Source organism: Telmatherina bonti (genome assembly GCF_933228915.1).
Source record: "Telmatherina bonti genome assembly, chromosome: 20".
Classification (NCBI taxonomy): Eukaryota; Metazoa; Chordata; class Actinopteri; order Atheriniformes; family Telmatherinidae; genus Telmatherina; species Telmatherina bonti.
In genome coordinates, this window is record NC_136618.1 from 20,474,477 (window position 1) to 20,546,234 (window position 71,758).

General features: G+C 39.7%; 5 protein-coding genes across 5 annotated transcripts; 4 read left to right on the top strand and 1 right to left on the bottom strand.

The window, feature by feature from the left end:
- Nucleotides 1-1,313: 1,313 nt before the first annotated feature.
- LOC306770516 (regulator of G-protein signaling 20-like) lies at nt 1,314-8,053 on the top strand (the record flags this gene model as incomplete). The annotated part of the gene is made up of 5 exons (XM_079259377.1): nt 1,314-1,408; nt 2,358-2,518; nt 4,851-4,934; nt 5,021-5,255; nt 7,865-8,053. Exons 2-5 carry the CDS (start codon nt 2,361-2,363, stop codon nt 8,051-8,053), a joined length of 666 nt encoding a protein of 221 aa, XP_079115503.1. The 5' UTR covers nt 1,314-1,408; nt 2,358-2,360.
- Nucleotides 8,054-9,339: 1,286 nt separating this feature from the next.
- On the bottom strand, nt 9,340-12,443 carry LOC306770660 (acyl-protein thioesterase 1-like). Its single transcript, XM_079259553.1, has 9 exons — nt 12,118-12,443; nt 11,941-11,972; nt 11,754-11,819; nt 11,538-11,585; nt 11,383-11,453; nt 11,216-11,289; nt 10,563-10,664; nt 10,050-10,226; nt 9,340-9,967 (listed from the first exon to the last, which is right to left on the bottom strand). The coding sequence occupies exons 1-9, from the start codon at nt 12,184-12,186 to the stop codon at nt 9,908-9,910; spliced, it is 699 nt and encodes a 232-aa protein (XP_079115679.1). The 5' UTR covers nt 12,187-12,443; the 3' UTR covers nt 9,340-9,907.
- A 655-nt stretch (nt 12,444-13,098) lies between these two features.
- On the top strand, nt 13,099-15,542 carry mrpl15 (mitochondrial ribosomal protein L15). The gene is made up of 5 exons (XM_079259565.1): nt 13,099-13,242; nt 13,408-13,565; nt 14,042-14,207; nt 14,892-15,015; nt 15,102-15,542. The coding sequence occupies exons 1-5, from the start codon at nt 13,138-13,140 to the stop codon at nt 15,437-15,439; spliced, it is 891 nt and encodes a 296-aa protein (XP_079115691.1). The 5' UTR covers nt 13,099-13,137; the 3' UTR covers nt 15,440-15,542.
- Nucleotides 15,543-22,493: 6,951 nt separating this feature from the next.
- Nucleotides 22,494-23,688, top strand: sox32 (SRY-box transcription factor 32; the record flags this gene model as incomplete). The annotated part of the gene is made up of 2 exons (XM_079259499.1): nt 22,494-22,794; nt 23,027-23,688. 2 exons carry the CDS (start codon nt 22,494-22,496, stop codon nt 23,686-23,688), a joined length of 963 nt encoding a protein of 320 aa, XP_079115625.1.
- Nucleotides 23,689-53,779: 30,091 nt separating this feature from the next.
- On the top strand, nt 53,780-55,807 carry sox17 (SRY-box transcription factor 17). Its single transcript, XM_079260216.1, has 3 exons — nt 53,780-53,827; nt 53,909-54,270; nt 54,615-55,807. Exons 2-3 carry the CDS (start codon nt 53,973-53,975, stop codon nt 55,514-55,516), a joined length of 1,200 nt encoding a protein of 399 aa, XP_079116342.1. The 5' UTR covers nt 53,780-53,827; nt 53,909-53,972; the 3' UTR covers nt 55,517-55,807.
- Nucleotides 55,808-71,758: the final 15,951 nt, after the last annotated feature.

Here is a 71,758-nt window from a genome sequence, read left to right on the forward strand (position 1 = left end):
GCCACCTGCTGTCTAAAAACAGCCTCCGGAACAAATTGAGCCTTTTATCTGAATCATTCAAGCAGCATCATAGTAATGGATCAGGCACTTGTTATTTACATAAAACAACAAATACTAAAGATATTATTAATTAAACAGATACTCTGCACTAAAACATCACACTGAAGTCAAAGCATAATAATAATGATGTGTGTATTTAAAGATTTTTAAAATAAACCTCAGCTCTACATAAGCACCATTTTAGTGCACACTCCTTTAATTGTCTCTCCTGACTCAACTTTTCTCTGTACAAATTCTGAATTATTAAAAGGAGACATATAATCATGCCACATCACCGTTTGATGTGGCATGATTAATATCACTAGTCAAGTTTAATAATGCCTTTTTTTCTGTCACTCTATTTAAAAACTCACAACGCTCAGTCGAAATTAGTGTAATTGATGCACACATGATGTCCTTATGAATTTGTGACACATGTTAAAAACCATTATGCACTAATTTGACTTAAGTGCTGTTATTGAATGTGTGTTGATTTTCAGCTCTTAATTGGATCACTGCGTATTCTTAATTAGAAGCTTCTGTTAACATTTCTCTCATGCACATGCTTTCCTTCTCAAAGCAAATGAATAATATTGAAAGTAGAATCAGTTCAGAGTTTGATTGTATAATTTAGTTTCTGTTTACAGAACAGTCACTTGTCAAAAGTTGCAGAGAGCCTAATGTGCCTCCACTGATACCTGACTGGTTAAATAAACACTATTTCGTGAATTACTACTGCCCTCTGGTGGATATGGGCCAGACTAGGTCTCACCAGGAGAAGCAATGATGCAGATGCGGAAATTGGGGTCTCCAGATGTTTGATTGAATTATTCAGTGCCTCCGCGTGCAGAATTAATTAGTATTAGGAGGGAATGTGTCACTGAGTGACGATTAGCACTAACAAAAATAAAGAATTAAGTAACGTTGCGCTTGGGATGAAGCTGTATAAAAAAATAAAGATAGGCTGCTTATATTGGCACCAGATGGGATTTAATTGGACTCGCAGTAATTAGGACTGAACTGTGTTCCTGCATTAGCCTGTTTGGTGCAATAAAAAGCATTCCGTTTAGAGAAAGTTTGATCCTATACGACCATCTGTTGTTTATCTTTAGCAGAATCAGAAAGAAGAATGTCAGTATTAAATGTGCCATGCAACAGTCTGCCAGCTTCCATCCGTCCAGAAGAAGTCATGGCTGAAACAGACAGCGCACATTGTGTTCCGGCCGTCAGTGCACGGGCGCAGAAAAATCTTTTCACACTTGTAGGAAACGCATGCGCACAGAGGAAACCGACTGGTTTGTGTCAAGTCGAGGCAGGCGGATGTGATCGAGCTGAAAATCACCTGTATTCTGGCATTCATGGTGACACAGTGAGTACACGTTTTTTTTAAAGATTGTTTTAATAATTAATAAAACCATCTTGATAATTAAAAGAAAAAGGGGGGGGGGGGGGGGGGAGTCAGATTTTTATTTGTGTTTGTGGAGAAACAATGCGAGTAAATCAGGATCCAGTAAAGCTGGAGCATCTTTATCTGGATATTCCCGCATCTGTAAATATTAAGATTAATTTTGGATCATTCGTTTGGATTTTAAGGCTTATTAGACTAAAAATCTACTGATGCCAATGCCGTTAACTTGTGAAGATTTATGCTGATCGGATTCTGTTTGCATTGAACAGAAACTGACAGAACATAAATTCACCAGCTTCCGTTCAAATATAATTTCATTATTTCTATAAATGGCTGCTTGCTTTGGGCTGAGTGCTTGTCCACCATGAAGCGTGCGCATCCTCCCGAGGATGCAACTGACGGATGTGATCGCTGCGGTCCAAGAATGACGCCTTGTCGCTGTCATTACTGCTCATCCCTCACAGACGGAGAGGAAAGGATGGGGCGGTGTTGCTCGTGATTTTCTGGTTTTGTTAAACCGGTGGGACATCTGCCGATGGCTTCCTTGGCCGCTTACATTCAACCAAGCTCTCACACATCCCGCTTTCTTTTTTTTCTTTCTGAATGATAAAGATCGATTTGTGAGGTTGCGTTGCAAGTTGACCTCTTACGTCACGATCGTGAAGTAGGCGTGCACATTCCGCAAGAGTCGTCTTTCCTCCCTCTGATACGGTAGTTTCAATAAAGTGTGACATCATATTTTAGACTTTAGCTACTTCATAAATCAGAATTTGTTTATTTCCTCAGGTTATGTCAGATCTTTAATCTCTTCTGTTACCTTCAGCTGTCGTGTTTGCTTGTGATGCACCCTCTTCATGCGGTAATATCTTCCAGTAAAAGCATCCCTCACTGTGGTCCTCTTTGCTTGCAGTCCATGGGCTCAGAGCGGGTGGAGATGCGTAAGAGACAGATGCAGGTTCACCAGGAAGCAGCTGCCAGTGTCCTCCAAGCGCGCCACAGAATGGGAAACACCCCCACCAACGCCTCAAACGCCTGCTGCTTCTGCTGGTGCTGCTGCTGTAGCTGCTCCTGGTAATCTGTTGGATATCCACACAGCAGGCCTGGTGATAAGAAAGTACAAAAAGGGGGAGAAGAGCCCATTCGTTTAAACTATCATTTACAGAAAGTGCATTTAGCTACAAATAAATTAAAAAAAAATTAATTAAAAAAAAGCATCTCCATTCCCAAATAGCAGTTTACAATTATTGGTGATTTTCCACCTCAAAAGGTTGTAGCAACCAACAGTTCACTGCATCTAAATCCCTCTGATGAGTGAACTCATATACTTTTATAGGCTATCTACTCTGGAAATTTGTCCAACTGAAGAGACTTCCAGTTATTTTTGGAAAGGACTCAAAAGAGGATTTTATTTATTTAGAAATTCAGAAACAAAAATAAAGAATATAAGAAATTAATGTTACACTGCTTATGAAAAAATATGTCTGCACACGCAATGTGTATTTGCGGCCTCAAAGCAATGGTTAATAGAGTTAAAGTCGTGAGGAAGGGCTCTAGATAACGTGCGAGTATGTGTCGAGTTGGGAAAAAATGTGTTGAGCTGTAAGAATAGTATCAAACTGCCTTTTGGCAAAGCCTAAAATGATCATATATGGAAAATGTCTGTTCTTGTCAAGCTATAAAACCAGAAAGCTTGCTATACCAGCCCCTGGTGGGCAATAGTGGTATTGCATTTTCAGGCACCTCCCCATTGGCTTTACATTTCAGACCTTGACAACAAGCTGTGGAGATTAATTTTATTTGAATCAAGTGTGATGCAGTAGGGAAACCTCCAATACCAGCAGGACACTGGCTCTCTAGGACCAGATTGAGAGACCCATGTTGTTAAGCTAGTAGAGTAGGATCCCAAACTCTTGTTCTCAAGGCCCATCGTCAGACAGACCTTCAACGTTTACCTGCTTCAAACAACTCGATTCAATGAATGGCTCCAAAGCAGAATTGAACAGAACTGGTTGGATGTCTATTTTCTGTGAATCACACCATGGTGGGCTTTAACGACCAGGGTTACTTGCAAGAACAATAGAATGGTTGTCAGATATTAAATTTGATACTTTTAAAAGCAGCAAACAAATATTTGTTTATTGTGATCATTATAGAGTTCGTGTCTTCTGGGGCATCAGACAGTCAGTCTGCAGCCACTCATTAGCTCACGTGATTCCTGTCATCCAGTAAAAAGAAGGCAAACAACATGTTTTCCTAAAGAGAATAAATCATATTCTAACCTACAGGAATCAACATATTTTGGCTTTCCAGAGATAAATTACGACAAGCTTTAGAGGTTTTCTCAGGTTATATGTTGGAACTATGAAAAGTAAAGTAAAGATAGGTATTGAGCACAAATAACTCAACTCAACTTTATTTATAAAGCCCTTTAAAACAACCAGAGTTGGAACACAGTGATGTACACAATCAGCCTAAATAACAAGACAATAAAACTGTTAAAAGAGAAATCAATAACATAATAAAACAACTGGCTAATTTGCAATTGAGAAAAAATAAAATTAATATATTTTTATAGTCATTGCAGTTAAGTTGCAGATCCACCCCCTTTTTTCCTTTTCTTTTTTGCATTCTCCCGACGATTAATAAACTTAGTCCACACCATCGCCCCTGACACTGACCCTCACTGGACAGAATCCTTAGGGACCTTCACCTGTTTTTAAAAGGATCTGCGGCTGACTTGTGCCTCCTCAGAGGCCAGCTAACCTACAGAGAGCAAAACGTAGTTGCTATAATTCACTCCTCTGGGGATGAATAATAAGTTTTGTCTCATTTACATAAATTTCATTTGATCATTACACGGCTGCAGTGGCCACACTCTCAGAAGGGTTGGCTCATGGTGGAATCTCACCTGAACCAATTAGTTTACAGCCAGCTGCTCCATCAGGTACTGGGAACATTTTATTTATGCACAGGTGAGACCCACAGGATGAAGACAGCAGTTGACACAATTTACAATGTACACAAGCGGTTCTCGAGGGATCAACCTGACTGTTGTAGGTGTTGTCCTTTAAATGTGGATCATGTTTACAATGCCTCTGCATTGTTCAAAATATTATTTACATGTTTGTATACAAGGATGATCTTCTCTTAAGTCAGGTATTATGAGAATAGAAACCAAACAACCTAAAAACAGAAAAGAGGAGGATTAAAATGTTGTATATTTTTATTATGAAAAAATTTTAATCATCTTAATATGATCACATTTATTGGGAATAAAAAAGTTGACATTGAAAGGCTGTTTGTCCCTAATTTCCAGGTCTAAGGCAAATATACAATGATGAAAATTCACTCCAGTTCAGCTAATGTGCAAGGTAAAGCATTTTTTTGTTTGTTTTTTTCCTAGTTTGACTGTTAGGAGTGAAGATGAAACCGTGCAGAGATCTACGTTTGAACACAGGCCAGACGGAACCACGAACTGTGAAGAAAGGTGAAGTGAACCCTCTGAAAAACTTCAGTGAGGCAGAATCTCTGCTATCATAGTGAAAATCAAACAAATATCATTTTGTTTTTCAGCCTAGAGCCCACTCTAGAAGATGCTCGCTCCTGGGGGGTGTCATTTGAAAAGGTGATGAAAAGTGCAGTCGGGCGAAGCTGCTTCAGGCAGTTCCTGAGGACGGAGTTCAGCGAGGAGAACATGATGTTCTGGCTCGCCTGCGAGGAGCTCAAAAAGGAGACAAATAAGACTGTCGTGGAGGAAAAAGTCCGTCAAATATATGAGGACTTCATCTCCATCCTTTCCCCTAAAGAGGTGAGACACCAAAGATGTGCATTTAGTCGAACATAATGGATTTATTATTAATATTATATTACTAGTGTTATTATTACGGATTTGGTCTCCAGTTCCAGACAGCCAGGCCCTGATTTCCTGTGTTTCATGTTAAAACGCATTAAGTTTTGATTTTTTTTTTTTTTTTAAAAATCGTTGCATCCCAGGTTTTAAAAAACTATAATTTTCCTTGAAATAGTCATATGTCCTTTCTTTCTTTCTTTGTTTTTTTTTTTTTTACAAGTTTCCATAATTTCCTACAATCTCAATGAAATGTCTGTGTCCTGCTGTTTCTGTGTCAAAATGCCACAGAAACATTGTACAACACTCCAGCTCACACCTCTGCTCACATCCACCAGTTTGGGGGTTTTAACTCTTTTGACACTAGTACCACAGCTCTGAACTAGTATTCATTATAAATTTGGGCACAAACTATTCCCAGTATGGCTATACACAGTAAATACTACACATGTACCTTATCTGCTCTCAGGCACTTGGTACTGATTCCTCAATTAGGCACAATCATTAAGTTTTTGGGTTTTTTTTATAGAGGAGGCCCACGTTGGGAAAACAGAAATAATGGCAGCTTATGTAATATGTCGAACAGCCGGCCACAACATAATTCAATATTTTTTTTATATATAGGCTCCATAAATCCCAAACATTCCTGTCCTGCCACTCCTTTGTTTTATTTGAGATCTTATAGGCTGACTTTACATATATGTAAAATGTCATTACACATGTGTGAAATATTTACCTGATAAGGTTTTGTAAACTCAGTCTTTGATGTTTTAGTATACGGCGAATCTGAACAGTGCTCCGTGTTGTTGCTGACCTGCATGTTGTCGGTTTTTGAGGTTTTTCATTTCCAATATAATAGGGCTGATTGAGTAAATTGTTTTCCTGATTAAGTATTTCATTGTCCCATTGGTGACTTCCATCAGAAATGAAAGAGATGCTTACCTTATTACAAACATAACTCATGTTAGTAGCACACGAAGGAGTACACACCATGAAATGCAAGTTCAATTTCTTTTGTTTAAAAGGGAACAAAATAATCGAATGAACAAAGATGCAAAAACTAATCTAAGCAGTGGTTACTATGTGAAACAAAGCTGGCTGCCTAGAGTGTGACACCTGCTATAGGCTTTTCTAAGCATTGTTACTCCACCTCGCAGCTGCAGCACATTTAATAATAATTCACACGAGCAAATTTGGCCATGATAGGAAAGCCAAAGGAGAACCAAGATGGCTGACCATCAAAACCTACAACAGCAACAATAATATATCATATACACAGCATTGACCTATCAGCATACCTTTAATAATATCATACATAGAGGTAGAAATTATTACTAATTTATAAGCGGTATCTTATCTTAGTCACATGATAAAAATGAAAGATGCACTTTGAGATGAAGGAGAAACCTGACTAATGCCACAGTCTAATTTCAATATGAACCCAAAGATCACGAAGGATATTTCATGATATGTGCAAAAGACAGTTTGGAGGGAATACCTCAATAAATCACTTAAAGAAACTGGTCAGACTGATTTGCTTAGTGCAAGCAAATTGTAATGTATGATGATGAGATGCCAGAGATTAGAAATAAGGGAGTTGGACATTTTCAGATGCAGTAAAGGCAGAAGCAGAGACATGATCAGACAGTGTGGATGTGGACAGTTGTGTTTTAAGAAGGCTTAATTTCAGTAGCCTACCACATCGCACACTTTTCTAAAACAGTCATAACTTAGCAATTATGACATCACAGCCAAAACATTAATGTATATAGAATCAACTCATTGTTTGATTTAGCTTTTCTAACTTAGGCCTTATCCCAGATCCCCTTTTTTCAAGGATCAAGGAAAAGAAATGTTCTAGCTCTTTGGCTTGGGCATTAAGGGGGTCTAAATGCAAGAAAGGAAAAGATGCTTCACATTACAAAATTAGGAAAACAATTGGGTCGGGTTAAGGGATCAAATTGTGACTGAACCAGTTTTCTTACACATAACGCTACAATATTATAACGGTCTCACACTTTGTGTTGACCATTTCATATTCCATACATGTATTGTGCATGTATGGAACACATCCTCCAATGCATCTCCATCCAGGAACTATACTATTGACAACTATCCACAGCTGTTTCATGGCATGTTTGCAAACAAGCAAATGAGGAATAAATGCATATGAAGGTTTGAGAACAGATTGGTTCTCACTCCCACATCAGTTCTCTTGGAACCACACATTTAATCCCCCAAATTCATAACTATGTACAGCATTTCAACCACAGAGAATTCCATGGTCTGATCTGGGTATTTTCAGATAGTTACATTTCACTCTAACCCATGCTGGCATTGTTATTACAATAAGACTGTACTTCTAGTTGGTTTAGAGGCTCTTAAAAAGCGAAACTGCTTTGTTTTTGGTTATCTTCAATTGATCACGAGCTTGTCTACCCAAACCTTCTAAGAATGCTCTGTAAACCTTTCTCTAAACTGTCATATTTTTTAAGATGGAAAATATTCATTTTGGCTGTATGTGACAAGTTTAATTGAACCTCATTCCCTCATCTCTACATTCCTTTTAGGTCAGTTTGGATTCACGTGTTCGAGAAGTGATAAACCGCAACATGTTGGAGCCGACTTCGCACACGTTTGATGATGCTCAGCAGCAGATCTACACGCTGATGCAGAGAGACTCGTACCCTCGCTTCATAAACTCGAGCGCATACACAGATCTGCTGAAAAGCCTGGAAGAGCCACCTCCTGAGCCATAAGACTGTCCACTGCCAACATTAGCTTTCTGGCGCATGCATTCCACTCAAAGGAGTTTTGTGTTCACGTTGGGAGTCTTGCTATTGAAAGACAGACAGGAAAATGAACACTTCTTAAAAACTGGTCTTTATCCAGGTGCAGTTGCTGTTTATTTACCATGATTAACTTACCAAATCTCACAGAACAAACATTACACTAGAATTTGCATCAGTTATTGTACTTAAAGAAAACATATCTATATTTTTATAAACATAATGATGGAAATATATATATATATATATATATATATATATATATATATATACATATGGGGACACTTTCCCAAACTTTTGACTGGTAGTGTATATACCCTAGCGTTTAACATTGCACTTTTCTACCTTGTTTAATGAGGGAAAGCACGTATCTGTGAGTACTGCATTTGTATTTAGGTATATTGTGGGCCTTAATGCATATCCAGTTCTTGTAGAAACCAGTGACTTTTATTCAGAGGTAATGTAAGAAGAAGGAAAGTGCCTTGGAATAACATCTTCTACAAAAGCACCTTTGGTCGATCATGAACAGAGCGACGACGACTTCATGTTGGTGCTTTTAGCTTTTCTCAAAGGATAAATGTTTTTACAACTTGATGAGCTGATACCCAGAAATCAACCTTGTCTGTATATTTCAATACTGTGATATTAGTGATATATTTAATTTAAACTGAAACAGGGAAGAATACATGACCACTGATATATTTGTGTATTTAAAAAGAAATTTGTGTGAAAATGCTATTTGAATTCTCACAATTTCAATAAAGCACAATCAGATGTTGTTTTTGTTGTCATTTGTCATTAACATCTAAAACCTTCTCAACAATTTCTCAATTAAGCTGCCTAAGTATTGTGCTTGCACTTGGTTTACACTGGGAGTCATTAATAAATACCTAATGCATAAGTGCCAAAAAAATTCATATTATAGTTTTCTTATTAATAATTCAAAAATCTGTCAGCACATACATTAAAGTCCTTTTGTTAACTCCACAAGGCTCCATCTGAGCAGTTTTTGGAAGTTTTTAAACATAAAATCTCGTACAATCTGTTAGATGTTTCATATTTCAATACAACTGTGCATGACGGTACTGATGGTCAATCATGTGTCTGCCAATCCATCAGAGGTTTTGAAATATGGTATCAATGACTTTCTGATAAAATAATCATATAAATTAACTGTTAATTAGTCCCTCATCTGGGACTTTAAAACACTCACAAAAAAAAAAAAAAAAGAAAAAAAAAAAAAAAAAAAGACTGTGTCATCATCTTTGAAAAGGCCCAGAGGTGGCCCCGATGGTCAAGAGGTTATGAACACATCTAAAATTGTATTATTACATTTTCAACAGGAAAAAAAAAAACAAATCTTTCATTTAAAATGCTGGAAGCTTAACAAATTTGGCAGTTTTGCTTAATAAGATCCCTAAATAAATGTCAGCACTTCATATAAGATGAAGTAATGGGGGGAAAAAAAATATTTAAGAGGCCATTTATTGACAAAGTATTAAATCATAAAATATAGCCCTAGTTGTTATAATACATAAGTTTCCTGCGAAGAATGGCTCGTCTCAATGGTGAGTAGCTTTACAATCAACTAATGTTACTCTTCTACTGTAACACTGAGGGTTGTGCGTGGCTCCAGGTCAGGATGCAGCATCGTCTCAGTCATGCCTCTCCAGGGCTGACCACCCCAGCCCTGTCTAAATCTATGGAGTAGCAGCGTGGATTTATTGTCAAGTAAGTCAGTAGTCCTCAGCTCCACCTAGTCTCACTGAAGTTAAGTCCAAAGGACTACGATAGCGCTGAGCAGGTGAGCGGACACTCTTTAGTTCATTCATCACTGATGGCAGGAAGCTGCTTCTCTATGAATCGCTTAACATCCACCATTTCCTACACAGGAGGAAAAAAAGAAACCATAACTCAGACAGCATGATAATTTAAGTTCCACAATGAAATGCGACACCACACTGACCTCCGGACAGGCACTGTGAGGTAGACCCCGATATGACTTGAAACTGATGTTGGCCGGATTGATGAGACTTTTCAGCTTTTCTGATGTCTGGCTGCCAAATATAAAGGGGACTAAGGGGTCAGCATCCCCATGGCACTGCAGGACATGCATGTCCTTGTTTGCACTGTTGGCAGCTGCCTGAGAATAGAAGAGATTAGGATTATTCTTATTATCTGATTATGGCTATGGGATATCCCTGTGGTATAATTCCACTTAAGGCAGAGTTTGCAAAAAAAACCCAAGATGTTTCAAGAATCAAATGTGCATTTTTAAAAGCTAAAAGACATTATTATTTATACTGGCAAAAAAAAAACAACAAAAAAAAAAACACCAAATTTAACTCTAAAGCAACAATTCATCTAAATTTAATGCAAAAACTTTGGAACACCCATGAAAGTGTGATTATGTAAATCTAAAACATGCAGGTAAGAATAGTCTGGTTTTTTGTTTGTTTATTTCTCTCTGTCTTTTAACCTGAGGGAAGGATTTGCGGAGGGGAAGCCAGCAGCTTAGAGCGACCACGCCGGCGAGCTTCTGCTGAGTCGTCAGAGCAGTGTAAAGAGACAATGCTCCCCCCTGGAAACACAAACCAACAAACGAGTCCTTCGAACATCAGATCCATACTTTTCATTTACACATGAGAACAGACATTAACTGATTATGCTTGCGGGCATGAGTTAAGTTAAACTTACAACCCTTCATAAATCCCCGGCTAGCATGGGAAATTCTAAGTCATGTGCTTTACTTTAAATATTTTAGGAGCACTCTCACTTGTACATATCTTTTCTTTAACCACCTACAACAGAATAATTCTTTTTGGTCTTTAACAATAGCTGAAAGCATGTGCCAAAATGTCGTTGATAGAAATCCCAGGAGTATGGACTTCATAAACTGTTCATATTCAATTTGCATTATCTATAATTATAATTCTTCCCTATAAACCATCAGTTCCATTAACCTGTCAACATGGTATTAGTGACCTCAGTGTCCTGTTTCTTGTGTAAAATGATATGTGCAATAAATGCGTTTGTAGAATCATTGCAACAATTATTTTTTCAGATGTCAAATATGTGTTATGAATCACAGAATTGTGAATAGCAGAAAATGCAGTGTCTCATCTGACTTACCTGTGAAAACCCACCCAGGACAATTCTGTGTGACGGTATCCCATTCTTCACTTCTTGATCTATCAAAGCTTTAACTGCAGAGTGGAATAAAAGCAAAGTATTCTCCTGTCAACTTAAAGTGAGATAAAATATGAGTCTAAAGCTTTAAAACAATTTTAAAAACTTGCTATTCTCTGATGCTCTCTTGATACCAGCCTCGTCTTCGTCTGCATCTGGGCTCAAACCATATATGTCAAACCTGGAAATGAATGAATGAAACAACAGATCAGAAAGTGGAAAGCCCTCACTGTACTGAAAAATGGACACAAACTGTAACTCTTACCAAGAAGGCATGGACATTCTCATGTTTATAGAAACAGGCATGGTGGGACTGAAAGGACAAGAGACAACAGATTCAGACACTTATCCAGCATGCAATCCAGTTTGATATGGAAATTAAAACATACATGGCTATGAAAGGAATTGGAATATGCTCTTGTATATTTTCTAAACCTTTCTCAGAATTTCCTTTCCAAAAGTAACAGATGTAAATACTTACGCATGTGGACAGATGTATTTCACATGCGGAAGCCTAATGCCTGCAAAAGCTTCTGCCCAGCCGTGCCTATTAAAATGGATACACACACACACACACACAAAGAATAAATACAATAAGGTAGTCTTAGACTGAGACAAATATTAACCATTTTGCACAGGGAAGAAACAAAGCTTTTTTTTCCACATACCCAGTGTCCCCAAGCCCATGCAGGAAAATGACCTATAAAGATCAATAACATCAATTTGCGGGTAGAGAATGGCAGCTGTCAAAATGTATTAGCTGTCATCGTTTATCTTTATTAAGTCAACAGTTTTGTTTGGACACAAATAAAACTGGACGTCGCAACACAAAATTGATCACTCACCGCCGCAGTGGCTTTCCGGGCAGCAGGCACAATGGCAGGTAAAGGCGCTGACATGTTATTGCCGCACATACAGCGCTGAGGCAGCTGATATGCAGGGGCGAAGTTAGCACCTCTCAGCTAATATCGATGTCACTCCTCTTGTCAATCTGTTTCCAGACTGGAGTTAAGGTTACCTAATGCAAAGCAACTAAAGGCCAATATATCCACTGGCGATGGACGGTAGAGTACCGTTGCCTCCTATTGCCGCTTGCGCTCGTAAATTGTTTTTATGAAAGTTGAATTATATGAAAATAACACGCGACACCGACTCACAGCTGCTACTAGCGCGCTACTCGCCAGCTGTAGTGACGGGCTGTGAAGCCCCGCCCCCTGATCAACATGATTGGGTTTTGTAAGCACCGCCCTCACAGATGCAAGTAACCCATTGGTTGTATGTTAAACCTCAATCTAGCCTGCTTTGATAATAGGGTAGATCTTCGACAGAAGCAGGAAAACAAAGTATTGTTTTCAAGAACATCAACTAGAACTTGTAATAATATGTATTTATATATTTAGCAGTTTACTGCACCTTCCTCTGTAACTCTGGGATGAGATACAATACATACGGATAAATCTGAAGTTCCTGTGTTGTGACCTTTGACTCAGATTTTAAAATCTGAATGAGATGAAACCGCTTTACCAACACAAGCAAGTCCAAGTACCCAAAGTTTATTTATGTACTACATGAGTTCTTAAAACCATGAAAAATTATATTAAAAATAAAAGTGCATGTTTAGTGTTCTTATTGTTGTATTTACTCTTTTATTTTTGTACATAATACTTTTAAGGTCGTTAAAAAGATAACACAAAATATATTTTTATTTGTTATGTTTGATAATGTTTCAATGTTTGTTGCTCGTTTTACTGTGATACTTTAAGACGGAAACGTCGTGAAGCGGAAGGGACGTACTTCCGCTACCTTCACATCACGTGACCACTGTGTCCTTGGTTTGCTAATATTGACATGTGAACAGCAGAAACATGTCTTTCTCTAAAAAATCCGGTGGTAAAGCACTGGAATTGCTACATGACTTGCCGCGAATAACATTAGCAAACTTGCGGCCTGAACCAGGAGCCAAGAAGCTGGTAAATTCTTCAACCTAATCCTGTAAAAGCACGTTTGAGAAGCATAGTGTAGCTAACACGGACAGGTAGCAAATACTAGCCAGTGAAGCTAAAGTAGCTAGTGAAGTCTACTCTACATGTTTTACCTTCTGGACAAAAAGAGATGTTAATGTGGCTTTGTTGCAGGGCAAACGGCGGGGTCGAGGACAGCATGGTGGAAACAGGAGCGGCCGAGGTCATAAAGGAGAGCGACAGAGAGGAAACCGACCTCGTCTGGGGTTTGAAGGGGGCCAGACTCCTTTCTATTTGGCTATCCCGAAATATGGCTTCAACGAAGGGCACAGGTACAGATTACAAATTAATGTTGATGCATGTGCAAATGCTGAGATTTAAATGTCTTTCACAGCTTTTTCTCAAACTTAAAGGTAAAGTAATGCGTTTAATAGTCGGGCGTTCCCATAAACCATATAAGCCATGAAATATCTGTAATTACTGCTGTTTCAGAGCTGACTATTTCGGGCCATTTCAAGGCTGCAGTGCTGCAGATTTTCAGGGTATTTTTGCTTCAACGCACTTTGTTCGAATTAAGATCCAACAGCCAATGAAGTTGTGAATAATGACTCATTAACTTGAGTCAAGTGTGTTGGAGCAGATAAACACTACAAACCTACAGGATTGTGACTATTGTCTGACACAGTTGAGTAGTCCTGGACTTGACTGTTTCTGCATACTTACCAACCATGTTTTTTTCAGAGTTGGCCATTGTGTTTAAATAACCAATGTAGATTATAACATAATAGTTTGTGCTGTGCTTCCTCAGTCGGCGTCCTCAATACCAGCCTCTGACTCTGAGAAGACTCCAGTACTTGATTGATCTGGGGCGAGTCGATCCAACCCAACCTGTAGACTTGACCCAGCTTGTAAACGCTAGAGGAGTAACGATCCAGCCCCTGAAGAGGGACTATGGAGTCCAGCTTGTTGATGAGGTAATTGCTACCTTATATTTTACTCATTATACAAGGTGGGGAGGAAATTCAAATCTCTAAATAACATTGTCTTCTATTTTCACAAAATAAGGTAAAACATTACTTTCTAAGATACTTGTTTTTTTGCATTAAATTGATTTTTTACTAGATATATTAACTAAAATATATGTGTACAGTTTGTCTATTTTAATGTGCAGTGATGGCATAGCTAAATGCAGATGAGCACATGAACATGCATGTAAGACATATAAACGTAACCAAATAAAGTAAAGTGAGCTTCTCAAAGAGACAAGAACTCTCGGTGGCAATGTTTATAGCTAAATTGATCCTATAATATTTTCATTTTACATTTTAGTTGTTAATAGTCACTTATTTCTATTCCATGTTTTATGGAATAAAAAACACAGAAAGCAGAGCTGCATGTTATCGGCTTTGCTATACATTAATACTCAGGGAAAAAAAATAGTAAAAACATATAAACGATCTAAAGTCTGAAAAGTCAAATTGTAACAGAGCCAAGATTGCACGTTTCAGTTGAAGGATAATTATTTGGGCTCCTGAAGCAATTTCCACCAGCAGATGGCACCAAATCACAGTGTTGTTGCTCATTGACACATACACATGGTGATGTTGACCCCTGTCCTCTCCCAGACCTGACAGAAGGCCATGTGTTTGTTCCTTCAGGGTGCTGATATTTTTGCTGCAAAAATCAACATTGAGGTTCAGAGAGCATCTGAAGGAGCCATAGCTGCTATTGAACGGAACGGAGGCATCATCACGACCAGTTTCTACGATCCCATAAGTCTCGGTAACTAAGTATTGATCGCTCTTGTCATATGTTAAGTTACTGGTTTCTGGAGAAAAAAACTTCTAAAAATGCTTTATTTTTGGCAGGGATTCTCATCAAACCGGTGCCGTTCTTCATGCGTGGGCAACCAATCCCAAAGCGAATGCTGCCCGGGGAAAATATGGTGCCATACTACACTTGTGCTGAAAACCGGGGTTACTTAGCAGATCCGGATGAGGTCCAGCAGGCCCGGCTGGCCCTGGCGCAGAAGTATGGTTATGTGTTGCCAGACATTTCAAAAGATGAACTGTATCACATGCTGGCCACCAGGAAGGATGTCCGACAGATCTTTTTTGGCCTTTCTCCAGGCTGGGTCGTCAACATGCCGGAGAAGAAGATTCTGAAACCAACCGATGAGAAACTTTTGAAATATTACAATTCGTAGATCAGAAAAACCCTGAGCTTTGCTTTGAGAAAGTGTTATTTTATAGGATGTCTGTATTACAATTAAACCCAGTCTTGAAAATGTTTAAATTCTGTTTTGTTACTCTTCAGCTTCATAAATTGTTTTTAAATTGTTTAATGCCATGTTCGGGATTTGAACAAGTGATGTCGGTCAGCATCATGCCTGAGCGTAACTGGCCCGTGCAGCATGATGGAAGAAACGTGAACTGTAACAGGTGAGGGGGAAATAAGGAAAATAAGATAACTCAAAGAATGAAAACAGGAAACAGATGCCTGGCGATGTGTGTTACTTGTGAAATGAGTTGCATAGGCCCTAGAAGGGGAGTTTGAAATTAGTCATAGGCAGCTGTATCCTGGTATGGATGTTCAGAAGACCCCCCACCACCACCAACAACCCCACTGCCACCACACATCCACACAGCATTGGGATACAAAAAGCTGAACTTATTCCTTTTTATCCTGAAAGCTAAATAAACTTGTATACATAAACTATTAAATAGTTGCAACATCTTAGCTTTAAAAGAAATACTGCTTTGTGAAATCCTATAAATTTTAAACCTAATTTATGCATTGGTGGGAAGAGCTCCATCACTTTGAGATTTTTTACCAACAATCCAGAATTAAGTATAAAACTTGTTCTGCTGAAGCAGCAGCTGGGTAAAGAAGTTAGGACTCATGCACAAACAAGACGTGGCCTGCAGCATATCGTCAACCTGAGAGCAAAGCAGGATGGTCTTTGCCAGAACAATTGGCTCCATTCTAAAATGAAGGACAGAAAAAATAACCCCCTAAGCCAGCAACAGGTGCATATCCCATTAGTTTTTATCCAATTCCTGAGGAAGAGGAAAAGTCGTCTGTTCAAACGGACCAGCAGTCCCCTATCGTTTTAGAAAAGAGCTTCCTGACCTCTGGTTTGATAAAAGTAGATGAAAAATGTGGGCTTGCCGGATCAATTTCTTTACATAAACAGAAATGAATGAAAGGTGATCACATATTGGATATTTGCAGGGAAACTTAAACCATCAAAGAGGATGGTAAAACCAGTTACCCCGGTAGCAAATAAGATTAATACACAAAGTCTCAATAATTTCCAATTTCTCTCAACAAAATTACAAAATGAACTTAAAACAAAAAATAAATAAATCCCATAAAACTAACATTGAAATTAAACAGAACAAATCAAAATTTAAATCTTAAAAAGCTAAATTGCAGCAAGTATCATTTCCACTGAAGCATCAATTTCATCAAATGCAGTCCACCTCGGGGCTAAGATTAAGAGTAAAACAGAAATGAAATTGCTTTATACCAGCAGCCCATTCTGCTGCCTTAATTTATATTTCCACCAAGTGAATCATTCCTTCCTGAAAAAAACAGGATGTGAAAATACTGGAACAAGAGGAATGTTCTCCTATTACTTCCATGTAGAATCACTGTTGATTAATCAGATTGTTTTGTTTATCAAAACAACTGATTACTTAGCACCACATAATACCACATCATACTATACTACCTACATAATACTTGCATACATATATAATATTTATTCTGCTTCTTTACGAGCTGGTATTCTATTGAAACCTGACCCTCTACAAAATCTGACCAACTGTATTTGTATTTTATTATAAAGACTTGTTTCAATATTGGAACCCATTAATAGATGTGATTAATAGTTGGTTACATATATATGTACAGATGGACTGACAATTGGAAGTTAGTTGAGTTTAGAAGTTGATTCTGCAGTATGAAAATGAAAACTTCATGTGTAGTTCTAATTCAGACACTGCATACAAAAGACAGCCTCAGCAAATACAATATGCTGTCTAAACAATGTGATCCTCACTCTACAGTTATAGTTTAACCGCCAAATCCTGAATAAATTTGAGTTATGAGTTGGGTAGTCACAGCTGAATTTTATAGCAAATTTATGGTTAACTCAGATAATTGCCTTGCTTCTAATTTAACAAGTAATGGCTAGATAATTCCTCGTTGTATGTGTGGTCTCCGTTACTTTCATGTTTATTTTTTGAAGTCAAAATGGCACATTCACTATAAATAACTTGGTATTTTACGCAGATATTGTCTGAAAAGACGCTGCCACAGAATCTGATAGTATGAAAACACTTTATCAAAGGAAGCACATGTTTGTGCGTGCCCAAGAGCACGAGCATTGTGTGTTTATAAATTCCCCTTTTCCCTGCTGCATCGGCAATTTTCAAGAATAAAAAGAAAAAGAAGTTCTGTTTGATCAAGTCAGATTTTTCATTCGTTGACAAAAAATGTCTATAGTTTTGCGTGAATTTCTTACAGTCTTTCTAAATGTCAAAATGAGTTCCCTTGTGTGCCAAAGGTTTCACTTTGATGACTTTGCTTGTGGTTCCCTGAGCATTTTTCCTGAATCTCAAGTATCCAATAAGCTTTACAAGTTGTGGATACATACACAGCCGGCCCTGCCAGGAAAACCAACCCAGATCCTTACAGCATAATACTTTAAATAAATCACGCCACAGGAAAGAAACAGCACAATCATTGTTTATGGCAGAACTACAGCGCTTATCTTCAAAGCAGCAGATCCTTTTGAATTTGTATCAGGTCTCAGACGAGCAGCATGGAGAAAAGGAGTGACCGAGGCGCAAACATCAACCCTTTGAATGTGTGGCTGCTAAGGGGTTTGCATGAAAAAAAAAAAAAAAAAAGAATCTATCAATTGGCTTTTTACTTGAAAAGATTTGTCAGCCTGTTTCAGGCCAGCATTTTGCAGTCTGTGCTCCAAATAATCTAATGTCTGAGTCTAACCAGTTCACACTTTTTAATTAAACATCCAGACTTTTCTACAGAAGCTGAGCAGGACTGCTGCCTTGAACGAGCCGTTTAAGACAGACATAGATACCAGTGTCTCACAAGTCTCAGTCAAGTTCCAGTTAATAATAATTAGAGCTAATTACTGCTAAATGCAAGCCTGTTTCTCTTCTGTCTGCAGAGGAGAGACATGTGGCAGAGGGTTGAGATCATGCTCTGGCTCTCTGAAACTAAGGACAGCACAGATCTTATACACAGCCTGTTGTGGCAGAGGGACATGCAAGCCTCAGCTGTGTGGGCAATAAAACACTTTTGAGGAACTCTTCAGTTCTGCAGATAAGAGTCTTATCAGTACAGAATACAATTCCTAATTTGCAAAGAATAGTGGTGCTTTTGCAGCATGAGAGGAGTTCTGCCTCATTAGCCAGTCTCAGTCTGAGGAGGCCTGCATAGTAGACAAATGAAATAAAGTTAAAAAGCAGTCTGATTAGAGTACAAGAAGAGAAGGAGCTAGACCGATGATTGATGACTGTATGTTTACGAGAATATTCAGAGCTGCCTTCCTGAAAAACCTGTGAAGTCGTGGCAGATAATAACTTACATTAGCATTTTTTCTATGTATAAATAAAGCTAATGAATATGTTTAACATTAATTCATGTGCTTAATACTTTAGATCGTTCTGTTCATTTTCGGTATGGAACATGAAAACATCTGTAAGTATGTATTCTATGTGTGGAGAAACTATTAAATTAACTTGTTTAGAAATTGAAAACTGCAAATGTGTGGCATGTCTTCACAATAAATGCCTGAAATGATTTTAAACAATCACAGCTATTGAGAGTGACTTTTTGTTTATAGGTCCTAAAGTGGTATAAATAAGAAAAAAAACAAAACTTGTGGAGTATTCCCTGTCTTCTATCGCTTGTGTACATCTTTCCTCAGCTGATTGGACATCATCCCACCTGGTCAGTTAGAGTCTGAGCTGTGTTTGAAGTCTGGATGAGCCCGGTCTGTTATCTCTGCTCAGAGGTGGGGGCAACATTGTGTTCTGTTAATGAGGCTACATTAAGCCTGTCTACACCAGGGGGCATGTAATCCTCTCAGCGGGCCTGACGTAGGGCCGGGTCGGGCAGGGTGCTATTTACATGGGGTGTGTGGAGGCTCGCACTTGGGGAACCTGCAGGTCTCAGTCTACTCCTCAAACATGTGATTAAGGAGTGGAGGTGGAAGGAGGCCACCGCATAGAATGATGTCTGAGACCTGACAGAGTGTATCTTGATGCTGGCCTGCTGTGCCCATACAATACAAGACAATGCAACACAGTCCCTCGCTGCGAAGATCACGGTCACCTGAGACAACAATATTATATCCTCTTCGCACCTTTATGAAACAATGCAAGCTGTTTATGAATGAGCCACTGTAAGGAAAGTCAGTGGGATGGCACTGAAGCTAAGCTGGAATACAGTGCTTCATTATCAAAGGTTGAGACAAGAGAAACTGCAAGGCAGGGAGCCTGCAGTTTCCCACATCTTTCCTATGTGCTAAAGAAAAGAAAATCTTTAAGGTTATAAAAGCCTTCAACTCCATTTGCTTGTCCTTAATGGAAGGAAAGGAGGGTCTAAAAAGTAATCTGCTGTTGTGGCCTCCTCATTTGAAAAAAAGAGAAAAACCTCAGTCCACAAACACAGCACACTTCAGCTGGTGAGCATAGCCAGTCCAAACATTATCCAAAGCTGCCAAGATCCATGTAAATCCTGCTGCACTGAACTCCTGAAAGTCCTTGGTGCACAGCTCTACCTGTGCCAGCTCTTCCCTCACTGATCCAAAGTGAGGGAGAGGAGCGTCCCCATATATGAGTTCTGTCCAATACAATGGCACATTGTGATCAAAAAACAGAGAACAATCCCTATTCTCAAACCACAGGGCCAATTGAGCTGCAGCACTCTGCTTGTTTAGCTTTGAGACAATGCACTGATACCCTGCTGTCATCTCATAGATTAAAGGTCATTACAGAGCTTGTCCAGACCATTTACAGAAATAATTCAGCACATCAAAGTTCTGATGAATTTAGGTGCCAAGTATTTAAATGTGCAAAAGAGCCATTCCTTTCTCATGCACACACACACACACAGTAACACACACTCGCATGTTGTCTGAAATTTAGAGTTCTCAAATCACTCAATTCAGTATGGGTCAGCCGAAACCAACGTTGTTGTATTCACGCTGAGTCGTTCAAATAACTGATTAAATCCATTAGCGCTTCTCACCGCGCACTGGCGCGTGCGTCACGTTTAACACCGTGGATGTGGATTCGGGCTATAAATCTGACAACTTGTGAAACAACGACATACAGAAACGCCAGCCCACCCCTAATACTAACAAAGTGTAGACAACTTGTTCATTTCGAAGAATAATTCATATGGTGCGAGACTTTTTTTTTTTTTTTTAAACTTTTTTTTTTTATTTTCTTCCCATCAGAGCCTTGGCGAGAAGGACACAGACAATTTCTATGCCAAAAAAAAAAAAAAAAAAAAGAATGGAGGAAGTTAAAAGAACACCTTTATTAACCTGAATTTTCATCAAGATAATTAACTCTATTAATCCTGACGAAAAAATCCTGGAATTTAAATAAAATCCTAAATTCTCCGTGTGGACAGGACTATACTCATATGAACCTGTTTTCTGCGACATGCATAAAACTTCTTTAATCTGGATTAGACTACTATCCTTCATTCTGTGTGTATTAGCCCTCTTCCCTCTTAAACTCACAGTATTTGCAATTTAAAGAGCCAAGCGACTCATCTGCAGGGACCAAGCGATGCAGGTGCAGCTCTCCGTCCGCCCATGCTGCTGGTTTAACGTTGACGCAGCCTTCATAATGGAATCTGTTGTTTGTTTAATGTTTGTCTTCAGCATTTAAGACAGATGTTCATTGACACTATACAGGTGCAGCTGCAGCTATAATGGGATCCTGTTGTGTTATGCGTCCGCATTTTCTGATGGAAGGATCCAAATAAGAATGTAAGAAATCACATAAATATTTCTACTTTATGCCAGATTTTCATTTTTTTTCAATCGCTTCTGTTACACGATTTTACTTTTTGTTCGTTTGAAGAGAGAAAGAGAGGGGGGGGGGAAAATCTAAATATCTTCTTGAAAAACCATAAAATTCAAGCATCTTGCTAAAATTTCATTCTGGAGCGACCATCTTTATTTGTTGTCTGTTGGATTTCAAAGCCTGCTGTGTCATTTATCCTAATCTTTCCCTTGGAATTGATAAACGTGACAAAGTTATTTTTCTGTTTTGATGACGTGAAGGCATGAGCTCATCATGCAGACCCCCCCCCCCCCCCCCCCCCCCCCCTTAAGTTTTTTTCCTCCCTATGGTACAAATATTTGCTTGCGGTAATCGTGTAATAAATATGCCTTGATCATGTTTGTTTCGGTCCTGTAAAATGTGCTTTGATAAAGACAGTGATGGCTGATAAGAGCTGAGAGCCACAATGTAATCAGTAACCAGCTACGTGCAGAAAACTTTGTTGTTCTCCCATCAGTTCCCTCCCAGCCTCTGACGTCCTATTGATTATCCACTGCAAAAGGTAAATGTGTAGGTTTTGTTTTCAAGGAAAAAAAAATATTAATGTTTTAATATCAACTTTTAAAGTGTAAATTTATTAGATGAGATTAAAAAAATGAAGTTAAATGTCTTTGAATTTAAAAGTTTTAATCAGCTTTAGGGCAAAGTCCTCACGAAAAAGTGAAGAATAAAACCATATGCATTTGTTTGAAACTTTAATCGTGGTTATTAGAAAAGTAAAACATCAAAAAATAAATAAAGTAAAGGAATATCTTGGAAAGTTTGTAGAGATTAAAGTCACAAAAAGAAGAATTTAGTCGCGAACTGATGCGCACTTCATTCTGCAGAAATGTGATGTGTTGCGGTTTGTGTTGCTTAATTCAAGATAAAAATGGCTTTTTATGTCTAAACAAAAGCCCAATTGTGAAGTTTATTACAGTTTCAAGACTCAGATCTGAAGTTTCGTGGGGTCGTAATTGATTGGAGGGTTCAAATGGGCCTATCACCGACCTGAGAAAAATACCTGGCGTTCACACCTTAAATCCACTCCTCCTGGCCTCCTATTGGTGGAGCGGCCTGATATATCCATTACTCTGCATCACTGGGAGAATGACAGCGGCCTGCAGCGGTGCAAAAACTCCAACAATACCGTCGGTAACCATGCGTTTCAGCCAAGACGCCGCTAACTTCCAGCTTTGCGCAAACATGTTGGAAAGCGAGGACCCCGCCTCCGCAGACGGGGAGCAGATGAGTGAACTTCGGTCCCCCAGTTTGGGGCCTTCCAGCCCGCTTTCTGTGAACTCGGACTCCAGCTGCACCAGTCCTGAAGCCAAGTCCGCTTCAACGCAGCAGAGGGTCAGGAGGCCCTTGAACGCCTTCATCATTTGGACCAAAGAGGAGCGCAGGCGCCTGGCGCAGCTCAACCCAGACCTGGAGAACACGGATCTAAGCAAAATACTAGGTAATCGATTGTTTTAGGAAGTTTTAATATCAGTTTAAAAAGACTACAGGAGATAATAGCAAGAATTCTCTCATCTAAGGAATTATTACTATCATAGCTGTGAGAGCTCAGCTTCACGTTTCACTTACAGCCTGCAGTAGCCACATTCTTGACCCAGTTGCAGTGGCTTTCAAAGGTCAGTATTACCAAATCAGTCAATGCACAGATCACTCACAACTTTGTGTTCCTGTAGGAAAAACCTGGAAGGCCATGTCTTTGGCTGAGAAGCGTCCATACATGCAGGAGGCTGAACGTCTCAGGATCCAGCACACCATTGACTTCCCTCATTACAAGTACAGACCCCGCCGGAGGAAGCAGCTGAAGAAGAGCGCCAAGCCTCAAACTCCAGAAGGTTCTCCTCTATGCAGCCCAGGCTTCAGCATGCCTTACAACTTCACCTACTTTCTCCAGAACCAGCAGCAGACTCTCCAAAATTCACCCCCTTTCCCTCATGTCTCACTGCATAGCAGCTACACAAACCTCAAAGTCTTCCCAGACCCAGCAGCAGCAAGCTCTTTTTCAAACAACTCTGGCTTATACTCAAAGCCCCCTGCATATCAAGCAGAACCTCAGGTGTATTTTGGCTCTCAGAGCAGCCATATGTCGTATGGTTTCTCATCTTCAGCTGGTACGCTTGTGGAACAGGGGGAGTCTAAGGTCTATGGGGTATCGCAGTGCACCACTGGGCCTTCACTGGAGTTTTACCTGGAGCAGGTTCAGTTGGACATGCTTTACGATCTTGACCGCAGTGAGTTTGAACAATACCTGGGTCCTACTGCTCACAGGCCTGAATCAGCAGATCCCAGCAGTTATCATCAGCAGAGCAGCCACAGAGGGGGACGCTCACTGTCATGAAGCTACCCAGAGAGGTGTATTTATTTAAATTATTCCAGTGTACTTCATTATGTTACTGCTGAAAGTTTTCTGTATGTGTGTTTTAGTTGTATGGATACATCTGCTCTAAAATAATGACTGTCTGGCAGTGTTATAATTGTGTAATAAAGGATCAATAAATAACTCTTACTTAACTTCTCGCGCTCATCTTATTATTAACCAACATTTTCAAATGAAAAATATGTAACTGTGATGCAGATTTTAGAATAAGTATATATCATGAATAGAAACGGCAAAGTGCAAAAGAAAAAAGATTAAAGAGCAAAAATTCAGAAACCCACTTTTCTAACAAATATTGGAATTCTCCTTAACTAGAGAAAACTACAGATGTACTGACTCATGCTTTGTTAACATATATGATATCCTTGACAACTGTGTTTTTAAAATCTCAGATGTGTTTTTTAACCTGTAATATAACTGACTAAATGACCATATGCAAATAAACTAGTCAAAAAAAAATCCACAATGAAGTCCAACTTTACAAACACAGAGGTCAATTTCTTATTGATCCCATCTAAAGTAATCAAACTTTGCCTTGCGTAAAAGGTTGCAACACCTTAAATTCTTCCTGTTGCTTCCTGCTGATACTTCCACAGTAATCAGATATCATTTAAGGAAGTTTTCGTACAAGTATAAGAATTTACAAAGGAGTTTAAAAAGAAAAACCCTAAACAGATGCCTGGGTGCCGAAACATAGCAGTTCAATGCTCTTTTGATGGGAGAGACTAATTTGTATTAAGAAAGTATATATTATTACTACAATTAACACAGAAATTATTTTATGGCTTCACAGAATCAAAGCTGCTGATAAAGGCTGCCCATTATCAGAAATCTAAATAGGAAGTGTCTATGTTGTGTAAAGAGTAACCAGGAGCGTTTAACACATATACAGGCAAACTTATACATTTTACATGTGTAGGAAATGGAGAAAGGTGATCATAACATCACATGACATCTCCTGCAGCCTAACCCTATGACAGGGCAGCTAAAAGGATGGATATGACCAAGCCAGTCCTTGTTCTAGGCTTTTAAACTGAAAGGCTTTAGACAAATATTAAAGGTAGAGAGGATCTCCACTTAACAAACCCAAACAGGGAGCTGGTTCTGATGGCTGAAGGTTCTGCCTCTCCTTCTTCTTTCAGACACTCTAGGAAAAACAAGCAACCCTGCAGGAGTGCTCTGTTGGGAAATCATAAAACTATTAGATGTTTAATAAATAACAGCTTAATATGCAAGGAAAGGAATTTAAATTCCATCCTGGGCTTAACAAAAAGCCGATGAAGACAAGCTAAAATTGGAGATATTAATGATGCTCCAGCTGATTTCCATAAGAACCCTTCCTGCAGCATTTTGGATGCTTTTCAGAGCAAGTTTTGGAACAACTAAATAATAAGGAATAAGGAACAATAAGGAATTGCAGGAGTCCAATCTTGAAGTGATGAATGCAAATCTGTCACTCTGAGATGAGCTGTTTCTAATTTTGGTAGTATTGCATAAGTGAAAGAAGGCGGTTCTACAAACTTATTTTATATGTGAGTCAAAGGACAAACCCGAGTCAAAAATAACTCCAAGGTTCATCACTGTTACTGGAAGCCAAGGTAATCTGGCTTAGAATGTCATCGAGAGTCATTAGACAGCTACAATGTCTTCCTGAGGCACTCAGGTCCAAAGAAAACAACTTCAGTCTTGCCTGACTTCAGAAGGAAGAAGGTGTACAGGATGTCTACTGTAATAGGTAAAGTGCAAGAAAACAATCTGACATATGCATGAACTAGAAAACAGCTTTTACAAAGGTGGCCACTGGAATGGCTACTGGGGGGAAAGGTAATGACATTTATGTTTACATTTAGAAACCAAAGTTACCCTTTGCTTAATGTGTTTCAGTTGGTGTTACTTGTTTTTTGTGCTGATATTTGACTTTTTAAAGATATTTTTTAAATAATTCTGCTTCAAGCAGAAGGCATTCACCTGAAATTTGAACATTAAAGCCACCAGTGAATAATATTTGTATTGTGCCCCTTTGAATTTCTTGGATTATTCCCCTTCAACTTGACTGTACAAGGAACTAATACAGTGAAGATGACAGTGAAGATACACAGAGTAAAAGCTACTCATCTTTTCTTACAGTATGAGTTCTACACTGAGGCATTTTTATTTTTAAGACAAATGATAATATTTCAAATGATTTGAAATATCTGTTACATTAAACAATGTCAGAGCTATACTACCCGGCCCCTTGGCGAACTGTTGACACCATTTTATCTACATCCATGTCTCTCTTGGCTGAGCGAGGGAAGCATTGCGGGCGCCAGGCACATAAACTTCCCAACTTCCTGTTTCATTTTAAAACATCTCACAAAGGCTCTAAAAATATGCCCCAAAATCCACATATCTCCAAACTCATTCGACTTTGGCTGCCAAATGTTTACCCATTTAGGAGAATGTTTACTTCCCCATCCCATATTTTGTATGTCAAAGCCACAAAGTTGAACTCTGGATGGATGTGAGTAGGCAAGAAAAATTCACAAGTAAGAAAAGAAACTGCATTATCTGCGTTTTTCTCACAGCATTCTTTTCATCTGACCACACAGGTTTGATCTATGTCACATGGTGGTTAAGATGTGCTGCACATATGATATAAAATAACTTTTGTATCTGCACATATATAGGAAGAAGAATAAATTTGAAATAACAATAATTAAACCAGGGACAAACTGATCCACCTCTTCGAATAAGACTGCATCTGGAATTATGGTTGTTCAAATATTAGTGATAGTATAAATGCTGATTTCTCATCTGTAACTACATGTTAATTATTTTGTTGCTATATTGACCATGTTATAACTGTATAGAATTGTGCCTTTCATATGGACCAGTAGGTATCTTATGAGCCTACTGGTTCATCAATGAATAGGTATGTTATTGGGCCACCTGGACACATAAACAAAATGATGAGAAGAAATATACGTACCATAGGCATATACATTTTTTTTGCTTCATGTAACATAATTAAGGAAACTCATTTTCATGACTAAAACCTAACCAAGAGATTGTGTTGCCTGACCTGAGCAGTGACGCTTTAACAGAGAGTAAAAGTTAAATAAAACAGTGGATCAATTATGAAAAAAAAAAAAAAAGAGAAGAACCAGTTGCTGCATTTGCAACATGTGCTGGACTGGATTTCAAAAGTTCTTCCTCCTGATGTGGATTTAGTTGTTTGGTTAAGTAAAGTCTTCATAATGATGGTTGCTTAGTTGATATGAATGAAAAAGGATCCTGCTTGTAGGTACAATAATCACCTGCTGGTCTATATCTATGTGGAGAATGTACAGTGATAACACCCATAGAACAGTCTGATTAGCCTTTGTGGCCAACGCTTTTTTCTTTTTTTTTTTTTTAACAATACCCTAACCCTCACACATTAATGCCACAATGATTATGCTCAGACTGCAGCTCAATACACAGCACACCTGAGGTTTTTCATTTTCTCACACACTTAAAGAGAGGTGGAGTTATCCTGTAAACTGAGTCACAAGATGAAATGTGTTTTACCAATCAGCAGGACAGACACCCAGCTTGGAAATGTATCGGCAGAGGGAAGCTTTGTGAGTCAGTGAAATGGAAATCAGATCTTCAAGAAGTTAGAAGGAAGGGGATGAGCACAGAGGCTGAAAGAGGGATGAGCGAGCAGAGGAGCTGATAGGAAAGTGAAAACCTGCTGCAGCTCAACGCCACCTGAATGAACGGAAGAAATCTGACGTCAGTTCGAATCCCATGACAGCACTACAGAAAACACAGTAATGTGAAATGCAGAAAAAAACCAACAACATGATGCAGAAGATTCGTGGCAACGCAACAATAAAATCAAACCTGTTTTTTTGTTCTTGTCTGTTCATATCTTGAGCTCAAAGCTGGCGGTTGTTTTTTCTCAAGTTTCAGCCCCGCTGCAGCATTTTATGACCAGATGCAGGAACTTCCTGAAGGAAAAACAACTGGATGATATCAGAAGTTCAGGTGAAAATGCCATCAACAATAAACAACAGTGGAAAGGGCAGCTGGAACAGTCAGAGATATTTTTGTTAAAGTTTTTAAGCATTCCATACAGCTACATGATTTTAGCGATCTTCTGCTTAAGCATAAAATGTAGCATTTGTGATTTTAATTAAACTCACTTTTAAATCATAAGTAAAAAGTTTATATTATGTACAACACGTTTACATCCTCCATACATTACATACATTAATGCATGTAACAGAACTATGCTGGAAGCTGAAAGAAGGATACTTTGGCTTATCAGCTATGAATAATGTGAGGAATCTCTATATACCAAGTATTTGTAATTCAGGGGAAACATTCCTTTGCCATGAAATACCTTCCTTGTTAGGTATTAAATATGTAAATATGCCAACTACGCATGTGCACTGTTGACACAGGAATAGCTGGAGTTTATATTAAAACTATAAAAAGACTTGCAATGACTAACTTGGGAAATTCTTGAGATTTTAAGAGCCATATTTAGGTTCTTCTTGCAATATCTTTCACATGAAGGTCATCAATAGTTTCCTGTCCTGAGAGCAGCTTGGGCAAAGTCAAGACTGTCTGCTGTCTGCAGATAATGCTCATCCGAGTATTATCCTGCAGGGATGTCTGCTCTGTGTGGAGCAGAGGAGGAAACTCAAACAGGAAAAGCCACGAAGCGAGATACTTCATGGTGTCTTATCACACAGAAAATGTGATGCAAAGGTTTCATTATTTCCTCCATGCAGCTGCAGCAAAACATAACTGTATAAAATGAATGTTCATGTCATAACATGAGCTTGGAGGAAAAAAAAAAAAACCAAACAAAACTTAATGTTGTGTCTCTTTGATCATTTCATTGTGAGTCAGTCTAATCAAGCACTAAATGGGCCCATCAGATTACTATAACTTCATCAGATCAGTCCTGCAATGAAGGCTAAGGCAGCTTTTCATTTGGATGTCTGACAGGTTTCCATCCTCAGCAGCTGCCCCTCTTCAGATAAGATCAAGACATTTCCTTCAAGCGGACCTTGGCAGTGTCTTTAATCACAGTCCACCCGACGAAGGGGACATAAAGATAAATTAGTTACAGACTAATTCAAATGATTGTATGGTGGACTTAACATTTTACTTCAAAACTAGTTTTTGTCACTTGTAGCTCAAAGTAAAGTAAGAAAATAAATAAAAGATGTAACAATAACTTCATCATATCTGTGGTGAAAACCTGTAGATGGGGGCTGTTGAAACCACCGACCAAGATTGCAACATTGGAGTGTTGCTAGATGGGCAGCACAACGGCGTAGTGGTTAGCACTACAGCCTTATAGCAATAAGGTTGCTGGTTTGGACTGTGGCCTTTGTGTGTGGAGTTTGAATGTTTTCTCTGTATACTCTGGCTTCCTCCCACCCCCAAGACATGCATGTTTTAGGGTTAACTGATCACGTCTAAGTGGCTTTAGTTAAAAAGCATCTGCCAAATGACTATAGAATAAACTCCGATCTGACTTGCAGCTGTCACTAAGACAGCCTTTTACCAACTCAGAAACATTAACAGAAGTTCAGTCTCCCACAAAGATCAGGAGAAACTTCTCCATGCATTTCCAGTAGACGGGGTTAAAGTGATGCACTTTTAACAGAACTTCCTATAAAGAGCACAAAACATTTGCAGGTTATCCAAAATACAGCTGTTAGAACTTTAACTAAGATCAAGACATCAGAACTCATCACACCAATTTTAAAGTCTTTACTCTGGTTTCCAGTCAGTCACAGAATAGCTTATTAAATTCAACTTCTCGTTTACAAATCAAATGACGGTTCAGGCCCAGAATACGTCACTGATATGTTCAGACAATATAAAGCAAGCAGAGCTCTTAGACCCAAAGACTTAAGTCAGCTAGTCCAGACCAGAGTCCAGACTAAACATGGAAAAGCAGCATTTAGTTGTAAACAAGTGGTAAAAACTACAAGAGACTAACTTTTACTGAATGTAGATGCATGTAAATCCAGGTTAAAGTTTCTTTTCTAAGGCACCTGCATGAAATCTGAAATCCTACTTTAAATTATTTCAACTGGACGTTTTTTTAAAAAAATTTTGTTGAGTTTTGCTATTCATTGCTGCTTTTTATCATGTTGCAACATCTGCAATGCTTTTAATGCACTTTGAGTTGTCTTGTACATGAAATGTGCTGTACAAAAAAACTTGCTTTGTCTGTCAGAGAATTTCTCCTTTTATGATCTGTGAGTCATTGTAATGAACAGCTTTGGGTCACTCGACCAGAAAAGCATAATTAGTGAATTACTGAACTCATGGTTGTTCTGCTGTAAGGATTCCCTTCCCAATGAAAGACCCTTGCATTTGTTCATAGTGACCACTGGCTTGTTGGTTACCTAACTGACCAAACACAGGGCTTAAAACTATTTCAGATGCTGCTGTACTGCAACACTTTTATTGTGTTTTTCCAAATCTGTGTTTTAACACACTCCTTGCAGGTCTATGTTTCATGATGTTTGTTTTGTTCCTGATTACTGTTCATTTTGATAGTCTTTGTTACTTCCTGTTTCTGCATACCCTCAGTTTTGTTTTTTGGCGATTCAAAACAGTTTTTCTGCATTTCTGGCTCCCGTCTCCTGCATTTGGGTCTTCACCTCCACGCTAGCGTGACACTGTGGACAAAACTCAGCCTTATGGTGTAACTTTTTCTCAGATATAACACTTGTGACACTGATTAATTGGGTGTGATATTCTAATTAACTGAACTGGACAAAGGTCAACTCCAGTGAAATTGAAAAAAGCCCCCAAGGACCACTGCAACATGTAAGATGTGTCTGAATTCAACTTTAAGTGTCATAACAAAAAAAAAGTCTGAAAACTTTTACATTTTATGAATAAACAAAACCTTCCCAAAACTAGTTTATGTCTAACTATTGTAGACAAATGTTTGTGGATTGAACCAACTTCATTTCAGTCTGAAACATTTAAATGAGTGTATTTGTTTTGCAGACACATAAAGTCATAAATGAGGATGAGGAGACTCCACTCCAAAGTGCAGTAAGTGCCAAAAAACACCCTTCTGTGTACTTATTGTGACTTCAGTCCAGTTTCCCGTCAAAAGAGAGACAAACTGTTGGTTCCACCAGACAGATTATTGCAGTAGCAGGGTCCGAAAGACACGCTGAAGAGAATAGGGCTACTGGGTGTGGCTCTGTGACCTGCTGTGCAGATACAATACTCTATCTGGGTCTCTAAGCAAAGAAACTAACGCCTGTCAACAAACACTTAAGAAGATGATTGAAGGCTATCCTCAAGCTGACCAGAAGTGTGCATCTTTGTTTTTGTGTCTTTGAGAATATTTTCATGTAAAGCAACATCATCAGAATGTAAAGTTCACCATTCCAAACATTTTTTAAATGTGGAAACAACGTCACACCCTCTTCCTCAGTGTCTCCTGGTATACTTTATGAGTCAGTCTAGGAGAATGCCCATGTGTTTGTCTACTCATGTCTGTGTGGAATAAGAATGTTTTTTATGTTGAGATGTACTCATCAAAGCTGTGTTGGGTCATGAGTTTAATATTCTTCCACTGAATAATTCATTTTTTGCACTAAAATGTTTAAACCACCGTCCCATTTTTCTCTGCATTCAAACAACAGAGATGTGAAGAAGAGCTGACCCACGGCACATACAGCTTTCACACCAGTTGAGCTTTCACATATAAATGTCACATATTCACACATATATTTCTTTAAAATTTTTCAATTAAAGTGATCCTTGTGAAATAATTAAAATGTTTTAGCTGACTTTAAATTGCTTGCTAATGAACTTATAATGAAAATCTCCTGTTATGCATAACTGTCAAGACTATAATGATGGCTCTACTCTTTATTGGTTTTAAACTTTGAACAAATGTTTAAACATTTCAAAACAACATATTTTCCATCCATCTTCTTAACTGCATGTCAGGGTTACGGGGAAGCTGGAGCCTATCCCAGCAATTATTGGTTGAAAGGCAGGGTTCACCCTGGACAGGTCGCCAGTCCATCGCAGGGCCAACACAGACAGACAAACAATCTTTCACACTCTTAGTTTTTTATATGGACAATTTAGAGAAACTAATTAACCTAACATGTATGTCTTTGGAAGGTGGGAGGAAGTCGGAGTACCCAGAGAGAACCCACATATACATGATGAAAGTGCTAAATATATATAGATGTACTTCAACAACAAGTAAAAGTGCAGAAGTTAAAGTCAGCACTGTTAGAAATTTTAGGAGAAAAGTTTAGTCTACAAGAGATAACACCGCTGATGCTGCGTCCACTTCCCTCCACTTTAATTTAAGTAAGTTTGTGTTGATGTGGCATCTTTGACACCTCAGTTGTGACTTAGCAAGTAAAATCGTAACAGCTTGCCAGGCCCCTCAGCAGGTAGGAGACTGTGTGCACGAAGCATGCAGGGAGCACCTGACTGCAATGCATTGTGTGCTAAGCTGCAGCTGCTGTAAACCCACTTTGGTTATAATGCAGTGAAATTATAGTTAAATTGACAAAAAAAGAAAAGAAAAAAAAAACCGTATTGTTTGCAGTGTTAGAAACCCCACAAAGGGTAATGAGACTCAAGGGGCATGACACAATACAGTGGGAGAGCGGACATGTAAAAGATGTTTTACATTATTTTTGACTCAACACACATAAGCTGTAAACAGCATTACGATGAAGAATGACTACTTTCAGCGCCACAAGAACGTCTGAGTGATCAACTCCTCCGGGTGAAGTTTTAACAGGCTGTAAAAGTTTTCTTAACAAATATTAAGATTAGCAGGAAAAAGCTGATTCAACACCCAGAAGCGGCTGCGACAAAGATAAGACAAAATACATTCAAGACAAGCTAGAAAAGTGGTCTTGATTTGGAACTCAGGCTCTGGCAGGTAACTCAGTGTAAACAGCATTTGGTTTGATTGGCAGGTTATTGTTGAGTATGTGGGGGAGCTGAGGAAGGTTTAACCTTCTCTCAGGACGTAGCCACACTTCCTTCACTCAGACGCTTTCAGGAGGAGAGCAGCATGCCTTTTAACTCTTTTATTTGTGCTGTGTTTGTAAAGGCCACATTCCCTGAGCCGGGCTGCAACTGGTGTTATTCTTCCTGTGCTGTTTGCCCCCCACTCAGCTGGAAGGACAGGAAAAACGATCTGGAAAAGTACTTCATGTATGTCATCGGTGATTACAGGATGGCCGTGTCCGACTGTGCCTGGTACTAGCAGCGTCATGCCTGGGCCCAAGGGGCTGAGGAAGGCCTGAATAATACTGTCCCATGGGGACGAGGCTGCCTCACGCCTCTTCGCTCAAGGCCTCAGTCCTGCTTCCATGAAGGAACTCTGCAAGTCTCTGCAGCCCAGTCAGCACTCTTCCTGTGGAGAAATGGGAGCGGAAGCTCCACCAGGCAGCTTGAGGTGGCCACAAACATCAGTAACTTTCTTTTTTTTTTTTTATTTGTACTCATACAGTTAGTGTAAGAAAACAAAATACAGTTTAATTTCAATTAGAATAATTCTCCCAGTTTTTTCTTCTTATCTCAAATAAGGTCAAAATTGTGTTGTTGTTTTTTTTTTAAACCTGGTTGTCATATTTTACATCCATGGGTTAAATACTCATCTTCAGGGGAAAAAAATAAAAGACTTAAAAATGAAAGCTCTAATGAATAACATTTCTGCCTTTAACAAATATCATTTGGTTCACGCTTAGGCATCAGATCAGAGCTGGCAGGATCATCTTTGATGCTTGTGAGAAAACTCAAACTCACTTTCACACCAGCCTTGTTTCTGTCATGAGACACCTTGTAATGTTCTAATGTGAGATCCTCTTTTCATTGCTTCCTCCTTCCTCCTCTGCTGCTTTCCCAGGCAGAGGAGCCACAGCAGCAAAGCATGGGGATCAGGAATGACAAGGCAGTCCGGCCTCCCATTGTACGTGAGCGTTTACTCAGCATGGGAGAGCAAGGACAGTGAGGCTAGAGGAATACAATAGGCTCATATTTATTTACTGCTTAGTGGCAGCCAGGGAGACCCTCCCAACCCCCCAGTTGCTGATAGCAGCCCTACAGTAAGAAAAAAAAAAAAAAAACTGCTAATAAAGACCTCAGAGGGCAAGTAGAGGCTAGACTCTGTGGCTCTGTCCCGGGTACAGGACTTTTTAAATTAATACAGAGAGAAGACTTGGACATTTAAGTCCTAGAATTATTTCTTATTTATAAGAAAGGAAACTTATGTTACATTAATGTTGTCTTGATTACAAATAACGAAGATTGTTGTTTCTTACGTTTTTTTAAAAAAGTTTTTTAAAAAGGCAACTGTATAATTTGTTTAAGTACAAAAATGTGACCACACAGATTTCACAGCTATAAATATGTCTACAAAAAGTCCATCTGTCATTTCTGAGTAGGGTTGGAATAAAAAAAAAAAGAATCTCCTTGATTAATCCCTAAATAAATACATTACCAAACTGTTTTATGGTTAGGATTCACAAAAAAGGAAAATCGTTTACTATAGGAGCTGTCATTGAGTTATTTTGTTACAAACATGGTGCCTTTATGTTAGAATCTGAAATGAAACAGCTTGAACTACAAATATCATGTTAATTTGGCACATAAAAAGATAGAAAAAAATTATTTTCTAAAATGTATTTTAAAAAGTCTGTGCTTTTGGGATTAAGAGAGGATTCATGCTCAAGCATATGTCTCAAATCTTCCTACTGCTCATTTTGTTCAATTCAAATGTGAAACTTTAGGTCTGTCATATTTTAAAAACAATGTTTCTTGAAACCCCTCTGACAATGTCCAGGTTAATTTGACATTTTTATGAAAATGAACAACTGAAACAACCATAATCTGTATTTGTTCTGTAAAAATAGCTGTAAACGGAGAGCCCCAGCAGCATGGCTTGTGTGCTGAGGTTGTAATACTTGTGACCCTCAGCAGAGGGCTCCCTCTGTTGTGCTGACCGTTTAACAGATATCCCAGTTCACACATCATGAGTAAAACACAAAATAAATATACTAACTTAATAAACAGAAAAACATGTATTAATAAATTTACTTACATTTCTGTGTCAGACAGACATAAAAAGACGACATTTAAACCTTTACATATATAATATATTGACATGTACAGGTATTTTTCACATGTTCCTATTGTTAATATCAAACCTCAAGATTTATATTTAACCAATATGTTGTGTCTCTATGCAGTTTAACACACACTTGATTCTTGGCTTAATCTGACTGAAAAATGCCTGGAGATCGACCAGCAAAAGTTGACTATCTGACCTACATGATGGAGCCTGGAGCCTCAAAAAATTAATTTTCAGAGAGGTATTATGAGAATGTGATTTATTGGTCGCCTTGTGGGTGTAATTGTGAGAGCAGGGCTGACACTGAGTGGCTTTGATGCCCCGTCCATTCCCTTCCTCCAATCCCCCAGTTTCAGAGATTATCTCAGACACTGGATTAAAATCTCAAAATAGAGAAATCCTTTTTAGATGAACAGGTTGATTAAAAAGGGGGAAGGATGAGTGTGTGGTGGAAGCGAGTGACGGATATTCTCACCTGGGAGTTCTCAAAAGTGGAAAGTCAGGCTGGAGCTCAGTAATCTTTGCTGACCCGAGTTTTAGTGCAGTTAAACAGTTGTGGCTGACTGCTTTCCTTCACAAATACGGTGATGATGACAGCAAATGTTTTTATTTTTGTTTGTCCCTGAAAAAAACAACATAAATCAGGGTGTTTTAACTTTTTTTGACAGATTAAATCTGGTTGTATGCAAATCATCATTTTACCTCTTTCATAGGGGCATATGAAACTTTGGTGGTCTTTCTTGCAACTTTTAGGTAAAGGGGTGTTTTTATTCTGAGAGTCAGATGAGAAGACTGACACTGTCCTTAAATCTGCATGTTGCATCCTTTTTACTTAGCGCAAAAACAAGAAAGCCTAGATCTGCAAAATGGTGACTAAATTAAGTCCATGAATTGTGTTTCAGAAGTTTAAACTGTATAAAAAAAAAAAAACAAACGCATCACAAATATGTGTTGCAGTGTACCAGACAATTTATTTAGCTTAAGTAAAGCCTCCAGGTGTAACAGCTAATTTAGCTGCTGACTCAGAGGTTCTTATAGATTTTGTTGGGTTGTGGTACCTTTTAAAAGCTGTTTAGGATTTTGTATCTACACACCTGCATTTCTGCTAAACACCACAGTCGGACAGCAAATAAAGCCACAAGTCTTCTGCAACAATGTCAATGTGCTTTCATGCATAAGCTGCAATATACTGACAGTTTGTTTCAAACATTTTATTTTATTTGTTTCACATTTGCTAATTTGCTTCAACTTGGGCATTTAAAAAAAAAAATAAAGATATACTTTTAGAGCTGTAACTAAAAATAAGTAAGTGCAATAAACATCTGTTTACAACACACAAGGCACAGGACATGGTCCAAAGAGTAGAGATTAATGTTTTCTTTGCATATTGACAATGGTAAATTATACCACTTTTTGTGCTAATACCAGTGTTTGTGGAAACCTGCATAAAGATCAGCAGAAAAGCGGTGGTAAGTCTTATCAAAATGCACACTTTAGAAGATGAGCTACTATCATGTTCAAAGATTAGCTTTGATTAGCTTCTCAACCGCAAATCTTCTGATTTACTGGGATTCTTGGTAAAAAGAGGTTTGGATCAAATTCTGCAGACAAGCAGAGCATCTCTAGAACACATCAGGGCATCAGTCTACATGTAAATAGCAAACATGTATGAATGTGTGACACAAGAAGGGCAGATTCTGAAACGGCAAGTCATTTGCTAGATAACAATTTAACCACTAGACTTATGTAGAAGGAAGATTTGAGTGTAATCTTAGAGTATTTGCACTCACAAACACAATAAATAAAGTTTTACAAACTTGTCATTTGAAGCTTTGCAAGGGACATTTAAGCTCTGAAAGGCAAAACTGTGCACCCAGGGTTATCCCTGCTGCACAAGCTCCACACAGAAAGCATCAGCCGAGATTCAAACCAGTATACAAACATTAAACCCCATCTCCTGCCTTGAAATGCAGAATGGCAAAAAGCTGTAAATCCTTATATTACCTGAATTAAGTGATGGAATTCCATTCATCATGGGCACCATGACAACAAAACGTGTCTTGTCCCACCATGACAGGAGAATTTTTCTGTCCAGAAGCACAAAGCAGCAACAGCAAAACATTAAACTTTCCATGGTTGCAACGCAAAATGTCACGGAAGACATCTAACATATAATGAAGCACTAAGCACTGAGATTCTCATTTCAAGTTGGAATACTTTTGTGGCAAATGTCATATTCCAACATGCTAGAGGCATCCATAGTTTATAGAAAAATGCATTTTATTATTTTGATTGAGTTGAAACATAAAAGAAGGGAGAAGAAAACGTCTGTTAACGTCTGTGTGGACTCTCAGCCACTTATGATGAGCCCCTCAAACCTTCAAGTGCTACTGTATTGTCATTTCTGTGGCGAGGCTGGACAGGGAAGAGAATTTGTTCACACCTAGATTAAATATAATGTGACATTGTGTCCCGTGGTGTAGAAGGACTGCCCACTTCTGAGTTAAAATCATAAAAACATGCAGGTAGTATTCAGACATAAAACTTTCTGCAGTTTCAGAAACACATGGAGCTCTGAACAGCAGTGTGAAGAAGCAGCATTCAGCTTTACTTTTGCAAAGTGCTAACAGACAAACGCCTCATGCTTGATATTGTTTTTATTGTGCAGCCTGTTTGATAGCGGGAAGCAGGTGTATGTTAGTGTGGCCTTTCAGACCAAATTTAGTCATCCACTCACTTCCCCCCTGGACCTCAGGTTCCCTCTGCCTTTCCCAGCAAAGCTCCCTCCCACCTCTCTGCATGCATTAAACCCTGTAGAGAACATATACAACCAGTACAACTGTAATTATTCTGGACACGCTGCAGTCATTTGGATCATTTCTTCTCTTTTTATTTCTTTGCTGCCTTTGCTCTCGTCTCTTACATTCCCCTCACTGCCATCCTCACAGCTCCCCTCTCTCCTTCCAGACCTAAACTCTCTTCCTTCCTGCCCTCTCACAGCTTCCTGCTCCTGCTCTTATCACACCAGAAAACGTGGCACGGTCTCAGCCCAGTCAAACCAGCACTAACCTCCTTTTTTCCTTGGCCATCAATGCCTTAAATGGAAGCAGCTTGGCCCCGCTGGGATGTAGGTGCTTATGGGGCAGCGAGGGGATGTCACTGAGGCCCCCTGTCACCCACTCGGGCCAAATCTGTTAATGGACTTATTTATTATAAACAATATAGTCTCTACTTCACAGCCTGCAAAGGAACCATTTTTATTTATGTATTTATTTATCTGAGAGGAAGTCGTGGGCACATTGGGACATTATCAACTCATTCTCCTCTGAGGGGTTTTCCTCTGAGCTGAGGAAATTGTCTGCTTTGATTTACTCTGTAAATCTGCGCCTTGTGATACAGAGACAGGAGATCGTAATAAGGCCAAGGCTGTGAAGGGTAGTATTTTTTTATGCAAAATTATGCATATGATTACATCTGTATCTTTACAACCTATAAAAGAAAAGAACAGCTGTTTAACCATCTGTCGGGGGGGGGGGGGGGGGGGGGGGAGTCAGTAATTGAATTACTGAATAAAATCTGTTCAAACTTATTTATTTATTCAATTCAGGTGCCTATAAGTAAATAATTACCCTTCCAAGCTTGTCAGAGCATCTTGAGTAACACTAGGTGGATGGTTTCTGGGTTGTATTTGTTGTTGTACTATGACACTGCGGCCAGATAGAGGTCTGCCGAAGCATGATAGAGGCTGTGTTATTGTAAGGCCACAAGGCCATCTGATAAGACCTCATGCTCCACAGCCTGCAACGATAACACATGTTTTGGATGGTTTCAGGCCAAAAGAGTTGAACCTGCTGCTACGCTGAATGCAACAGTTACTGCAAAAGCCACTGCATGGGCTTTGGTCAGAAAAATCTGGACGGCCTTTTTCAGCTGCAGATACAGCATTCTCTTGGGTCTCCATTGTTTCACATGCTGCAGTTTGTCAGCGCAGGTTGCAGGCTTTTGTCTGAATGCATGTAGTGATGATATCTTGTGGGACTTTCCCTGAGTTTCCTGATCTGAATTTTTCCCAGGTAATCATATAGGAATAATCACAGGCAGGCTAATCACCCTACTAGACTGCCACAGTGTGTATTGTGGACTTGTTGTTATGCAGCTGTATCTGCAAAGCTATTTACTGATTTAAGATGAGTAATTTGAAATTCTTCACATAGAGATGCTGCATATCTGCAAGGTAAATATAAAGCAGCTGTTTAGCTCAGCATAAAAATGGGGAAATAGCAAGTTTGGCTCAGTCTAAAGGTAGCAAAAGGCACCCACAAAGCAGCTAAAGTTCATTGATTAACACCTTACTTCATGTTTGTTTATCTGCTCAAACGTTGACTAAAGTGAAAAGGCAATAATTTTTTGTTGTTTGTGCTGGATTGGAAAAAGCCAGGTGGAGTCTTCCTTACTGTGATTGGTGCCTTTTTTAAAAAAAATTTTTTTAGGCAGTTTTGAAATGTTTTTGCAAGCCATTTTGCTGCTAATAAACTATTAAACAAAACTAACTGGATGCATGAATGAATCTCAGGTTTGCACGCTTATCTAAAAAGAATTTGGACAATCCCAATAATAGTCTCATCGCCCAAACTGATCTGCTCTCTCCTAAAAGGCCCAAACATGAGGAAAAGCTGAATCTTTACAGATTCAAAATGACTTAACATGTAAGTTTTGATCATTTGAAAAGCCTCTTGCATATTTCTCTGCATAAAATATCCTCTTTCAAAAAGTACTACGCAATATCATTGAATCTTTTAACATTTTTCATGCCAAACTAGATTACAAAAAAGCACATACAAGAGATTAAAACCACGAGATGTATCAATACTTGGATATGAGCAGTCCCCTTTTTAAAACCTAAACAGCCTGTAGCAATCATTCATCCCCAACCCCTAACCAAAGCAGCAGCAGGAGGTCTCTCCAGGTACAATCTCCCAGACTCTCGGTGCCAACTTTACATGAACTTAGCAATGAATAAAAGTAATTTGATAACAGTACATGGTCTTAACTGGAAATAACAATTAAATGACTGCTTCTGTTACAACGTGCATATCCATGAGCCTTTGCAGCTTCATGAGCTCAGAACACTCAAGTATTCAGGTGGGTCTGATTCTAGCATATTAGAAATGGATCGATGTTCTTGTGGGTTGTGGAAAGGAGTCTTTGTGGATTGGGCATGCATACCAAAATGTCCTGTCAAAAGTATCTGTGAAGACTATTTAAAATATCTCACTATTTTTCATGTGTTTTGAATTCTTCCTCTGTGTTTTTTGTGAACCTAAACTTTGTCCTTCTAGGGTGGCTGCTGAAGCATCCATGTGAATGTCAGGATGCAGAGCTTCCCAGCAGAACTACATGTGCAATGTAACTCACCTACCTGAGTGGTTTGATTGTTTTGCTTGGCAGAACAACATTGGACTCAACTAAAGTTTTCCTAAAGCACTTTGCCCTCTGGGGGAACTTGCCCACTGCACAGTTTTATCATACGGATCATGTACAGCAAAGCAATGCGGAAAAAAAAAAAAAAAAAAAAAAAAAAAAAGCATTATTTTCTTCCATTTGATGCAAACTTTATATCGTGCAAACAGAATGGACACAAACTGTGAAAGATTGTTTTTATTTTATTAACAGACTCTGTACTTTTCAAGCAGTGGCAATGTTCATGAGGCTCTTCATGTATCAAATAGCCAAATAAAGTGTTGGACAATGTAAACCTGCTGATTGGTGGATTTATTTATTTTTTTTTGTACCTACCCTTAAGCCTCTCAAATATATATATATATATATATATATATATATATATATATATATATATATATATATATATATATATATATATATATATATATATATATATATATATATATATATATATATATATATATATATATATATATATATATATGTATATAGTACCAGTCAAAAGTTTAGATACACTTTTCCATACACTTGTATAAACTACAAACATTTCCCAAACTTTCAAATTATCCATCAAAGTAGAGCTTCAGTGTCCCTGTGGTGCAATTTAACATCATGTATGTAAGCAGTGAGTAGATATTGATGATGCAGAGCATTGTGTGTAAATGAACACGAGATAATCACCTTCAGGTGAATTCAAACACAAACACAGTTTACTCAAACACAGTAACTCCTTGAAGTTTAAGATAGGGCCCGATATGGGAGATAAAGTATTGATAAAGTGATCTCATGGTATACATTTCACTGTGATGTGAATGAGTAGAGCTAAAACAGATAAGTTTTATGTTAAAGATGTGTTTCAGGTCATGTAATTGTCTTGTGTAATTCCTCTCAATAGAAGAGTGAGAACAAATTTTTTTTTCTCCTTTTTTTTATTTTTTTTAAATCAACACAGTTGTTACCATGACACCCATCCATCTGCCTTGTGAGTGCATGTTAGAGTGGCGGGGCTTGATGTTGATGAGAGAAGGTGTTTGTTCTACCTGAAGAAAAAGTGTGACAGAAAATATGTGTGAATTTGATAAATGGTGGGTCGGCTATTCCTATCAGCAAGACTTGTTTCGATGCATCATTTGTGTAAAAGGAACAACATGGGGAGGAAGCACTCGCACACATAGTGCATTTCCTCCATAAAAACCACAGCTGGGTGAAAACAACATGGCATGCATTTCTCAATCCTTTCTCCCACCTTAGTACAGTAATGGACAGCATTTGATGTAACTGCACTAAACTTGAGAAAAATGCTTCTTTGGTTGCAGGTTATTTTACAAGGCTTGGATCATTGAATCATATTAAAATGTTGATGTGGGGAGATGTTTTCAAGGAGCTTTAACCACAGTCAAATAAGGAGAAGTTGCTGTGTCTATGAGGAAGTTCCAACGATGAGTTTGGGAGTATTTGTTCTGTAATCTCCAGAAATGACAGTGCACTATCTAACCAAAGAGAAAAACTATAAAAATCCCATATCAAACCAGTCTTATGATCTTCTTTCCCCCACTGCTCAGGAGAAGTTTCACTATCTTTTTTCTTATCTTGTGTCTGAAGCTTCCTTGCTTACCTTTATTGATCCAGATTCCTGCTAACTGTGATGCCACTGATCACACACACTTGTATTGATTAATGCTGGCCACCCTGGACCAACATGTTAGCACCCTCAGGGTATCAGCATTTTGTTCTGTGGTGACGCTTTAGCGCCTCAACAAGGCAAAGGCCACACATGAAAGGATTCCGAGTGTTTGAGCGACTGAAGAATCAATTCACAGTCTGATTGTCATACACAAAGGCCTCACTGTCTGTCTTCTGAAATCCTAGTCTGAAGAGATTGATCAGTAATTAACTTATCAACGTTCATTATGAAAGTGTTGATTTTAAAACTATTGATGTCACTCTGATTTTCATTTACCACAGAATGAAAGTGCAATCTCTTCAACATGCACCATCATGTCACTGCTAAACAGATTAGATGAATTGAGGGACTTCTTGGGGTGGAGGGGTCGAGAGCAGGTCAAGTTGCAGAGCTTAGTATTTATGTGGCTGGTGGCTGTCAGCAAAACAATAATGTGCCCTGAACATAATCTGTCATTTGTTGCCTCACCAATAGTTGTAAAGCAGTTCCTCATTTTGCTATGAAAAGACAAACTGCATTGGCAGGAATTGTGTGAGGCATAAAAATGACATGCACTGCTTTCAGTATTATTGGCAAAAAAGTAGTCAAGTGTCATTTATTGTGTTGTGAAACTAATTCGCCGACTCAGACTGACAAAAAAAAAGGAATTGTTGATCATCCAGTTCAAGTTTTTATTAATTAATAAAGCTATTTTTAGGTTATGTTCTTATGCCAAGGACAAAAAGAAAAGAAAACTCCTAAAATAGACAAGTCTTATCAGTTTGGGAATGGTTATAGCACCGATGGAAACAATGCTGTGGCAAAAAGCGAGCTGAGCTTGACCCTAATAATGCGACTGATCTGTCAAGGAACCTAGAGAACAGGAAGTCGACCATACCTCTGTCTTCTTGGATAAAGTCATAAAAATGATAAACAGAGGCTTCAATTAGCCTCCATCAGGACAATGAGCTGCTCGCCTGTGGGGAGTATAAGGGTCAAGCCAGTCAGAGTAGAGATGAAAGAGTTAGCGCTCCAGTATTTCTGACCTCTCTGTTACTTTCATAAAGGAAACCGTGATTTTTCCTCTTCCACAGCAGCTGATGGTGATTCATTATTAGTTAAGATGTTTTATCAATAATTTTTCTCCGACCTGCAGTGTTGTGATTACAAAATGGGAACACAGCATTAAAAAATAAAGTGATCCTAAGAACAAAATTTGGTTAGAATATGCAGTTAACAGAAGATAAAAGTGTGTTATATCACTATTTTCACTACCCAAATTTTCATTCCTAAACATCCATGTAGTACTGCCTGGTTTACATTAAATGTGTATAGAATTTTTTTTAATATAATTGTCATTTTAATGTTGTAATAAGGGAAAGAGTTATCTTATTCCAACTCTTCATTTAACTATCACAAAACATTGTCTGTTGATTCATCCTCCGTCACATTTGTATTTGTTTCCTTTGGTTTTTTTCTTTTCTTCTTTTCTTTTTACTTTTAAATTAAATGTAGGGCTATTAAATTTCGAGTGGCACAAAACAAAGTCTGCAGTGACCAATATGGCAGGAATTTCCAGCATATATGAAACGTGAGTTCTTTGTTTTTACTTTTTAGTTAAGGTTCAGCATCTTGATAACTCAGTGAGATTAAGAACTAAATATAGACTGAGGCACATACACCTCATGGCTTGACTTATATTATTGACCCTCTCATAACTTTGTTACCTTAGCTGGTGTCGTTTTTTTCCGAATCATACAAATTTTTTTTTTTTAATTTGCAGAATTCATGTGAATTGCAAAAAAATTTTGTTTTTGTTTGTTTATTTTTATATTATATACCATTTGTGCCTTGAAACTACGCTGCTTGGACCAACAGTTTGACATTTTTAGTAATACACCTCCCAAGCTTCACTGACTCTTATACAAGATATCCCAGTCTGAGACGTATTTGCATGTTTTCTACAGCTGTTTTACTTTTTTTACTTCCTCCTCAAATAACAACTTCTTACTTTTCTACTTTGCTCTCACCCTCACCTGCTAATGGTTAGACTAAGAAGATGAACGTACACAGTTTCATTCTGAAGCCATATTTGCACGGTTACACTTTGGCACATGTTTTACACATGATGCCCTTCCTGAGCAACCCTCTGCATTTAACCAGGCTTGGGATCAGCCCTCAGAGATTACGTGTGTCTCTGTTGGAGATGCAGCATAGGGATACAGGGCTCGAACCACTGACCTTCAGATCACAACTGGCTCTCCTGCCTGAGCCACTGCCCCCCAAAGTAAATATGTATGGACACATTCAGTGCTTTTAGTCCAACTAGAGCTAGACTTTTGAAAACCATGCAAGCATGTCGGTCAACCTGAAATCACATGAAATCAGTGTTCTCTAACATGGACAAACATACATAACGTGATTGGAACTCCAACTACTTCTCCTCCAAGTATACACTCATGTAAACTAAAATGGGTAGAGATGTGCCATACATGCAGTGCAAAACACAGTGAAATAAAGCTTCTCTTGTTCACATAAAATTCTGTTATCTTGCTCCAAGACTGCCAGAAAATGTGACTGAACGGTAGCTCTATAAAGCCACCCATCAGCTTCATGTCATGTAAAATTTTTCCAGATTTTTTCTGTGCTCTCACAACATCCAGATTGTAGAAATGCAGCATCATCTGACAGAATCACCACATGTAATACACACTGACTGCAAAGGGAAGGTCTGTGCAGTGAATTCAGCTCTACTTAGAATTATAAATGACAAAAAGACAGCTGAATGCCTTGAACATTCACATCAATAGTTCACATTAATGCAGTTCTACACTCTGATCCTAAACTTAGGATTCTGACTTGTATTGACATTTATTATGTATCTTCCTGGAGTTGTTTTGCTTTACAGCACCTTGCTACAGGTCAGCAACTGGATGTTAACATGCTGGGTTTTTTTGCAATACGGTTGATTCATCAAAGAAATGCAAGAGAACGATATCAGAAAGAGCAATGAAAAGAAAGAGAAAATGTGAAAGAGCAAGAGATTAAACAAGATTCAACATCAGACTGATTTTACTGACTGGAGAGAGCTCAGGGAAGAGATAGACGCCAAGGCAAATGATGAATTAGCCTTTGTTAAGGGCACCTCTCCCTGAGCCGTCACCTTATCGTGGTGGAGGGGTTTGTGCGTCCCGAAGATCCTAGCAGCTACGTTGTCGGGGGCTTTATGCCCCTGGTAGGGTCACCCATGGCAAACAGGTGTCTAGGGGAGGGACCAGACCAAGCACTGCTCATAGACCCCTATGATGACGACCAACCTGGGCATGAATGTTCCCTTGCCCGGACGCGGGTTACCGGGACCCCCCTCTGGAGCCAGGCCTGGAGGCGGGGTACGAGAGCGAGCGTCTGGTGGCCGGGCCTTCGCCCATGGGGCCCGGTCGGGCTCAGCCCGAAAGGGTTACATGGGCCCCACCTCCCGTGGGCTCACCATCTGCGGGAGGAGCCGTAGGGGTCGGGTGCAATGTGAGCTGGGCGGCAGCAAGGGGCGGGGACCCTGGCGGTCCGATCCCCGGCTGCAGAAGCTGGCTCTAGGGACGTGGAACGTCACCTCTCTGGTGGGGAAGGAGCCTGAGCTTATGCGCGAGGTTGAGCGGTTCCGACTAGATATAGTTGGACTCACCTCGACGCATGGCTTGGGCTCTGGAACCAGTACCCTCGAGAGGGGCTGGACCTTCTTCCACTCTGGAGTTGCTCATGGTGAGAGGCGCCGAGCAGGTGTGGGCATTCTCATCAGCCCCCAGCTTGGTGCCTGCACGTTGGGGTTTACCCCGGTGGATGAAAGGGTAGTTTCCCTCCGCCTCCGGGTGGGGGGACGGGTCCTGACTGTTGTCTGTGCTTATGCACCGAACAGCAGTTCAGAGTACCCACCCTTTCTGGGGTCCTTGGAGGGAGTGCTGGAGGGTGCTCCTTCTGGGGACTCCATTGTTCTGCTGGGGGACTTCAATGCTCACGTGGGCAATGACAGTGAGACCTGGAGGGGAGTGACTGGGAGGCATGGTCCCCCCCCTCTGAACCCAAATGGTGTTTTGTTATTGGACTTCTGTGCTCGTCATGGATTGTCTATAACAAACACCATGTTCCAGCATAAGAGTGTCCATATGTACACCTGGCATCAGGATTCCCTGGGCCGCAGTTCGATGATCGACTTTGTAGTCGTATCGTCGGACCTGCGGCCACATGCCTTGGACACTCGGGTGAAGAGGGGGGCGGAGCTGTCAACTGATCACCACCTGGTGGTGAGTTGGCTCAGATGGTTGGGGAGGAAGCCGGTCAGAGCTGGCAGGCCCAAACGTGTTGTGAGGGTCTGCTGGGAACGTCTGGCTGAGTCCCCTGTCAGAGCGAGCTTCAACTCCCACCTTCAGCAGAGCTTCGAACATGTCCCGAGTGAGGCGGGGGACATTGAGTCCGAATGGGCTGTGTTCCGTGCCTCTATTGCTGAGGCGGCCAGCCGGAGCTGTGGCTGTAAGGTCGTTGGTGCCCGTCGTGGCGGTAATCCCAGGACTCGTTGGTGGACACCAGCAGTGAGGGATGCCGTCAAGCTGAAGAAGGAGTCCTATCGGGCCTTCTTGGCCTGTGGGACTCTGGAGGCAGCTGATGGGTACCGACGGGCTAAGCGGCATGCGGCTTCGGCTGTTGCCGAGGCAAAAACTCAGGCATGGGAGGAGTTCGGCGAGGCCATGGAGAAAGACTTCCGGACGGCTTCGAGGAGATTCTGGTCCACCATCCGGCGGCTCAGGAGGGGGAAGCAGTGCTCCATCAATACTGTGTACAGTGGAGGTGGGGAGCTGCTGACCTCAACTCGGGACGTTGTGGGTCGGTGGAGGGAATACTTCGAAGACCTCCTCAATCCTACCAACACGTCTTCCCATGAGGGAGCAGAGCTGGTGGACTCAGGGGTGGACTCTCCTATCTCTGGGGCTGAAGTCGCTGAGGTGGTCAAAAAGCTCCTTGGCGGCAAGGCCCCGGGGGTGGATGAGATCCGCCCGGAGTTCCTTAAGGCTCTGGATGCTATGGGGCTGTCCTGGCTGACACGCCTCTGCAGCATCGCGTGGACATCGGGGGCAGTACCGCTGGATTGGCAGACTGGGGTGGTGGTCCCCCTTTTTAAGAAGGGGGACCGGAGGGTGTGTTCCAATTACAGGGGAATCACACTCCTCAGCCTCCCTGGTAAGGTCTATTCAGGGGTCCTGGAGAGGAGGGTCCGCCGGATAGTCGAATCCCGGATTGAGGAGGAGCAGTGTGGTTTTCGTCCTGGTCGCGGAACAGTGGACCAGCTCTATACCCTCTCTGGGGTCCTGGAGGGGGCATGGGAGTTTGCCCAACCAGTCTACATGTGCTTTGTGGACCTGGAGAAGGCATTCGACCGTGTCCCCCAGGGGCTCCTGTGGGGGGTACTCCGGGAGTATGGGGTACCGGACCCCCTTGTACGAGCTGTCCGGTCCCTGTACGACAGGTGTCAGAGCTTGGTCCGCATTGCCGGTAGTAAGTCGGATTTGTTTCCGGTGAGGGTTGGACTCCGCCAAGGCTGCCCTTTATCACCGATTCTGTTCATAACTTATATGGACAGAATTTCTAGGCGCAGCCGAGGTGTTGAGGGGATCCGACTTGGTGGCCTCAGGATTGGGTCCCTGCTTTCTGCGGATGACGTGGTCCTGTTGGCTTCATCTGGTCGTGATCTCCAGCTCTCGCTTGAGCGATTCGCGGCCGAGTGTGAAGCGGCTGGGATGAGAATCAGCACCTCAAAATCTGAGACCATGGTCCTCAGCCGGAATAGGGTGGATTGCCCTCTCCGGGTCGGGAGTCAGGTCCTGCCTCAAGTGGAGGAGTTTAAATATCTCGGGGTCTTGTTCACGAGTGAGGGAAGGATGGAGCGCGAGATCGACAGACGGATCGGTGCGGCGTCTGCAGTAATGCGGGCTCTGCGCCGGTCTGTCGTGGTGAAGAAGGAGCTGAGCCAGAAGGTGAAGCTCTCGATTTACCAGTCGATCTACGTTCCTACCCTCACCTATGGTCATGAGCTGTGGGTCGTGACCGAAAGAATGAGATCTCGTATACAGGCGGCTGAAATGAGTTTCCTCCGCAGGGTGGCCGGGCTCTCCCTTAGAGATAGGGTGAGGAGCTCAGTCATCCGGGAGGGGCTCAGAGTAGAGCCGCTGCTCCTTCGCATCGAGAGGAACCAGTTGAGGTGGCTCGGGCATCTGGTCAGGATGCCTCCTGGACGCCTCCCTGGTGAGGTGTTCCAGGCACGTCCCTCTGGGAGGAGACCCCGGGGAAGACCCAGGACACGCTGGAGGGATTACATCTCTCGGCTGGCCTGGGAATGCCTCGGGATCCCCCCTGCAGAGTTGGCAAATGTGGCTGGGGAGAGGGAAGTCTGGGCTTCCCTGCTTAGGCTGCTGCCCCCGCGACCCGACCCTGGATAAGCGGCAGAAGATGGATGGTAAGGGCACCTCTTGAAAGTCAAATCCCAATTTTCTTTTCTAATTAAGCATCACACAGATCAACATTATCATTACTGGTATTGCAACCTACATAGTCACTGTGGATACATAATAATGCCCCTCCTGGGACCAGTTTTAGCAAAGACTAACATGGTCTAAGGGACCTTATCTTACCTAAGGGATCACTCGACTGCTTCTTTTTTTTTTTTCTCTTTTCCTGCTTTTTATATTTGAATATTTATTCAGTAATGTTAGCATCTTCTTTGAATTAAAAGACAAAAAAAAAGACATTTTTAAGCTCCATTGCTTAGCACAATATCACTGATATAGTGAATTTGTGTTGCTGTAAACCTTTTAGTCGCCTGAGTAAAACTACAGCTCCATGGATGTTCTCAGGAAAGGGACTTTGATTATTTTACTTGTTACTTCCGCTTTATTGTTGGCTGACCTCTGGCAGTGCGTAAACCCGGAGGTCATCACAACTTGTGGTGAAATGTTTCCAAACATCCTCATGTTAGCATGACTAAAGGCATATTTAAGATTTGTCTTGGACCCGAGCTGGAGGTTTGTAAAACATGAAGAGAATGAGGGCGAGACAAGAAGATATGGCGGATATGCTCATCTCCAAACTGAGCAGAAAAGCCAAACAAAGACATAGTTTTATCATTGGAGCATCTTCATGAGGTGGGGGCAGGATGGTGATGCAGAGGGCTTTGAGGTGAACATATCAAAATGTCCTCTTTGCTAAACATGGAATGAACTGGCCCATAAACACAACAGGGCTGAGTAGATTCCCACCTGATTCCCAGCAGATCCCTGACAGATTAACGCCTCCAGAACAATGGGACAAGAGTGGAGACAGCTTCCTCTGTGTCCCCACTTGTCTGCCGCAGACAACATCCCAGAGCTACCCTTTCTGCAAGGTTGGTGTGTGTGCTCTTGGGCAAGGGAACTTTCCCAGCAATCCCCGGAGGGAGGGGGAATACTATACTAGCTGTTACACTGAAAAAAACATATGTGTGTGCATGTGAGTTACAGCCAAAGCTTCACATGTGTGATCATCTCTTTTTTTTTTTTTTTTTTTTCATAAGTTGCAAGAATTTCAAGTCCTCCTTTTGTGTGGCCAAAATGTGTTGCATTGTGGTGTCTGGAAAAAACATAACCCAACAAAGACTCTCATATCCTGCGCATGAGCTTAATTTAACCACCTCAGCCTGTGGATGATCTCTCATATCTGCAATCGCTTGTGTGGGGTGATTTTCAGGTTACTGCAACTAAACTCCCAGTAAATTGTCATCTTGGAGATAGTGAAACAGCATGCACATGAAGAGACTTTTGCAGAGTTTAACTGACAGCTGGGAGCAGGGAAAAATTCCTGCATGATTTTATTAGCGTCAAAACATAAGGGAAAGGTGTCATTTCTATTTACAGAATCAATGCCTTACAAGATGTTTCTCTCCTCTTTTCTCTCCCACACACCTGCTATGCGCTTTCCTCCTAAACCTCCTCTTTGAAGAGCTTCAGAGCCCCCTCCCCCCATCCTGAAACACCTCCTGCTCTCCAGAGCAGGTGTTGGAGGAAGTCATAGTCTAATCAGACAATCTAAACAATCCCTACAATCCCTGCAATCCCTATCTAACAGCTGATAATGAGAAATGTCTGTACACTACTAAAGAGGTCCAGGGCTGGATGGCCTTCTATTCTTTTTCCAGCTTTAACAATGTGTCCATGGATATGAACACCCGAGGGTCTGATATACAGCTGCAAGCAATTTTGATATGAATGTGCATTAAAATTTGTTTGATTTTATTTGAAAGCATGTTGTGAAAACTCTTAAATGCAGTTTTAGACAATGGATGGGCAAATGGATGTTCCCTTTAAGAGATGCTAAAGTTTTAGCATATCTTTAAGATACTATTTTGCCAACCAAGTTAAACATAATTCTATTGGAAAAACTGAGTTTCCTCTCTGCACCAGCGGATAGCAAAAGACTCTCAGAGATGTTCACAAGTCGTTTTTTTTTAAAGCCCAAGTCAATTCTCATGTCACTTTTAGCTGTAATGAGTAATCTGCTGCAACATACCTGATTCAAATGACAGCTTGTTGAGTTCTGTAGGAGCCTTGCAGTGAGTGATTTATCATGTCACTCAGGTGTATTGCAGCAGGTAAACATGTAAAATCTGTAAAACAACACTTTCAGGTGCAATACATATTCTTTGCATCCCAAAATATGCAACAGCTGAAAATCATTTTCTTAATCTGAGAACATTTAATGAAACCATACTGATGTTGTTGATATTATTTTAGTGAGACCCCCAAAGTACACATTGCCATCATCCCAGTAGGTCAGCAGCTAGTCATGTTTCTCACATTACTGTTTTATGATTCTTGGTTCATGTATGTGTGTACTCATCGGTCACCACAGGAGTTGCCAAGTTGTGCAGTATTACAACGTGATTAAGGTCAACAGTCAAGAAATGTCATGACTAAATTAGACCCTCTTAGTAATATCTGAGCAATAGTAGGCTACGGTTTCAGGTTATTTAATGTATCTATCTGGGAATGAATGATTATTAGATTTATCATAACTATCAGCCAGAACATTTCAACATTTTTCAACACTTTACTGTAAATTTTTTTGCTTTTTGCTTTCAGTAATTGTCTAAGTATTATGGGGTTAGGAAAACATTACTTGCCTTATAGCAGGACATTTCACAACGTCTTCCTGTTGGAATCTAATTATTCATTTAGCATAACTGCTAAATTGATTATGCATTTTTAAAATTGGTGTCAGCTTTTTCCAGAATAAGGAACAAACCTTCAACACTTGATACTAATTAGCAGCGCACTGTTTGAACTCTGTGGCTTTGTCAAGCCCAGGTCTCTGCAGCTCGGGCGGCTCAGGGGATCAGCGCAGAGTGCTAACATATATACAGCTTCCGTCCCTGTGATTTAAACTAATACTGCTGCCTCGCAGCTCGGCACAAAGGAGCCAGCAAACACATTGTGCAATTCCCAAGAAAACCACCCACACACATTTATATAGCAAGACTGGCGACCAGCAGCTCAACTGTGTTTCAGAACTCACTTGGAAGGCGGACAGTTTGTGCTGCTACGCCAAGGACAGGAAGTGCTTGCAGAGGGACAGGAAGTGCTCACCGCTGCAGTAGCCGAGGCTGGAACTGAGATAATGCCATTGTGTAAGCAAGCCAAGTGACCTCTCCCTGAGCGCAGAGTCCAGAGGCTGGCGTCGAGAGCCCTGGCCCCCACCCAGCCCCAGACTCCCCAGGCACGGGGTGGGGGACTTGGTGAAGGGACAGGGGGAGGGATGGAAGGAGGAGGAGAGGGGGATATGAGGCGTGTCGCCTCCCCTCATCCCCTGCACCACCTCCTCCCCGCCATTCGGTTGACTCTGAACCTCACCTTGTAGAGGAAATGTGGCTAAGACTCCAGACTTTATGACTTCTCCCATCAAAAGCCAGGATTTTTCACTCCCACACAGAGTGAGAGGCGGCCAGGGCACACTCATACCTACGCCCATGTCAACACACGCATTCGTACAGACACGAACACAAAGACACCACACACACACAGGGTCCCTCTTTCTCTGCTCTCTGAGGGAACGAAGGGGAAAAACCCTATCAGGTCATCAGTGGCAAAATAGATGATGACAGTATTATGGTCAAGATCCTGTCCCATGCAGTGCCTGACTGGACCTCCATCCAACACCCTCCCCCCCCCAACCCCTGGAGAGCATTCTCTGGAGTCCCTGCTGGTGTGTGCTCAGGGCATGAAAAGGTTGCATAAGCATCTCTCATATTTCTGTCAGCCCCTTTTGACATGAGCGTAGACTACAACAAGATGAGAATGGTCCGAGAAAAGATGGAGCTGACAAGTTGGGGTCTGCCGGCTCTGATAAGAAGCTCCGCAGCCTGGGGGTGATTTTTGGATTTCTGCCCACAAAACAGGGGCTTCATTCTCTGCAACATCAACACACAAAGTATGGACATTTGAGGTGCAACAGGTTGCTTTAAACTTTTCCTTTGTGTCATTATTTATGTCTGGGAAAGCTGCTCCAAAAACAAGGAAACACATTCATTTATGTGGCTCACACGTGTGCCGTGGCAGTTAATAAAGTTTATATTTGACCAGTGACTGATGTAAGAGTTTGAAGCTGCTCAGTGAAGTATTAGAAAGGTTTCCCCTCAAGCACAACCATTATGCCATACCTTATCGGTCTCAAAAGGAGGGTTGGGGATGAAAGGGGAAATAAAGTTATTCAGAAGGCTTATTTTTAGATATTTGAAACTCACACAAAATAATGTAAAGCACAATTAACTAAATCTGCATCTAATAATGTAAAAGATATTTATGAAAAACTTAATATTTTAGTTAAATGTTTAAAAAAGTTTAGAATGAGTTGATGAAAGTGATAATCAATAGAACATAATGAAAGTTATATACCTGTCCATTCTTTATGCTTTATTGTCAGTATTCATTTTGTAATTAGCCCTTCATATTAAAACAAAGGTGTTATGTGTTTTGGACGTTTAAATATTCAGCATATTCTTCCCATAATATCCCACCCCGACGCCTACAAAGACAGAGTATCCACATTATACCAGAAACTCACATTTAAAGGTCAGTCAAAGACAAAGGTGCACCAGTGCTATCAGTTTGCGTTTTCATCTTGTTTATTTGAAGTTTCTCTTGTTGATTTCACTCTTTGAAAGTCAAAAATCCCCATTTAGCGTCTTTGTTCAATGGCTCTCATTAAACTTCAATGGAAGAAAATCTCCATCGAGACGAGCAGCAGTGCGTAAAAGTTGCGAACGAGGGAGCCATTTATTTGACGCATAAAACCTGATATTCAAGCCTTTAACACAGTCCACAACCCAATACACAGGCTGGTAATCAAGTGTATTGGAGTCTGAAGATCCTTAACTTTATCATGCAGGTGTGAGAAGTTCGTGCAGAGCGCGCGGAGCTGTGCGCAACTAAAAAGAGGGCAGAGTTTCACCTCGTTTTGCCTCCATAAGTAGGTGAAATTAAACGGTGACAATTGTGAGACACGTGTTAAATCTCGATGCAGAATCTATTATCTAGATGCACAAAGTCACTTATTCTGGTAATATGAACCTCCAGCCCGGCGGCTCTCACCGTTCCCAACATGGATCGGAGGCGGGGTCCTCTGAACTTTTTTACACCTTTGTAGTAGCGGGCACTCCCTCCACATGATGATTGGCTGCCTGCGCGTTTATAGAGAACCAACGTCCACATTCACTGCTGATTTGTCTCTACCTTTCGGTCCTGTGGCACTTCTGGGAGAAGCGAATGGATGTGAAAAAATTGCTTTTATATTTCAGCCTGATATCCAGCATCACCCGAAATTCCATTTTTAATTCTAAGCTTTCTCACTAGCTGTAGCTACTATCGCCTCTGCGAGCTGTTCGGTGGCTCTCCAACCCCTCCAAGCTGGACAGAGATGAGTAGTCCCGATGCGGGTTACGCCAGCGACGATCAGACCCAGGCAAGGTGTGCGATGTCAGTCATGATGTCTGGAATGGGACACTGCCAGTGGGCCGACCCTCTGAGTCCTCTGGGGGACACCAAAGTGAAGAACGAGCCGTGCGCTTCCAGCTCCAGCAGCCAGACTCGCGCGAAGAGCGAACCCCGGATCCGACGACCCATGAACGCGTTCATGGTCTGGGCGAAGGATGAGCGCAAGAGGCTGGCGCAGCAAAACCCGGACCTGCACAACGCAGAGCTGAGCAAAATGTTGGGTAAGGACATTACAGTTTTTATTTAGAAATGTTGCTGTTCACTCATTTGACAGATAGATATAGTTTGTCACGGAGTTTCAACTTTTTTTTACATACTTTATAAGCGCTTTAGGTTTGGTTTGTTTTTAATTTTCATGATGTTTAATTGATTGTAAGTCTTGGTGGTGTTGGGGTCAAGGCTGCAGATGACGTGTAAAAGTTACTTTGAGTTAGGCAGCAGATGTAACCTCAAAAACCTGTCCCTGTTACCTAAAATGGCAACAGGCTATTTCTGTGTTCATCACCAGACTACATACAGTATCTGCTGACATATCACTGATATGCACCCTCCTCTTGACTTGCAGGGAAATCGTGGAAAGCCCTTCCTGTCACAGAAAAACAGCCCTTTGTGGAGGAGGCCGAGCGGCTGCGGGTTCAGCACATGCAGGATCACCCCAACTACAAGTACCGGCCCCGGCGGCGGAAGCAGGTGAAGAGGATTAAGAGGCTGGACTCTGGCTTTCTGGTTCACAGCGTGTCTGATCATCAAGGCCAGACAATGCCCGGGGATGGCAGAGTCTGTGTGGAGAGTCTGGCCCTTGGCTACCACGAGCACAGCTTCCAGGTTCCACCACAGCCCCTCAGTCACTACAGGGATGCTCAGGCTCTTGGGGGTCCCTCTTATGAATCCTACAGTCTCCCCACACCTGACACGTCTCCTCTGGATGCTGTAGAGTCAGACTCCATGTTCTTTCCTCCACATTCACAAGAGGACTGTCACATGATGCCTGCATATTACCACTCCCAAGTGACAGAGTTTCAACCCCAAGAACCTCTCTCCAACCACCACAGTAATGCCATCCTGCACCGACATGCAGCCTCAGTTCCAGAGCAGGCCCCTCAGCCTTCCACCCTCCCTCCTTCCTACATGGGATGCCCCAATCCTTTGGCCATGTACTACACCCAGCACTGCAACCCTAGCCACCCCAAACGGCACCCTGGTGGGGCAGGACAGCTCTCCCCACCTCCCGACTCCCACTCTCACTCAGCAGACAGCGTGGAGCAGATGCACCACTCCGAGCTTCTGGCTGAGGTGGACCGCAGTGAGTTTGAGCAGTACCTGAGCTCCTCTTCAGGACGCGTGGACATGACTGGCTTGCCGTATGGGCCACAAGAAGCTGGCATGCAAGGACCTGAGAGCCTCATATCATCAGTGTTGTCAGATGCCAGCACAGCTGTGTATTACTGTAGCTACAACAACTCCTAACCTCCTCCCTGGCCCTGCTGCAAGGACACATGATCTGACCTCAAACCTCTGTTGCTAAATTTGAACAAAAATTCGTTATTTTTATTTCTTACTACTGATACGGGAGGCTGCTGAGCTGGTAAATGCAGCTTTGACGAGGACGTTGTACTGTATCTGTGTAATAACACTTAGTAAAGCCATAAATATTTTAATCTGAACACTGGTTTTAACTTTTCTCTACTTGTCTTGCAGGGATATGAGTACATTTGTGATAATAAATATTGTACAGTCACTATTTTAATAGTTTGTGTATATAATGAATGTTTTGGGTTTTTTTTTTTATACTTTTGCACTTTTGAGAAATAAATGTTGCCAAAAAGTATTTTTCTCTTGTCTTTATTCTTCATATTCTTTCCATTTTATGACTTTTTTAATTAAGCTTTTATTTAATCCCTAAGAAAGGCGCTCACACAATGAATTGTGATTGAGTTCTAATTTAAACATTTGTCAATAATATTTCTTTTAGCCGTTTCTTTTCTGGATTTTCTATGGTTTGGGTTTGTTTTTCCTTCTTCCACGTGGAGCTGAATGGGCTTCCACCAGCAGCACTTACTCACCTGGAAGCAGGGCACCAGCAACCTGGCTTCCTGGCCTGACCAGCGTGGAGGTAACCTCAGTGTGTGTTACACATGGCGTGCTGTTTTCACAGCATGGTAGTGGGGTTTATGCTCCGGACATCCTGCCTGTAAATGATTTAGCCTCTTCTGATTAATGTTAGAGGCCATTAGAATTCAGCATGGCCCACTAACGCCTCATCTGAACAATGGTGACACTTTTTTTTTTTCTTTTTTTTTTTTTTTGCATATTTACACAGCAAAACGTGAGGTTTATCTCAGTCTTTATCCTTCACCCGTGCTTAATAACATAGCAATGACTTCAGGTTTTATTTCTGTGGCTACACTAACCGACTGACATATTTATCCACAGAACCGTGTCCATTGTTTTTAACATGAACAAAACTTATCTGGTCAAAGTTTTCAGAGAAATCAGAGAACCTTGGGGAGCATTTATAGTCAGAAAGATTCCTGATTTATAAATAGAGTTTTTCCCTTATTTTAAAAGGAAGAGGTTCTTCTCAGAGGGGTCAATCACCCTGACCTCATGATCCATTTTTAGCACTTTAGAGGAAACATGTTCCAGAGGTGTATATATATTTGTGTGCTTTGTTCATGTTGAATGTTTTAAAATATTCTCTCTTGTAGAAAAGCTGTTGATGTCAAAGTAAATACTGCTGACTCTTCCCACGCTCTTAATATTGACAAAATATATATGTATATTACATGGTCATTTTAAATTAAAAACGGCTTAGTTTCTTAGACATGAATCTCTTAAGTTCAAAATAACCTGATATGCTAAAGGTGTCCGTACATGTTTTGGCTTCCCTTTTGTTGCCCAAACGGACTAATTTCCCTTTGGGCTACGTGGGAGAATCCACTGTAATTGTGGAAAATGTGTTTAAATTCAGTCTGCAGCTGAGTGGCAGGTTTATCCTCCCTGTTGTTACAACTAATGGGTGCATAACAACAGGCTCAGGCCTCGATCCCTGAGGCTTCAGCAGACTGGGTGGGGGTCACCTGCATGGACTTAGGGCAAGGCAGACCCCCCATGTCGGTGGTGATATTATCTCCACAGGTTAATTGATCCGGGCTAATTGATGAGACCTTAGTGAATGAAATTAACCAATTCAGAAATTATTACAAAGACATGTAAAGGAAAAATAGTAGGCTATTTTTTTTTAATATTGCAGGGGGAAATTAGATGATTTTTCTTTATCTGTTTGAATTGTTCAGTTTAAAAAATCATCATATACTTTCTGATGAACACTTATGGAATCTCAGGCAAACAGCTCTTCATTTTACACAATTTATCCACAGATTCTTTTCCACATTCTTCCAAAGATGTAAAGAACAAGTATTTTTTTTATCTTTGATTTAAAGCACTGAGTTTCTATCAAGCAGAAGCAACAAGACATTTCCAGATGTAAGAACTTCAGTCACAGCAAAGGGAGAGCATCTGAGAGGAAATCAGGCCCTTCATGGTGTTTCCATTGCCAGTGCATGTGTGTGTGTGAGAGCGTGTGTTTGTGAGTCCTGAGGCTTTGCTGCCAGCGGTGTGCAGAGAGCCACTCAGAGATTACAGCAGCACGGGCGGCTACATTAACACAGCAGCACTTAATCATGGCACTGCCCTAATCTCATCTCAGGTAGCTGCCTTTCACAAACACAGCTCCATTTAACCACACAGTCGGCCGCAGTTTAATTCAACAAACCAGAAAGATCAGCTGTATTTGACTGACTGAGGCGCAAACATGGCAAAGTTTAGTGAGAGGGTTTAGTAGCAATTATAATGTCATTACAATGTCATGCAAGTGTCAGTTCAGGTTGAATCTACTGAATAAACAATGAATGTACTACACAGATAAGATGAAACCAGGTGCAAGTAATTATCTATAATTGACATCCCTCCTCCATCTTTACATCACTGAAGAATAAGGAAAACAAGGTTCATTCAGTGACTGATTTTATATCTTATCCCACAGATTTAATAAAAAAAAAAAACAAAAAAAAACAAACAAAAAAAAACAAACAAAAAAGAAACTAAAACCACAGTTAATTATTTCTTAAAGGTATTTTTAAACGCTGCTTCAGGGTAAAGTAGGAAAACACACCCTTTGAAATTATTGGAAACTATCTCATGGAAACAGGAAAGGAGGAGGAAACAATCCGTTTTTCAAGTTTAGGAGTTTCTTAACAGTAATACAACATTTATGACATTAAAAAAAACAGAAATATGAATGAACAAATAGAGATTTTTCCAATTTACACAAGTAATAATTATTAATGTCACATAACTAATATGATTAATTGCAAAATGTAAAGGTTGCATCTCAAGATCATATCAAGAAATATAATCTAATAAATGATCTTCTAAAACAATAAAATTTTAAAGCATTTTCTAAATTACAAATATTTGGCTCCAGTTTCACAAAATTTTAAACTTACTTTGATTTTTTCCTACAACATCATTAAAACTTTTTAGGTTGGCTGTGAGACTATATAATACATCGAAATGGTTTTTTCTCAATTTTGTCATCTTCATAATTAATAATTCTGTGGCAAGAAGTTACCCTGTAAGGAAAATGATGAAGCATAAACCTAAAATAAAAAAAACCACAAACACGTTTTTTTTAGGGTGAAAGCTAATCTTTAGTTCGGGGATCGTTTCTACAATAAACATACAAGACACTTTACTTAGAAATCATTAAAATCTGATTGGTTTCAATAAAAATGTTGAAATGTTGATCCCTTGTCTAGTTTCAGAGAGAATAACAGACAGATAGAGATTGCTTGGCTCAAACTGATTAAGTCATTGATAGTAGATAGTAAATACAGCATGTGAAACAGCTGCAGGAGAGGGTGTGTCCATTGTCTAAAGCAGGGCTGGTTGCTCATAATCCCAGGCAAATGCTGTCCCTCTCTGGCCCGGTCGCTTTTATGGCCTCTGCCTGTCACACCATGGTCCAGTTGTGCTCCACTATATATAGTTTCACAGATACAGTCAATTTCAGTTCAGTGCTCAATACTTGACTAAGTAGTTTATCTTTCTGCTGATTCCAGCCATATTTGGTAATAGTTAGTTCTCCTGTGAATTGATCAGTTAAACAGGTCCTGATAGATTTTTTCTTCTTTGCTGATATGTCAGCTAGTATGTCAAAATTCACATTGCTCACAAATGAGTTGGAAATATTTTAAATCTGCCAGACATGGTTGTAAGGTGTAACAGCTGTTTGCAAGGCTTTTTTACTTTCTTGGAAAAACGCTTGACTTAAGAAAATTTTATTCTCACATAAAAACGTTCCTCTTTTGCAGGAGTGCATTTTATTCTAACTCTGAAAAGTAACAGTTTTCAAATCATTCATTCACGAACTTTTCTTTTTGCACACACAAAAAGTGTCCACTTTTCATGTGCAGAAGAGGACAAAGTTTTTTTTTCCTAAATACATCTTGATTTTTATAGTAATCCAACTGGACAAACAGAAAGTATTGGAAATGAAAGACTTTATTAAAAATCAACTTAAATTTGCTTCAAATGAGAGACCTGAACTGTAATAGATTTACAAACGTCATATTTTTCATCTTTGTTTAAACCCAATAGATTTTTTTAATTGAAACTTCTAAAATTGAAGTGTTAAAGCAGGAGGGAAAAGGTTTTAGAGTGTGAAAAAAAACAATGAAAAGTGCTTCAAAAGATAGATACAATCAAGTGCTGCTGCACAAATTACTACAGTAGGTAAAAAGGAAGGTAGAACTACAGTAGCCGGACTAATTATGTAGCGAACTGGTAGTAAAGACCATTTTTCAAGCTGACAGGTACATTTGTTTCACACTCAGGAATTGACTCAGAGAGCTGAATCGACTCCAAACCTCTCCTGATCAGCTCAGCACTCTCTGTTCTTTTGTCTGAATCCCCTCGTGGCATTCAGGACAATTTTTAGCTCGTGTCCAGGCGGGTAGTGTGTATAAGATGACTACATCAGCAGTCAGCTTCCTCTGCTGTGTTGTTCTTTGGGAGGCTTAAAGGTGTTGCCAGAATACAACCACACTTTGCTCTCTTTAAGGCTTATGTCCTCTTTGCAGAATTCCCTGTTCAGTCTGAAACCCCCCTTCTTGGGAATCATGTAAGGAAAGTGAGCAATGCTGATGAATAGCGAAGAACACTGTGCAATGTGAGTAACTGATGAGTAAGTTGCCAACTAAAACTGAGCGGTTAAAATGACACATTCACACATGTAAAAGTAAAACCAAATTCAGCAATTACAATCTTATTTCATAAGATAGATAGATAGATAGATAGATAGATAGATAGATAGATAGATAGATAGATAGATAGATAGATAGATAGATAGATAGATAGATAGATAGATAGATAGATAGATAGATAGATAGATAGATAGATAGATAGATAGATAGACCATAAATGCGAAACAAAATTACTTCTATAATTTTGACGCAGTAAAAAAAAAAGAGATCAACAGTGGAATCATACTGAGGTGTAAAGTTTAGCCATGCGATAGAGGCTGTGTAACTGTTTACAAGCCAACAAAAGTGCTGAACACAGCATTTTGGACATTTGATTGAACACTGGCAGATGTTCATGTCTGTGAATTCATTTGGTAATGGTGAAGAGCTCAGCTGTGTGCTGCTAAAGATAAACGTGGACCATTGTCTGTTTTCTTTTTTTTTTCTGTCAATCTTTGAATCTTCTAGCGAGCACCTGTCCTCACTTCCTTGTTCCGATGACTCCTGTTTGCTTCATCCATGAAAGATTGGCTGGGAACATCCTCTATCAGAGAGGAAGTCATGCTCTGTGAAATTCATACCACTCAACCCATTTTGGGAATCGCCGGTAGGACTTCCTGAAAAAATAAAAATGCATAAAAATATAGTCTAAATAAAGGGGAGAGAGGGCAGAGTGTCATGACCTGGGTCAAGTGCCTTTGCTGTCTCATTGTGTTTTAATGTGAATGTGTGTGTATTTGTGCGCATGTGTTAGTATGTGACACATTTGTTTTGTGGTGATAAAATCTGAATTTTTGCTACTTTGGGTTTCATCAAAGTATTTAAAAACAAATCTTGCTTTTTATTCATTTTCTTTAATTTATTGTTTCTTTTATTAATTTTCTAAGTTTTAGTTTCTTTAACTTTGCTGGCGATATTTTGAGATTTCCTTTGATCACGCTGGATAAAAATGTATATCAAATAAAAATATTCATTTTTGGTGGGTTATATAGAGATATTTTTTAGTTGCAAACACTTTTTTTTTTAAACAAATATGAATTTGAAAATGTGATATTGGCAAGAAAACATTTAAAAGATTAATTTCATTCACATTTTTAGATAAATGTTTTCATTAACTATAGCACAATGTCTAGACACTGTTTGGTGTTCTTTTTTTTCCCCAACAACACTATTAGTCTGACGGCTGTCCCTCACACAGGAAGAGCATTTGTGCCTGTGTTATTGGATTATGAACTTCAAACAAATATCAAACACATTTCTACTGAAATAGCAAACAGTTCACTTCCAGTTCCCCAGAAGCTGACAGTGTGTTCCTCCATCTGCAGGTCCTGTCGCCTCTAATGTGGGCCTGGTCTGGGCCATCTGTGACAAATCACAACACCATCACAGAGAACTTGCATGTGTACAAATATGAAGTTGTTCTTTTCAATGTTTTCTTTAGGTGAAGTTTGCAAGAGTGGCTGAGTTTTCTCGAGATTGTCAACACGTTGGTTGCAATGCTGCTTAAAACCACCAGGGGTCAGATGTGCACAGGACTACATGAAGCAAATGAAGTCTTTACCCAATGTGTGTGTAAGTGTGTGTGTGTGTCCATGCGTGTGTGAAAAACAAATTCTGAAGCCGCTCTTAATGACTGAATTTATTTTTTTGCCCAATATAATCCTGCTGGCTTTAGCAGTATATAACTACAACAATAAATATCTTCATTTATCATTGCTGCATATTGTTTATATAATTTATTCTAACAGTTGTTAAACAGGAAAAAAAAAAAAAGTAAACATAAAAAACACTTATTATATTTCATTTAATATCTAAAGAAAGCATTTTGATTAATATTTGCTTATATATTCGTTTTATTATTAATAAGATAAACAGTTTTTTAATTAATTTTATACGTTTCGGGATGTAGAAACCACTACTGTAAAAAAAACCCAAAAAAACCCAAGTGTGTCAGAAAGCTGTGACTGACATGATCTGTAATCTCTGCTGAGACATGATACGTCTTCTTGACCTGTTTCAATGCACACATTTAGTAGCAACATCAGATGTGAGATGTAGTCCACCCCTGATGATTTGAACTGGAACTTTGATATCGCAGACTGGGATCACTGCAGTCATTGGGTGAAATGTTGGAGTGTAAGGAGGTGAGAGCACGTGAGCCTGCTGGGAGCTCCATATGGATCCAGGTAAGTTAGTAATCCCTGACATAAATCCTGCCATGGTGACGTACAGCCTGGTATTTAAAGTATTAGCTAATACTGTCTCGCTTCAATAAATGTTTTTGTCTTTTGTGATACACACTTGAATTAAGTTTTTTTTGTTTGTTTTTCTTTTTCTTTTTTTTGTTTTTGTTTCAATACAAATAAATGATCATAAGCTACATGATGTAAAATTCTCTGTACTGTAATATTAGTGTGTGTGTGTGTGTGTGTGTGTGTGTGTGTGTGTGTGTGTGTGTGTGAACACCCTGACTGCCTTTTTATCTCATATGAGGACATACTGTGGTTGTGATTCAGTGTTTTAAACAGTTAAAGTTGGATTTGACAGAGATCCATAATTGTAAAAATGGCATCATACTCTATTTATTACAAGGACTGGACGCCATCTGGATGTACTGTTCTGGCCTAAAATCTGATAATAGCTTAGGAAAAAATTAAATAAAGCCATGTGAATATTGAATAATTTTTACATCTGACATCATTATTTCCTGGTTTTGTCTTGTTTCCTTGAGTGTTGTAGAGATTGTTAAAATCAGATGGAGTCTGTTGCCATAAAAAATATGGACAACTACAGAGTCTTTGTATGAGTATTGTTCAGATTTCAGTCTGCACAGATAACCATTCTCAGCCTCCCTTAGTGGCAACAAAATCTCCAGTTGTATGAAAATCTGAGGCGCTTTCCTAAACCAAAAGGGGGGAAAAGAACTACAAAAGAATAAGTTAAAGACATAAATGATTATGTCTACAGACTGAAGAAATTCCACAATTAACAGACACATTGCTTTCAAGCCCAGATTTTTGTTTTTATTAAGCAAATTCTATTTTTAAAAAAAAGAAAAGAAGTATAAATGCAAATAAAAAGTAACAGAAGCCAGAATAAAACCGAGTAAAGAAATCAGTTTGCTTCGTGAAAGTAAAATTCATCCATGTCACCTCATCGGAATTCCCTTTCATGCTTACAATAGACACATTTCCATGATAATTGATGGAGGCTATAACCTGCTTGTGAACCCAGAACATCAGGAACACTGATCTTTAAAAGCCCACAGAGACAAGTCAAACACTGGGCGACTCAGGTCCGCCACATCCTTCTGTTGTCAGGTCGAGAGAAAGTCAAGGCCAGTTCAATAAGTCTTTATCTTGGTTTTGGTGTATGCTCGCATATGTGCGTGTGCGTGTGTGTGTGTGTGTGTGTGTGTGTGTGTGTGTGTGTGTGTGTGTGTGTGTGTGTGTGTGTGTGTGTGTGTGTGTAAGTTAAAGAGTATATATGACTTAATGAGAGATGGCAAAAGTAAAAAAAAAAAAAAAAAAAAAAAAGAGAGAGAGAGAGAGAGAGAGTATGTATGTGCACATTCCAGAGTAAATGCCTATTGGCAGTGATTGTAGGTGCACAGCACATGTGCTCTCTGCAGTGTCTGGAAAGTCCATTTGTGTGGCAGTCAGGATGCCAGTGTCTCACTCACGGAGGCTGCTTGTCTCGCCCTCTCCACTCAGCTCGTTGCTCAGTGACTGACCCTTAATCAGAGGAAGGTTGCCTGATGCAAACACAGACGGATAAATCACTCATCACCCAGGCCTGCTATCTGGGCCATGCGCAGCCAGGTTGTCCCGTCAGCGGACTGGCCCTGAGCCACGGGCCTTCCAAAGCTAACAGTCTTATGGTATTGAGCCTTTTGGTGAGGAGGACCCTGCCTACCACTGTCCCTTGGAGAATAATAGCTCACATTCTCCGCATTTTGTTTTTTCTGTTTAGGGACCCTGGTTGTTGATGTATAGTATCATCACAATCACCAGACAATGAAGAGATGCAGACTTCCTAAATATTTTTGTAGTCTCCTTTATTTCTTGTGTGTGTGTGTGTTTTATTATTATTATTATTATTATTCACATTTTTCTTTACAGTCCACACTTATGAACAATATGATCATATTTTTAAAATGGTGAGGTCAGTGTCACAAACTGATCATCTGCTTTTACTTAACGTTCAAGTAAATTAAGAAAAATTGAAGAATAGAAAAATACAAAAAAAAGATGTAGGTTGTAGGTTGTTAATGTCTATATGACCGAAGTAAGATAAGAGTATCAAAATTCTCTTAAGAAGTTTTAAAAGTTACTATAATTTAAAGTCTGATGCTAAATTATTCTTCAATTTTAATATATAGATATGGAAAGCATATTTGGGTCTAGGCACATTAACAACCCAGCAAATGAAAATATAGAACAGCATGTAACCAAACCGGATGTGTGCCATTAAAATCTAATTCTTTATATGAAAATAATTTAATTATGTGAGAGCTGTAATCAAGTTAGGTAAGACAAATTATTTTTATTTTTGTGTGAGTTAATAATAGTCACTTTCAAATAAGCTTTTCAACGGAAAGAAATCCAATCAAACTTTATTTATGATGCATTTTTTATGCAATAAAATGTAATACAAATTCCTTCACAGATTTTAAAAAGTATATTCAAATATTTATTTAGATATTGAAACAATAAATATTCAAAATAATGAAAGATATGTACAATAAGAAATAATATCGTTTATAAAATATAACACATACTAAAATAAAATAAAACTTCCCTAAAAAGTAACAGAATAAAATAAAGAAATGAAATAATCAAATATCCAAACTAAAGCAGTGTAAATATGTAAAAGCCAGATTAAAACAGTGAGTTTTAAGGCTGTCTTAAAAACATGAATGATCTCTGCAGCCCAGGGGTCCTTTGGCAGGCTGTTCCAGAGGCAGGGGCCATAAAAAGATCCCTCTCAGTGGGTACGTGTCCTGACTTTAGGAAGGATTAGAAGACAACTGCCAGAGAGGATCTCAGAGTTTGTAAGGTAAAAGCAGGTCTAAAGATAAGAAGACCCAAAGCCATTAAGGCCTTTATAAACTAGTAAAGGAACTTTAATGTCAAACTTGAAACACAAGGGAAGCTAATGCACATTAAAAAAAAAAAAGATGTAATGGGGGGGCACATGGTAGAAACTAACTACCGTAAGTATGATGCACTGTTACAAAACATATGTAAAAATCCCATAATCAGACTAACACATGTGTTAACCATGTTGTTATGACTACCTGATTACAGATGAACACATGAAGAGCACTGAGATAATGACAGTCAGGTCATAAAAATACATGAAATAACCATCACCCCTTCACACACTTTAAAGCATTGAGGCATGTCCCTACTAGGTGTGTTTGTCTCTCTGTCTAATGTGAGTGCCGAATGCTCTGAAGGTGTGTTGCACAGACTCAAGAGGAAATCATACAACCTATGAAAACAAAAACCATCCCTGGGACGTCCATTTAAGGTCCCTTTGGTACATTTGCTATGTTTGCAAGGTTTTTTTTTTCTTGACACAGAGATTGTTTTTGCAAGATATATTGAAATGAAAGCAAAAAATTCTCTGGAAGCCAACTCACAGAATATGCATGGTTAGGCTGGATGCTTCAGGTCTCCCCTGCTCTGTCTTACAAATGCTTCGGTACATTTTCTGTCATGTTTCCCACTCCTACCCTGCCCGGTCTGTGCTCATCAGGTATTATTCAGCCCACCGTGGTTTAGCTAATTGCTGCTCATAGTACGACTCGAACTCTCTCCGGTTATTTCCTCTCTGTCAGATGATCAACAGCTCTTTGCTCAGTTGTAAGTCCAGTGTCTTTCTATGGTTTCCAAGGTTGCCTACCCAGCCCTTGTCCCTGGATTGTTCTTCATTGGCTTACCCATGAGGGACTTCTCTTACCTCTCTGGGTACCTTGACACCAACCCACGCTTTGTTTCTGGACCACCGGGTTAATTCTGTTAAGTAAATAAATTCTGTCTGCCTGTGTGTTGACCATTGCTTGTAGTTTACTACATTACTGGAGTCTTTTTCAGTTATTCTTTTTTTCTCCATGGATTAGGCCACTAATCCGAAGCCCTCTCACCATCCTCAACAATAAAACCTGTTTTTGTCTTTTGAGCTTCTCCTGTGTGTGTGGCTGCATTTCCGGGTCCTTCCCGTTATATTTTTATTGTTACTTTGCAAATAGTAGAAAGGATTTATTGTTATTTCAGTTGTTTTACTTATGTAAGGTACTTATAAACACACACTTAAACATGCCCATAACACACATATCTTTTGAACATTGGCTGAAAACTCCCCATGTGTCCTTCAATGTGTGGTGAAAGAAGAGATCATTCTTCAAACAAAAGGGGGCAATTTCAGAAAGTCCAGATGACTTCTCAGTCAGATGTTTAGACCAAGGCCAAACTGCAACCTGTAACACGTCACTGAAGTCCTGATAATGTCTGAGTGAGAGCATGATCATGGATGTCCATGAATGTCTTATGTACACCCTTTGCTTGCAAGGTATCACTGACTAGCCTTGTGATGTTTAGTCATAACCTAATGCTTTATCAGTACACTGAGAACAAAAGACACATTATTTTTACAAAGTTATAGTCAGTTAGAAACAGAAGTCATGCACCTTACCAAAGTAGCTGAGAAATATAACATTACTTGGTCTAAAAATAATGTCGTCCAGCTTCTTGTTTTACTTTGACAATGGAATCTAAAAAAAGATGAAGTGATAAGTTGGAAAATTAATTTCTAATTTATCTCTTTGATTCAATTTAAAAAGCTTTCGTGACTCGCATAGAATGACGAAAATGGACATGATGTGTTAAAACAATGTTAACATGAAGCGCTGACAAGTCCAATGCTATAGCGGTAACACTGTTGCTTCTTCAGGAAGATCCAAGCTCTGGTTTGTCAGCTCTCCAACTAACATTAAAAATGTTGCAAGTTGCTAATGTTGTTTGGAATCAAATCAATCAATCAAAATTATGTTTTTTTTTTCTTTTCCTTCATGTTGTAGGCTTGATTTAATTGTTCAAAGTCATCCAGTCAGACAATTGTAGTTGTCCCAGGCATGTCAGTAAAACTAGGGAAGTGTTTGGGTTAACTCTTGTACTTGATACTATTCTGGATTATGAAAATGAGCCATTGCTTCAATATTTTTTATTTAATCACTAAATTAACTAACTATAAATTGGAGTTTAGTGGGATGAAAAAAAACCCTAAACTTTTCAGTTTATAATCTTCAGTGCAGATTTAATGTCTTCCTACTTGGTTTTAAGATATCACAAAATATATGACAAGTATTACAAATGTCTCAAAGCATTCTTGGCCATAGATATTAGTGTATGTCACTGAACAATTAGAGCAGCTGAGAGAAGAAAAAAATCATTTTGAAAAGACAGAAAATGATTAAGAACCTTAAAAATAGTGTGCTAACAGCCTTGAAGCATCAGATTGTAATTACCAGAAAACATGGTCTGTTTGAGTTGAGCCTAATTGAATAATGGTGATATCAGTGAACGAGTGGGAGTGCAGAGTGATTTACCACACAAAGGAGCGTGCTTATCTCTGCCTGTGTCCTATGCAGGAAACACTGGGATGTCACCAGGCAGATTAAAAGCTTGGCACAGCTGATATGGAGTGCTCAAAATGGATGGGGTGGGGACTCCGGACTGCTGTGTGAGGGGTTTTGGAGGGGAGTGGATGGTTGGTGGTGTGACCTTATGAATCCTGTTTGGCAGGGATTCATTCAGAATATGAGAATTCCACTGGAAGTTGAAAGGGAAAAATAGATGTAATATCACGTAACATGAATGGAATTTTGAACACAAAGCATATTTTTGTCTCAACTTGAGCCAAGCTACATTCTTCATAATCCACGCTTAATGAATCCCAAAGGAAAAGTGGAATTAATCAACATTTTTTTCCAACTCTTAAAATTTCAGGAGGAATAAAACATGATTTGTAGTGCAAAAAAAAGTTCAGGATCAGAGTTATCAGACCAGCTGTTGGACTTTTAATTGAGGAGAATGTTAATAATTGGTCACATATTCCTAATAGATGTCATGCTGGGAATTCAAACCACTTCAAAGACATGAAAAAGTGAGTGGACTATTTTATTTGAAATGGATTCCTGTTATTTCCTCCAAGGCTATAAGTGTATTTGTGCTGTTTTAAAAAAGAGCTGACAGAGGCTGGCAAAGATTGTCTTTTGAATTGAGGCAATATAAGTAGACTGAAGAGAGGTGGTGGATAGGAACACAGCGAGACGGATCTGGAGGGGCAGCTGCATAGAGGACGATGTGCCAAATATAGAAAGAGCACAACGGCCAAAACATATCACACATTTTTTCCCATTAACAGCATAGGTTTGAATCTAACTTGGCGCCAATTAGTTGCAGTATAGGCGCAAGAGCGCAAAAATAGAACTCGGCTGAAGTGGCAACACACCCGGAACGCAGAGGCAGATATCTCTGTCAGAGCAGTGTGTGATTTCACTTGTAATCATGTGAAGAAAAAAATGGCAGCAGTCATAGAACCACCTGGTTTGTTATATCTAGAACATAGAAGTTTATAAGACAAAATGAGCTTCAGACATTTGTTAGCATTACCCGTAAATTACATACTGAGTGCAGAGTTATGTGTAAAGCCTATTTTCAGTCTGACTGAGGTATGTTTGGCAGGACTTGCTGGTCTATCTGTGTGGCCAGTCATTTTTACCCTCTCGATTTCAACATTGACTTGTTTCTTATCTCTGGGGTGGAGGGCTGGAATGAGGGGCATGCAGGCTTCAGGCCTACCTGTTTACGCAGAGGACTTCCTCCGCTGTTCCCCCCTCAGCTTCCTTTGCAAGATTTTTCACATTTTTGTGCTTCTTGTTGTTTTGGGAACAGAACACGGATTGGGATCGTGGGAGCCTCCTGTGGCATTCCTGAATGTCTGTCTGGTCCGGCTCAGCAGGAATTCTTTCCTACAGCACATATCATCTGTTTCATACACACCTGAGATATTTTTACAGCAGTACACTAAACATGACAGAGTGTAATCACTTTATCCTTTTTTTATACTGAGCTGAAACCTGATCACTTTTATATATGCCTTTGATTCCTCCAGTTCAGCCCCAGGTTTACTGTGGAATGAAGTCATCCCTTGTACACTAATCCTTTTTACTACAGAAATAGTTGAGTCTGCTTTTGGTAACTATTATGCAACTCCTGATAGTTTACAGCATGAGCAACTAATGCTCTTACTGATACGATTCAACTTAATCTGGTAGAGTCCACTACCCTTCTAAACTCAATTGTATTTCTAGAACAAGCGCTAATTCATTCCCTGTATTTCTGTCGGGACTATAAACGTCTACACGCGCAGACGTCTACTTTCAATGTTTCCTTTTTTTCAGGGTGCCATTATTTGCGTGTCCTTAGTTCACACACTCACCGTGCAGGTTTTATGATTAAATTCATCTCTGTTATAAAGTATGCATAATATGTGGGACATTGGTCATCTAAGTTATTACTTTTTAAAAGCAAAAAATGTGAATGTTTTTACCTCCTTTCATTGTAAACAAGTGCTTTTCGCTGAGGGTCCTGAGAATCGAGAGCTACTTAATCTTAATTACCTAAAGAGGTTCTCAATGAGATTAAAACCTCATTTGAATATTACAAGTGAACACCAGCTTGCCATCTGTTGATATCGGGGTAGAAAATGTTGTTGATATATTCCTATTTTAGGGTGGAATAAAAGGGAAACACTAATGATCACAATGAAACATGGTCATAGCATGTTAGATTTTGTTGAGTTTTGCTAAATTTTCTTGGCAATGCATTCTTTGGTGAAAGTGCACATTTGTATTGCTTAGTTAACATTAAACTCATATCAGATAAATCTGAGTTTTTGTGGTACTTCCTCAACCTTTTATGACAGCTCCATATGCATCCGTGAGACACACCTCCCTGAAGAGGATTTCCAAGCTTTGCACCTGCAGGGAGATTAACTCTGAGCAAAGATTAAGCAAATTACCAATGATGCTGTCTCCTGAAATAAACTGTTTCTGTTCAGTTAGCTTAACAGCAGTCATGATGTGGAGCACGAAATACAATACCAAGGATCTTTTTAAAAACGTGTAGGAATTATATGATGCCAGTCAAGGTGAGTTTGTGTTTAATTCTTGCTTCTTTTTTTTTTTTTAGTGGCAAGCAGGAATTTGTTGAAGTTGCTGAAGTTCTCATATAATGCATGTATTTAATTTGTGTTGTCGGTTTGCTTTCATTTATCTAATACGGTGCAACAAATAATTAGATTTAATACACTGAACCTCTAATCTCAACAAGCTCTGCTGAAAAGTGATGCCAATACTGCCACTGTCAGACAGTCAGTGTTCAATAAAACATCTAATTTGCTTTTTAAGATTTTATAGAATCATTTAAAAGTGGCTTTGATTGAAGCATTCTTTTAATTGAATATTTTTCAGTGAAATCTGCAAACATTTATTATTAAAAAATTCAGTTGTTTACATTGTTTAATTATTTATACAAACATAAGGTTTAAAATAAAAATCATACTACATAAATGTGGCATAAAACATATATTAGGGACCTTGCCAGAGCATATACTGCCTCTTGTTCAATGACAGTTCGGATAAGCTCCAGCCATGGCCAGCCATAGCTCTGAGCTCCATGCTGGTACTGAACATAGATGGATGGATAGACATAAAGGGTGTATTTGTTTGTTTGTTTCTTGTTTTGTTTTTTTTTGTTTTTTTAATACGATCTAACATATACTAACAATAAAATATTTACCCACATTTTCCTTTCAAATCTAATGGAAAATTGTGTCAAATCCTTTGACTAATAGTAAATAATGATAAAAGAGGTTAATATTTCACCACCTTCTGTATCATAAATGGATTCAGCTATGTTGTTGAAAGCTAAGTAATGTGAAAACTGAAGATGTCTTTCATCTCATTGCAGAAGGTAGGTCATGTTACCTGATGCCACCAGACTAACTGAGTAAACAACATATGTTTGCAAGGTGCCATTCAGCTGTCACATGATTTAGCCTGCCTCGCAGCTCTGTATGTTTCAATACTTTTTCACCCTCGATGGCTGGGTATACCGCAAGGGCTCAGGGCGCCAGGGGCCTGTGTACATTTACAGTTGGAACAAAAGAGATACAAGTATTAGTAGCAAAGTAAAATAAAAGAGGAAATTTTCTTAATCTTGCAGAATATCTAATCTTTGATTTATCTTTTTTTGTCTTTTTGCAGTCAATCATTGAAAATGAATGAAACAGGGCTTCGCAGGGCTCTCCCAGACCAGACATCGGGGAGTGGGCA

Bases quoted from the DNA above. Each gene is read 5' to 3' on its own strand.
- LOC306770660 (XM_079259553.1), bottom strand. From the start codon at position 12,186: ATGTGCGGCAATAACATGTCAGCGCCTTTACCTGCCATTGTGCCTGCT. The intron at 11,290-11,382 runs GCAAGTTTTTAA...TCCACTCTGCAG, and splicing joins CAAGAGAGCATCAGAGAATA to TTAAAGCTTTGATAGATCAA. The intron at 10,227-10,562 runs GTTAAAAGACAG...TTCTATTCTCAG, and splicing joins TCCGCAAATCCTTCCCTCAG to GCAGCTGCCAACAGTGCAAA.
- mrpl15 (XM_079259565.1), top strand. From the start codon at position 13,138: ATGTCTTTCTCTAAAAAATCCGGTGGTAAAGCACTGGAATTGCTACAT. The intron at 13,243-13,407 runs GTAAATTCTTCA...GCTTTGTTGCAG, and splicing joins AACCAGGAGCCAAGAAGCTG to GGCAAACGGCGGGGTCGAGG. The intron at 15,016-15,101 runs GTAACTAAGTAT...TATTTTTGGCAG, and splicing joins CTACGATCCCATAAGTCTCG to GGATTCTCATCAAACCGGTG.
- sox17 (XM_079260216.1), top strand. From the start codon at position 53,973: ATGAGTAGTCCCGATGCGGGTTACGCCAGCGACGATCAGACCCAGGCA. The intron at 54,271-54,614 runs GTAAGGACATTA...CTTGACTTGCAG, and splicing joins AGAGCTGAGCAAAATGTTGG to GGAAATCGTGGAAAGCCCTT.